We start from the raw sequence: 72,089 nt of genomic DNA, 5'->3' as shown, positions 1-72,089 counted from the left end.
TGCACACTATCAAAGGCCTTCATTGCATCTAGAGTTATTACAGCTAGAGGTACTTCCAATGAAGTGGCCATATTTATAGCCCTTACCAGATTGTAAGTTAGTTCATGTAGAAATTTGCCTTTAGTAAAACCTTTCTGCTCTAGATGAATCAAACAGCTCACTACTCTACTTAATCTATCTGCTAGTATTTTAGCAAATAATTTGCAGTCACAGTTCAGCAAGGAGATAGGCCTATATTACTCACAATTAAACAGGTTCTTACCCTGTTTCAAAATAACTGCTATTGTGGCCTCATTCCACAAACTCAGAATAGGGGCCCTTTTTTCAAAAATTGTGGAAAAGAAATCCACCAGAGCTGGAATTATTGCCACTACCAATGCCTTATAAAGCTCCATCTGGATATTACCTTTTCTGGCTGCCTTCCCCCCCTTACTACCTTTCAATGCAATCCTAATTTCCCCCGGAGAAATTGGCCTATTTAAAAAGTTCTGTTCCTCTTGTGTAATACATGGAATTATATCTTCACTCAACCAATTTCCTATATCCTCCTCCCTCACTGCTGCCTCCTCCCTATGCAGTTCCGAAAAAAACCTTTGAAAAGTGCCCTTCATTGTCTTACTACTTAATGACCTCTCGCCTGACTGGTTTATCTTGATTTCCTTAATATCATTCCTCACCTGGTCTTGCTTACACTTCCATGCTAGTAACTTTCCTGCATTCTCCCCATATTCAAAATGGGCTAACGTATTAGCCTCTTCTCTTTTAAGAACTGTAGCCTGTAATACCTCTTCAAGCTGACGTCTCAACCCCCTCAACTTATTCTCCAAAGCCACAGATGCCTCCTTCTTTGTATTAAGAGTTAGTTGACTCTTAACGTTAAACATTTCCTGTTCTAAATGAGAGATGGAAATTCTGTACTGCTTATTTTTATAGCTGGTTAAGCTCAGAAGTTTCCCTCTCATAACTGCTTTAAAGGTGTCCCATACCACTGCTACCGGAGCTGATCCTAGGTTAATCTTAAAGAATTCTTCTGTCTCTATTCGCAGCTGACACATGACATCACCACCTTCTAATAATGTACGATCAAGTGTCCATCTGCTACGGCCCAACCCCCCTTCCATCCTCAAATCTAATGTTCCAGCTGCATGATCCGATAAGTGGGCGGGCAGGTCGGTGATATCACCTACTAAATCACCCAACTTCATAACAATGAGGAAATAACCTATGTAGGAGGCATGCTTATATTTTTTATTGTTAAAAGATAAACCCCTTGTTTCCCCCCTTCTCTGCCACCATAAATCACATAAACTCCATTCTTTCATCATACCCCTCAAGTAGCTCTGGGATTTTGGGGTCCCTACAGATCTTCACTTCTCTGACCTATCTAGCTTGTTATCTAAAACAACATTAAAATCCCCGGCCATTATAATGGGGTCAGGGAAGTCAGTTAACTGTGAGAATAGCTTTTCAAGGGGACCTGTATTATCACAGTTCGGGCCGTAGAACCCAACCAGTGTTAACCTTCTGTTTTTAATTTGTACTTTAACTATAATCCATCTACCTACTGAGTCTGACCTCACCTCCAATATCCCTGCCTTAATCCCATGTTTAATTAGAAAAGCCACTCCCCTGGTGTTAACGTTATACTCAGTACAGGTATAGGAATGAAACCATTTTTGCTTTTTAAAAAGCTCACTACCCCCTTCTCTAGTTAAGCGAGTCTCCTGCAGGATTAATATTTGAGCTGGAGAGTCCCTTAAATATTGTAGTACCTTTTCTCTTCTTCCTTTTGTTCTTAGGCCATTAACATTCAAAGAAAGGATCCGAAAGGATCTGTCTCCAGGGTCCCGGCATTCACTAATATCACTTGCCAGTACTAACTAGGTACAAAATTAGTTGAGGTGAAAGAGGATAATTTTTTTATTTTTCCCTCATGCTCCCCACCCAGTGCCCCCCTTTTCACCCTCCTCCCCACCCATGGAGAACCCCCCTCGAATAATAGACCAGTGTAGGCCCATGTTAAGAGCGCACAAGGTTCCCGGACAGGACCCAATCTTATTAATTTCCTTTGGCCACAACCCCTGACTTGATAACTGCCAGCGCCTCATCCGCTGCCTTGCCATCTGTGACATTATACATCTTATCCTGAGCTTTAACAGCCCGTACGTTAAAAAGTTGATCAGGATTTTCTGGGGCTTACTATAATTTGGATTTTCCCTTAAGGGGTCTCTATGGGTCCTTTAAATATCTCTTATAATTTCTTCTTCACTCTCCTGTAACAAGAGTGCAGTCTTAATAAGTGAGACCACAAATGCTTTCAGATTTTCTCCTTCCGCTCCTTCCAGAACATGTAGCACTCTCAAGTTGTTCCTCCTCGAGCTATTCTCCAACTGTTCCAATCTATTCTGTAAGACCTGTTCGGAGTCTTTCAACACCTGAATTTCAGCTTTATGTACTCCTAATTCATCTTTCTTGGCTCCCACCGCTTCTTCCAGAGCCTGAGTTCTCAATGTCAAGAGATTAAGCTTCTTCTCCAATGCCTCACAGGCCTCTCTTATTTCTCCCTGATTTTTTTCAGAAATTGAAAAACCTTTTCTAATGTCTTTAGAGAGGGAGAGAATCATCGTCTCAACTGAGGGATCACAGCCAGGACCAACTTGAGGGCCCATCATGTGACGATCCAAAGCCTGATCAGAAGCAAGTTCTTCTGGTATCCTCTGACCTGAGCTTCCAGCAGGGAGAACTGTTTCTCTAGGTGACTGTACCGGGGGGGGATACCTTTATAGTCCTGGGTTGACTCCTTGTCGATCCTTGGACTAACCTGTTTTACCTGGAGGGGGGCTCTTGACCCAAGATCACCTATCTCTCTCTGCCTCTCCATAAATAAAGGACCTTGAACACAATTTTCCTATTGCGTTTCCACTTCCTAGATGGAGAATCCACTGTCACTGGCTTAATTTTAAAATAGGATCTCAGTGAGGGAGTGATTTTTTTTTTTTTTTTTATACCTGGGATCCGTATCTGCTTTCTGGATCCGTATCCCAATACATTAGTAGTAATGCCTTCCCATCTGGACCCCAAATTATAAGTAAAAACCCCCACTCTGCCTTGAAACAACAGGACTAGTAGTACCAAAAGCCACTTCCAACCAAAAGGGTCACTAACCCTCCTACCTTGATTTTGCTCCTCTCTTCTAGTAAACTGACCAAGGCCCCCTTCTTGAGATCTTGACGAATTCCTGATTCCCTCCGGTGCTTCAGTACCCTTCCAAGACGACTTCCCCCTCCTTACCATCATTATAGCAAACTCTATGTTGACCCAGCCTTTGTTTGTGCTGACTCTGCCTCGACGGAGAGGAGCCTGCACCACAACTCTATGTGATCGTCGGAGCTTCAGGGCAGCTCTATCCGCACGTAAACACAAAAGTGCTGCTTCGCCTGTCTGAGCCGCCCGGAAGCACCTCTGGCCTCCGATACTCCTGTGAGGCGTGCAGGCACATTGACGTGAGCAGGAATCTCCGCTCCACCTCCGCCCAGGAATCGCGGTGCTCAGTGCTCTACATCGACGCTGCAGCCTGCCGTGTTCTCCCCCTAATCCCCCACTAAAACATTACTTGAAACCGGGGATGCCTACTGAATCATTATTGGAAGCGGAGACCCCAATGAGTCATTACAGGAAGCTGAAGACCCCAGCATTTTCGGTGAATTGAAATATAAAACAATGTACAAAAAATACAGAAGTAAACTTTCATCAGTCAAATGCACAAATGATGAAACATCTTATTCAATTCACAAAAAATACAAAAAAGACAAAATTGTTATAGGAAGGTTGGAGCATTTCTACATTCAATTGAGGCCTTTCATTGTTTGTACTATTTTCTGTTTGATACTTGAGCGATTCCCCAAAAACAATTTGAGGATGCTCACCTAACTTTTAGCGATCTGATTCAAATTCCTTAACATTTACACAACGTTTAAATATCTTCAATTGTACATTTTGCTTCTTCATGTATGCACAATTTATTATTATGTTAATATTGTTAAATTTTCTATGCAGTCAAGGACCTCCTAAGTAGTCTTCATGAAACCTCAGAGGTCCCCGGACCAGAGGTTGAGAAACACGGGTGTATATTATCGTGTTAAGGTCTGTTGTTTGCTTTAGATTTGACCAACAAATGCCAATACATTCCCAGTCAAAGGTGGCACATTTCGAAGCTGCTGTCTATGGTGGTAAAATAACACTGCTCCTGATTTTAATTTCAGCTCAAAACTATGAAAGAGATCGGTTTCGTATGAACTACATTAAGGGGGTCATTCTTACTTTGGCGGGCGGCGGAGACCGCCCGCCAAAGTAACCCCGTCAGAACACCGCACCGCGGTCGAAAGACTGCTGCGGTGATTCTGAGATTTGCCCTGGGCTGGCGGGCGGCCGCCAAAAGGCCGCCCGCCAGCCCAGGGCAAATCAACCTTCCCACGAGGACGCCGGCTCAGAATTGAGCCGGCGTAGTGGGAAGGTGCGACGGGTGCAGTGGCACCCGTCGCGTATTTCAGTGTCTGCATAGCAGACACTGAAATACTTTGCGGGGCCCTCTTACGGGGGCCCCTGCAGTGCCCATGCCATTGGCATGGGCACTGCAGTGGCCCCCAGGGGCCCTGCGGCACCCCCTACCGCCATCCTGTTCATGGCGGGTTTCCCGCCATGAACAGGATGGCGGTAGGGGGTGTCTGAATCCCCATGGCGGCGGAGCGCGCTCCGCCGCCATGGAGGATTCAGAAGGGCAGCGGTAAACCGGCGGGTCTGTCGGCGGTGCTCCCGTGGCCGGTGACCCTGGCGGCCGCCAGGGTCAGAATCAGGCCCTATGTTTTTCTCTTCCTTCTTCAAACAGGTTACCTCCAGCCAGGATGCAGTTGTCTCTTTAGTCTAAATGAGCTCTATTGAAGTTCAATTAATCCCTGGAAGACTTTCATTAGTGCATTAGTGCATAGTAATTTTATTTTAGAATTCATATATTTTTATGTATGATTTATGTGAATTACTTTTATAGGTTATTCAGCTTAAGAAGCAGTTAAGTACAAACACGACTTGGCTTGAATAAAGATGTTGTGTAGAAGTGGTTAAATACATTGCAATAAGCATCAAGAAGAATATGACTTAGTTGCGAGTTATATTTCAGAAGATGTAAAAAAACTTAAAATATCTTGAAGCAAACCTTATGTTACTTATCTTGTATTATTTTGCACTCAGTGCCAGCTAGAATAATGGATGTTTTGATTATTCTTTTAGTTACAGATAAATAATTTTATCGTGATGATAATTAGATTCCATAATTATACTCATTGTAGGTCACAAATGCACAAATTCAGACCCTGGGTTTCATATGTAATAGATCTGGATAACAGGAGGTTTGAAAACTAGAGTAATCCTTGCAACCTTTGACAGAACTACTGCAGAACACCTCCGTCATTTGATTATGTTTCATCTTTAGTCAATATACCTGTCAACCATGTATCAATAAAGGCTCTGATAATAGAAAGTATATAGACTAATAGAGGCAGACCCAGCCAACCTCATACACTTAAAACAGTTGACTCCATGATTTTACAACTTCCCCATCCTGTCTGTTTTTCAAAGATTCTGGAGTAAAAGATAATGACCCTCATTTCGACCTCGGCGGTCTTTTGCAAAGAACGTCAAGGTACCGCCGTGCTGAAGACCACCAGTGCAGGTGGTTTTCCACGCAGCGTATTATGACTGCTGGCAGCCCTCCGTCCTTTTTCGGACGGAGAGTCGCCAGTAGCCATACTGGCGGTCGGCGGGGAAGTGGAGGCTGCACCACCTCCACCACCACATCATCAGAACACTGCCCACCGAATCACGTTCCATGATTCGGCGTGGCGGTGTTCTGGTGACAGGGTGCTGGCAGCGGAGCAGCCCCCATGGATCCTGTTCCCTCCTGGAGGATCACCGGACCAGGTAAGGTGATCGTCCGTTAGGGGAGGGGGATGGGGGGTGTTGTGTGCGTGTATGGGGGTGTGAGTGTGTGAGTGCGTGTATGCATGCGGGGGTGTTGTGTGTTTGGAAATGTGTGCATGTCTGTCTTTTTGTTTGTCTGTGAGTATGTGTGTGTGTATGTCTGTATGTATGTGTGCGTGTATGACTGTGTGTATCTGTTGGAATGTTTGTTAGTATGTGTGCGGGTATGTGTGGTGGTGGTGTCTGTGTGCGTGAAGGGGGGGTGTTGATGTTAGGGGTGGGTGGGAAAGGGGGTCCTGCCACCTTTGGGAGGTGGTAGGGGGAGGAAGTGGGGGTGGGGGAGGGGGGTGATGGAAACCCCTATCATAGTGCCTACCGCCATGGATTTTGTGGCGGTACAAAACCCCACGAAATCCATGGTGGTATGCAGGGTCGTATTACCGCCGGCGGTGTAGTGACAGCCGCTGGTCTAGAGACCGAAGTCTCCAGCTCAGCGGTCGTTACCAACCTGGCGGTCGGAGTGGAGAAATGGCGTTTTAGCATGGCGGTCACCACCATGCTTGTAATGCAATTTTTATTTACGCCGGCCTGTTGCCGGTATTACCGCCATTTCTCCACCGACCGCCAGGGTTATAATGAGGGCCAATGTTCTGTTCTCTTAGAAGACAAGGTTCCCTACTGTGTCTTTAGACCAAATACATTTCAATCAAGCCAAGTCTTAATTGGCTAATTTTTACTTCACAAACAATTATCTAAAATAGCTGTTATCATTCTTACCATAGAATTACCTCTATTTTTATATTAAGGCCATTTAAGCCTGTTCCATTCTAGTTGAATCTTTATTTCATCCAAACGGAAAAGTGTACATAGTAAATTAAGTCTGACTTGTAACTTCTGGGATGCGATTTAAGGATACCTTAGAAAAGTTGGAATAACCCGCTGTACTTGCAAATTGCAGGCAGGCATTAATTTGATCTACTGCAGCTGAACAACTTAAAAATACCTCTTTGGAAAATAGGGGCATTGGTAGAATGTACAGCACAGATGGGAAAATCATCACTTTTATGGTCTCCAAATATCCCCAGCATAACTTCAAAGCCTTTACACTAATTCAGAAAAAAGAAGTATGTCAACTACATACTATGTTGATAAAATTTAGGGTTTGAATTGCCCTGATTTTCTCTAGTAAAGGTGGTGTAGCTTGAAAGATCAACAATAAGAATATTGTGTTAAATATGTTCTGGGCATTCCCCCACCCTCCGCAATTAAAATAAATGCTGAACATGCATGGTTCATGTGATGCTCATTCAGTTTATATTATTATGTTCTGTAATGTGATACTCACATTTGCCTGAATATATTTGCGGTTATTATTCTGAAATGCTGACTGCTTCATTTTACATAAACTTGTTATCAATTTCCTAGAGTTCCTACAAGGGTATCAACTATGGCCCTCATTACAGCCCTGGCGGTCGGTGATAAACTGGCAGTAATACCGCTAACATACTGGTGGTAACTACCACCAAATTATGACCATGGAAGTGAGAACTCAGATAGACAGCCACTTTACCACACCGACCGCCAGGGCAGAAACAACAGCCACCACAGCGGTAGCCGCCTACAGCCAGGCGGAAGTCAATGTTCCACCCACCGTATTGTGAGACAGGAAACCGCCACCTTTTCCGGGGCGGTACCAACAACAACAAAAGCCTGGTGGAAACAGAGCACAGAAGTCAAAGGACTCACCTTTGGAGACACAGGGAAGAACCATGCCACCATGGAGACCGAGCTGCAAATATTTCCAATGATTTTCTACTCCCTGCTCCACCACGAACACCAACAATGGCGAAGATGAGCACAGTGAGTACAGCCCCTAGCACACGGGGGGGGAGGAAAAAGAGAGTGACACACACACGCACCACCCCCACCCCCAACACCATACACACAATCAGCTGCAGTAATAAAACATTTTTACCCCACACCCCTGAGGAATAATGCAAGGACAACAGGAATGTGCTAAAGTGAGTGTAATAATATCAACACAGTAGAAATACGAAAATGCAATGTAACTGGTATATACATATGTACAGTTCAAGGGACACTGCCCAGTCCTCATTGTTGGCCACAGTCCAAGGCCCCACTTGTCACCTGCTCTAACATGGAGAGAACACTGCAGGGGCATCAGTTGTAAAATAGGCAGGCACCTCAGGGGGACAGGGAACGGGGGGACACCTCAGCTGGCAGATGGAACAAGACCACTGGTTCTAGAGGGGGCAACATGCCCTGTGCTTGATAGTGGGGTGTAAGGCCACAATCTCGCAAGTGGATGACTTGCCCACATGCTCTGGAGGGGGCAACATGCCCATTGCTCTGTCCTGGGAAGTGCAAAGACACAGTCTCTCAGGTGGGTGACTTGCCCACATGCTCTGGAGGGGGCAAAATGTCCTGTGCTTGATCCTGGGGAGTGCAAGGCCACCGTCTCTCAAGTGGGTGACTTGCCCTCATGCTCTGGAGGGGGCAACATGCCCATTGCTCTGTCCTTGGGAGTGCAAGGCAACAGTCTCTCAGGTGGGTGTCTTGCCCACTGGTTCTGGAGGGGGCATTGTGCCCTGTGCTCTTTATCCTGGGGATGCTGGGGTTGGTGGGGGTCTTGCCCACTGGTTCTGGAAGGGTCATCATGCCCTGTGCTCTTGATCCTGGGGAATGCAAGGTCACAGTCTCACATTTGGGTGTCATACCCACTGGATTTGCAGGGGCCAGGCCGCACAGCAGCCCAAGGAGGCAGGAGTACATACCGTGCGCCGGCGGTTACAGCTGCTCAGTTGTGGTAGTGGTGCTGCTGCTGCTGGTGGTGGTGGTGGTGGGGGAAGCTCCAGGCCATCCCCTGCAGCCTCCGATGGCTGCCCACTGGTGGTGGTGGTGCTGCTGCTGGTGGTGGTGGAGGGAAGCTCCAGCCCATCCCCTGCAGCCTCAGATGGCTGCACAACCATGGTTGGTGTTGGGGGCTCAGTCTGAGTCCCTGCACCAGGCCCCATGTCCTTCCTGCCTGCTGGTGCTGGTTCCTTGCCCTTCCTGGCAGCAGCTGGGGCTGGCTCCTTGCCTTTCCTGGCAGCAGCTGGGGCTGGCTCCTTGGCCTTCCTGGCAGCAGCTGGGGAAGGCTCCTTGGTCTTTCGGCCCGCAGCTGGGTCAGGCACCCTTTCCTTGAGGCTGCCTTGTGCAGGCTCCTTCACCCTGTGCACAAGTGCCCTGGATCCTTTCCCACCACGAGTGGGTGTGGAGACTACTGGGCCCATGGACTGGTAGGCTGAGGTGCTTGCCTGGGTTTTTGCCACCCTGGCCAGATGTGAAGGACGGGTGGGAGCGGGGCAGGGAAGAGGTTAATGGCGGAGAGGAAAAACTTCTTAGGGACATTGGGGCGGGGAGTGGGAAAAGGTTTGGGAGTGGAGGAAGAAGGAGTGGTTGTAGGAGGTGTCTGTCTCCTGTGTTTGGATGCAGGTGCATTGCCTGGATGCTGTTGTGAGGTGGATGGCTGTCTGAGTGCTTGTGTTTGTGTACCTTGGGAGGGGGTGTGACAGACACAGTGGGAGAGGACACAGGGGACATGTGCATGGCTGTTGTGGAGGTGTCTGCCAGTGAGGTGTGTGTTCTGCTAGGTGTGGTGGTGATGCTGGTAGTGGATGAGGAGGTAGTGCATGCAGGTGTGAGTGTAGACGCAACTGGGAGGGAGGTGGAGGAGCAAGAGGAGAGGGAGACAGTGGAAATTATGGATATTGGTATGTCTGCATCTGCATGGTGTTTGTGTGAGTGCCTATGGGATGATATGTGGTGCTTGTGTTTGCCTGTGCCACTCTTGTGTGTTGTCTGGTTTGCATCCTCATCTGCCTGTGTGTTTGGGATAGGTTGGGGTTGAGGGGAATTGGATTGGGAAGAGGAAGTTGGAGGGGGAGGGTGGAAACAGGGACAATGGCTGCCATCAGAGAGGAGGCCAGAGCCAGTCTGAATGCCCTCCATGCATTAGGAATGCATTAGTCTGTTGCATCTGGGCTGCCAGCCCCTGGATGGCATTCACAATGGTTGACTGCCCTACAGAGATGGATCTCAGGAGGTCACTAGCCTCCTCACTCAGGGCAGCAGGGCTCACTGGAGCAGGGCCTGAGGTACCTGGGGTGAATGAGATGCCCACCATCCTGGGTGAGCGGGCACAGGCAACTCGCTGAAGTGCTGCTGGGAGTGTGGAGCTGGTACAGGGGTGGCGGCTGTACCTGTAGCTAGGGTGGGAACAGAGGTGTCCACCACCACCAGGGAGCTTCCATCAGAGGAGGTATCTGTGTCCAAACTGTCCCCTCCAGTCTCCGCTGTGGTGCTCCCCTCGCCCTCTGTCCCATTGGTACCCTCACCGTAGGTGGACTCTGCCTCCTGGGTTCCGTGGGATGCAGCTCCCTCGGTCGCCAGTGCCTCTGCTCCCCCGCCAGATGATACTAATGCACATAAGGACAGGGTGACAAAACAAAAAGGGGGGAGGGAGAGACAAAGGATACACTGGGTCAGTGGCTGCACCAACACCACTGTTGGCGTACACGCCACCCTCACACACAGGGGACAGCTCTACGCACTATGCATTGCACTACCAGTTATAATGCTAGCCACCAAGGCATGGGGAGGGGCACACACTGCCAAATGCAGGACATCTGGTACCCACACAGCCCTGGCCAGTTGTGGATGCCTACATGCTAGGTAGCAGGATTATTACTTCAGAACCCTGGCCAACATGGGACCTACTCTGCAATGTCAGGCCTGGCCTAGGGGCACCCACTGACACACATCCCCCACCCGGGTACCACCCTACCATGCGGAAGTTGGAAAGATGGGCACTGTAATCACCCCCTTGTGGCTGCTTTGATGCCCTCAAGCACCCATCCAGCTCAGGATAGGCCAATCCAGTATGCGGGCATTCAGGGGGATCAGAGTTTGACGGGCACCCCTTCCTCATTGGGAGGCAATCCCTAGCTGGGGCTCAGCCATCTTCCATGGCCAGCATCTCAGGTCCTCCCACCATTTCCGACAGTGGGTGCTCCATAGAACGCCAGGGTCCGTACGTCCTTGGTGATGGCACGCCATATACCCTTCTTTTGATGGGCACTGACCTGCGGAGGAAATACACACAGGAAATGGTATCAGTCATACCGTCCTGCCTGTCACACTTAGGACCCACCATACCCCTTCACATCACCATTTACACACACATGGCCCAGCACACAAGCTAGGGACATCCACCCACCCCCCACACAAAGCCTTCACACACATCACTCCATGCATTCATGCCACATGCATCGTGTCCACAGTGTACTCACCTGTTGGTTCGGAGGGCCATACAGCAGTTGGTACCCAGGTAGGACCCCATCCACCAGTCACTCCAACTCCACCAAGGTGAAAGCTGGGGCCCTTTCCCCAGCCCTTTCCCCAGTCACACGGGCCATGGTAGGTTCCAGACACAGGTCACAGCAGCACATGCAGTGTAGGTCCTCTCCTGCTGAAGGTCAGGTAGCAAGTGAGTGATCAGATAGAAAATCACGGTCACAGTCACGTCCACAGTGGTGCATAACGTCACCACCGGCGTACATCACCATAGAGCCCAATGTTAACCAATGAGGAGTTGCCTGGTGGTTTCTGACCACCTCCCGCAACCGCGCACAACATCAGAGGCATTACCTCACTTCCACCTGTCCCTCCACACAGGACAGGCAGATGCCACTTCAAGGGGGGGGGGGGCAGGCCCTGGATAATAACTGCATCACAGTTAAAAATAAGACATACAGGACAAATCCCACTTAACCATTACAAATTAACCTTATGCATGGCACTGTTGTGGCTCCAATATTCAGTTTGTGACCGGCTCCTCACTCTTTTGTCCCTTAGACTGCAACTGCTGTGGATGATGGAGACATACCCCCGTGTACAGACCCCTGGTGGACTTGGCAACAATGGAGGACAGGCACATTATCCTCACCTATATACTTGACAGGGCCACAATCACAGAGCTGTGTGCCCAGCTGGAGCCTGACCTGATATCTGCTATTCGTCACCCCACTGGGATCCACCCTCTTGTGCAAGTCCTATCTTTGCTCCATTTCTTGGCAACTAGTTCTTTCCAAGTGACAGTGGGCTTGGCAGCAGGAATGTCACAGCCAATGTTCTCAATAGTGCTCACCAGAGTGTTGTCTGCCCTGATTAAACACATGTGCAGCTACATTGTTTTACCCCAGGTGGAGGATTTGGCCACAGTGAAGGCTGACTTCTATGCAATGGGACATATCCCCAACTTAATTGGGGCGATTGATGGAACTCATATTGCATATGCACCCCCTCCTCTGGCAAAATAATCATGTGTTCAGAAATAATAAGAGTTTCCACTCTGTGAATGTACAGATGGTGTGCTTGGCAGACCAATACATCTCCCATGTCAATGCTAAGTATCCAGGGTCGGTGCATGATGCTTTTGTCCTGAGGAATAGCAGCATCCCAAATGTGATGGCCCAACTAAAGAGGCACCAGGTGTGGCTAATAGGTGAGCCCTGGTTCCCAGCCAGTAGATGTTGGTGTATGGGTATGGTGTGGGCCATATAGGATAGTGTGTGGCTAAATGTTGTCCCTCGATATTTGTAGGTGACTCAGGTTACCCCAACCTATCACGGCTACTGACCCCTGTGAGGAATGCCAGGACAAGGGCAGAAGAACATTACAATGAGGTCTTACATTGTAACCCAGCAGTGTTGAGTCATCAACATAAAAAAGTGTGATGCATGTTAAATACAAATATTCGAATATGACTGCAACCAAAGACAAAAGTGGAATTTCCTCACTTAAATTGTCAGTTTGACTTTCAGATATTCATTGCTTGTGGTCCAGACGAGGGTGTGATATTTATAACAGCGTATACAATCCAAAAAGGCATGCATTAGAATTTATTGGCCACAATAACTTGCACAATTACAAGTTTTTACTATTCAATGTTAGTTCTTACCACACATACATCTAAATGTTCCAATAATAACTAGCCATTTTTCATGTGTTCAATCCCAGCAGGTTTGTCCTGCTGAAACATAACTCTAGGAGTCAGACTTTTTCACATATGGTAATTATCAGATGTGATTAATTCCACATAACTATAGTCAGAATTGTATGGGACACTTGTAAAGTATTAGTAAAATATTCTAGAAAGGAATAAATAAAAGTAAAATTGGAGTTGAGCAATAACCTTATTGGACTACATCCAGACTTCATGGATTTTAGTTAGTCTGGGCCTTCCTATGAAAAATATTTCAGAAAAGTGGGCTTTGCTTCTCTGTGACATATTTCCCAAAAATGATGGTTAAATTCTGTTAGACCTGACAGCATTAGAGAGGTTATCGCCCAACTTTTTGCCTGCCTCCCTCTGCTTTTCTGACAGTTTTGATGGTCTTAGGACTATGCACACTTTACCACTGCTAACCAGTGCTAAAGTGCATATGCTTTCTTCCTTAAACATGTTAACATTGGTTCATACCCAATTGGCATATTTAATTTACCTAGAAGTCCCTAGTAGAGTGCACTACATGTGCCCAGGGCATGGAAATTAAATACTACTAGTGTGTCTGCAGCATTGATTGTGCCACCCACATAAGTAGCCCCTTAACCATGTCTCAGGCCTGCCATTGCAAGGCCTGTGCGTGCAGTTTCACTGCCACTTCGACTTGGCATTTAAAACTACTTGCCAAGCCCTAAACTATTTTTTTTCTACATATAAATCATCCCTAGTGTTGGCCCTAGGTAACCCATAGGGCAGGGTCGAATGTAGTTAAAAGGCAGGACATGTGTTTTATATGTTCTGGTAGTGAAAAACTCCTAAATACGTTTTTCTACTACTGTGAGGCCTGCTCCTTTAATAGACTAGCATTAGAACTGCCCTCATATACCTTTTGAGTGGTATATTATTATCTTAAAGAGGTAATCAGGTCATATTTAGTATGGCCAGAATGGTAATAGAAAATCCTGATTATTGGTGAGGTTTGATTTTATGTTACTATTTTAGAACTGCCACTTTTAGGAAGTGGGCATTTTCTGTGCCTACAACTCTATGTGCTTTGCAGCCTTACTCCAATCCATGTCTAGTGCAGAGTGACAGCTACCCTTTGTGCACACTTTCTAGACAGCCACAACACGAGTGGGGCTGGGTGTGACAGGAAAGGCAGATGCATTCCTGGGGTGGACGACTATGATGGAAGGTGGGTAGGATACTGGGACCAGCTTTGGCCTGCTGAAACAGTACCTTGGCTTGTGGTTGTGTTGACATCAAGATGCGAGGAGCAAAGGAGGCGATATATTGGCATCAATCCTGAGGATTGGCTCCAAGCCTAGCAAAGTACGGGATGTGTCTGGGAAAGGAGGCAATGCAACGTCCTGTTGATGATGCAGTGTCCTCAATCCTCACAGCAGTGGTGATACATCAGCATTGATGGCAAAGCAGTGTCCTCAGTTTTTACGGCAGCAGTGATGCGTTGGTGATGCTGATGCAGAGGCACCAGTTCTGAGTGGCACAATGGCATCAGTGCATGGATTTTGGCACTAGCAGCATCCATTTTAAGGGCCCATGACTGGATTGGCACCACTTAGAAGGGCAAGACTCTCAGATGACGAAGTCCAGGTGCTGAAGGCACTGACTCTTCAAATAGAAGGCAAGCCAGCAAGTCCTTAGAAACCCTTTAGTTCTGGGTTGGAGAGATATATGTTCAACTCTTCTCACTCTCAGGCAAGAAGGGCTGTAGGCAGCAGGTCAATGCAGCAGAGCAGGAGTCCGGTAGAGTCCAGCAGAGCAGGAGTCCAGTAGAGTCCAGCAGAGTGACAATCCTTTCAGCAGCACATCAGTCCTTCTTCCTGTCACAGTATTTACAGGTCCAAAAGAGTTGGTGCTGTCTGAAGGCCAATATTTATACCTAATTGTGTTTTGATATGGGGAGACCTCAAAGAGAGGCCTTTGAAGTACACAGTCCCTGCCCTTTCTGCCCTGCTCCAGACTCACTATGAGCGGGAATGCAGTCCTTAATTTGGGGATAGGGCACATCCTATTGAGGTTTAGGTGTCAGGTCCTCCCTCTGATCCTGCCCAGGATGGTCCATTGGGTTGTGGATGGCCCATTAGTCACACCTAAGCTCCCTTTGTGTGTGACTGGCTACAGGGACCACACAAAGCCCAGCTTTCATCCACCCCATGTATATATTCAGAGACAGGCAGAAGGCATCAAATGGTTAGAGTAGGAAATGCCAACTTTCTAGAAGTGGCATTTTCAAATTTACAATTAAAAATCTGACTTCACCCTCAGTTGTGATTTTAAATTGCGATTCCGGAGTCACCAAACCCGGGGTACCCAGCTCTTTCCAAGTGGAAAGTACACTGATAACATTTAACAAGGTAATACCAATGTTATCATATGAGAGAGATGGGCCTTGCAGAAGTGAAAAACAAATTTAAGAGTTTTACACTACTAGAACATGTAAAACTTAAAACTACATGTACAGGGCCTACCTTAGAGGTGATTTTTTATATATTATAAAGGAAGGTTTTGGTATAGTTAGTGGGTTAACTTGCCAAGTCGACATGGCAGTTTAAAACTGCACACACAGACTCGGCAATGGCAGGCCTTAGACATGTTTGAAGTGCTATTGAAGTGAGTGACCTGCCCTGGCAGTTTGGGCTGGACTGTTCCCATGGGGAGCAGGGTCAAGACTGATTTGCATATGGTTGGGTCCAAATGGGATGGAATGGTGAGGAAAGGAACAATGGATTTAACCCAAAACTGTGACTGGGGTGAGTGTCTGAAAAGTTTCAGCACTCCGTCCATCATCCTTTTGTGTTGCTGAACTATTAGTTAACCTACTGGAAGAGCCATGTTTTCTGATGAAATCAACTTTTTGATGGAACTTCTGGGTGTGAGGGGTAGTTCCAAGTTTTTGGGGCTAAAACCAAGAAGCTCCACCATCCATATGCTCTCTCCTATATTTGTAAACAACAAACAGATTACTTCCTTCTGACCTGAGAGCATGACCTGGGTCATTTTCCATCATTTCTTTTTGGATAAAGAAAGGACCAAGGTTGTGTAATGATTTAAATGTTAGACAGCATATTTTAAACTACATTCTCTGCCTAATCGGCAACCAGTGAAGCTGTATTTCAGCCAGTGTAACATGGGCACTTCTTGGCTGATCAAGAATGAGGAGGGCTGTTTCATTTTGGAAGACTGTAACCCTCTAATGGACTTGTCTGGGAACCCTCAGACAGATACAAATGGCTTAGTCCAACCTGGACAGAATGGATAAGTTAGGTGACTGTCCACCTTTATCCTTAGACTTTTAGCTGATGTGCGGGACACAGGCAGATCGTCCAGCTCATGTGTCATGAAGGCATTGGAATAGAGATCAGTACATCAGTACAGTTGATAAGATTCAAAATCGTTTTGTCAGCATTGAGCATCAATTGATTTAGGTTCATCCAGTTAAAAATGTCTCTCATAGTATTTTTAAACTCCTCCTGCTCAGACTGTGTCAACTGAAATACAAATTGGGAGCCCTCTGTATAGTTAAACAGGTGACAACCAATGGTAAACAGCTCACTAATTAAATGTTTAATATAAATGTTAAAGAGCAGGGGAGAACGTAATAACCCCTGTGGAACTCTGCACACAAGCTCAGATGTCTTGGAATCAAAGGGGCCAAGATGCAACTCTTTAGAGCAATTCTGAAGGAATGAGATGAACCAACTCAAAGCTTTGCCACACAACCCTGCCACTTTCAGATGGTCCTCCATAATAGAGTTGTCGGCTGTATTAAAAGTGGCCAACAGATTTAACAGTACCAGGACTGTGACTTTGCCAGCATCTCCATCTGAACTTCAATGGTCAATAACCAAGAGCATCACTCTTTTGTTACCATTCCTACCCTGGTGGAACCTACCCGAAAAGGGTCCAGAAACGTGGATGGCTGTAGATGTGATGCCTGTTCATACATTTTCCCATAACTGTTTAATGTCCATATGGTTCCCTTCTCAATTTCAGTGGTATAACAAGGGCTCATTAATATGCAAATGAAACTCATTTGTGTATCACAGTTAACTGTTGCCCATGCTCCCTTCGCATTTATGGTTTTCACTAAGTGCATAATGTAAATTGAAGACTGGGTGAAGTGGAACTGGTACCAGTTGAATAGCTTAATGGCTGAGGGTTTAATACAGAGTATCGAGAACGACGCTGGACATAAAACATGTGTATTCCTTATAAGTAGACATTTTTGGGAAGATCATGCAAGTGTAGTCTCATGGAAACTATTTGTATATCACAGTTAACTGTTGCCCATGCTCCCTTTGTATTTATGGTTTTCACTAAGTGCATGATATAAACTGAAGACTGGGAGAGGTGGAACTGGTACCAGTTGAATAACTTAATGGCTGAGGGTTTAATTCAAAGTATTGAGAATGGCACTGGACACGAAACATCTGTAGTCCTTTAAAGTAGACATTTTTGGAAAGATCATGCAAGTGTAGTCTCATGGATGATCTCAATAAATGAGCCCATGCTTTAGAGTTGTGCTATACTGTCTGGGGTGAAAGAAAGAAACGTGTTTCAGATTGCTTATCTTTGATCAAATAATTGAAAGAGACATCTTCCAAAAACCTGTGCAACTAAGATGAGGGAATACAGATCTTTGTGATTAGGAATGTTAGAAATGGGGTCTCTAGTTGGCAGAGGTATACCCCTTTATCCAAGTAGGGACCACAATCCTAATCAGGGTAAGTCATACACCCTCCAAATTTTCCTGTGCCCACCCTCTGGTAGCTTGGCACTGAGCAGTCAGGCTTAACTTAGAAGGCAATTTGTAATGTATTTGTGCAATAAATTATACAGTATCACAGTGAAAGCACCACAAAAAAACCCACACAGGTTTAGAAAAATAGATGATATTTATCTGACTAAAATAAGGTCAAAATGACTAAGATCCACTAATCAAAAGTTGAAATATCACTTTAAAAAGTTTTAAAAGGGTCCTAATCCTTGGAAATGAACAGTTGTCTCTGTTACACACAGTATGTGTTATACCATGTTTTAGCGAGCAGAGGACATGCAACTCAGCACTGATTAGCAGCAGTAACATGCCCAGGGTCCTAAAACCAACAAAAAGAGGGTTAGAAAAATAGGAGGAGGAAAGCAAAAAAGTTTGAGGATAAACCTGCAGAAAGGGCCATTTCCAACATTCCTCATTAAATGTTACAGGCTAAATTGTGTTCCCTGTGCATACACGTTTACACAGAGAATCAGAATCATGAGTTGTGTGGCAATTATGAAACATTCACAGTTTTTCACTGATAACTTCCAGAAGGTCAAACCTGCCAACATTTATCTGGGGCAAAGATCCAGAAAAGGGTAAAACATGCAGACCTCAGTTGGTTAGGAACAGTTTCCACATGTTATGAACCATTCTCGTGCTGAAAACTGGTAACAGGATGTTATTACTACACTTTGTAAGTACTCCATCCTATTGTGACAAACTTAAACTGCATGTTATAGTGTTTCTGTTTCTGTTGGTTAAGCACATTCAACGAGCTGCTTTATAGTATCAGTGTTTAGTCCCACTAACTGTTCTAATACACAAGGCATGAGTCACTTTGCTTGTCGTTTTACTAATAAACATGGCTTTAAATACCCTTTATAGCATTCAGCCTTATTTAAAGATCACATAACCTGAACTGAAATTCCTCCTTTCAAAGGAGTTTGTTTCTTTCGATGTACCTTGTGATTTTGAATACTTAAAAATATGTTCCTTTATTACTTAGCAATGCAATATTTATGACTGTTATTCAATGCCACAACAGAATGGTTCATCAATCAAAGACACTATGGCCCATATTTATACTTTGTGTCAAAAAAATTACAGCCAGCTAACGCCATTTCAGTGCGCCGTGCGGGCGTCAAATTTATACTTTGATGCCCAGTGGCGCAAACCACAGATGTAAGTCATTTTTTTTTACGCACACCGCAGCATCAAATCGTAAAGCAAAACGACATTAATGCAGTGAAAATGACTGTGGATCGATTTACGACACCGCAAACCGAATATGTGACTTTTTTTGACGCAATAGTGTCAAAATTCCCCGCAAACACAGCCATTTCAGCAGAGGAGAGCCAAAATGGATCCCAGATGCCTGTATAGACCCCAGAAAGATGACAACAGATCAGCACCCAGCCAGGAGGACCCACACAAGAACTAGGACAGTTTGAAGAAGAAAATAAAGTGTCACTTTAGTGCAGAGGAGCAGGAAATTCTGGTTAAAGAGGTGACGGAACACCAGCACCAACTGTTTGTCACCTCAAAGTTGCCAATCAGTAGGAGAGAGGCAATATGGCAACAAATTGTTGACAAGATTAACAGTGAGGCAGAAGTACGCAGAACAGTCATCAAGTGCAAGAAAGGCTGGCATAACTGCAAGCGCAGGACCAAGGAAAAGATGGCCAGGAAGGCAGTACTGCAGACTGGAGGTGGGAGTCCAGCACACCAGGAGCCCCTGGACCACATGGAGGAGGTGGTCGTAGCCGTCATCCCTGAGGAGATCGTCACACTGATTCAAGGACAGGACAGCGCAGACTACCAGAAGACAACAACCATGCAGGGTAAGTCGCATGGGGAATTAAAATGCACTACTGTCAACTACAACCGGGGATGGGTATACCGACCACAAAATGCATGGAAGTCCTCATATACATGGAGTGACATGGGTAAAGGGGTATGGCATGGGACGCAGCAGCACGTGGCCACATATTTCCAGTAATCATTTGCACAGAGGTGTCTGGTTCATGTGTGTGGTCAAATGTAAATCCTGTATATTTTTAGGGGTCTATGTTGTCACAGTTACGTCCAGGTCTCATCATGAGTCAGTGGCAGCTATTCCTGTATCTACTGAGTATCCTTCGGAGATCAATGGAAGTAAAGTCGATGAGGACATGAGAACCTACATGGGGATGGTCCCACCCTGTCACTGCAGACATGTTATGAGACTGTCAACAGGGAAACCTTGGTGTGCTGAGTGAGATCATATCTCAGGAGTCATGTTCTAGCAGGTGTCATTACAACATTTGCACACAGGTTGGCCTGTAAAGTTCCCACTGCATCTGGGAACATCATAGCCTCTGTGTTGATTAATCTTGCAGCTATTCAGCACACATAGCCCATCAATATGTTGTGAGCAATGTGATTCAGCGTGTGAACTGTCAGGGTCCTAACATGTGTGGACTTTTCATGCACATTATCAGAGGTTACTTGTTCTGCTGGAGGCACCATACCCAATCCCTGCATACGGCCCTGGTACACTGTCACACTTTGTCGTTCATGCATACATGAGACCCAGACAAGGGATAGGCCATGATTTTGGTATTCCAAGACAATTTTACAATTATGGTACAATTAAAAAGCAGATGATGCTATACAATGTATTTGGGTATGCTTTGAGGAAGCACCTGACAAAATACCCCCTGAGGAACGTGAGGTTTGGTAAAGCAAGTGTGGTACATATGTAACCACAAGGAACCTTTAGGGTAACGCACAGACAGGTGCCAGTCAGGCTGACAGGATGCAGGGTCAATCAGGATCCAGCAATTTCACAAGGTACATACTCATTGGTCTGACTTACACTAGTCGGAGGAAGAACAAGACAGTTGACATGAGAAACTGTGTTTGTCCTGTGTTTTGGAAGGTGACACATAAACCCAAGGGCTGTGTTACACGGCTTAAATTCTAGCAATGCATAACAGTGTATTTGACAAAATGGGAACTTCTATGCTGTTCCAAGCATCTGCAGGGGCAGCGCATGTTCAAATGGGTGGTCTGCATGGAGGTGATCACAGGTGTGTGCTGCATCAGTTTATCACAAATCCTGTGGGTGAGATTCCAGTTCAAATGGCCAACAGTACCTTCCACATGGGAAGCAATCTACAGGTGATAATAGGACCTAGAAACTACAAGCCTGTGTATTAATTGACCTGACGTCCATGCAGTCAGATGTACTATGACAATGGCATACCATAGGAAAGGGTGTAGCACACTGGATTACTATTGTTAGTCTGTGTGTGGAGAGGAGGGAATATCTGGGGACACATATTACCATTCCAGGGACCTCTTCAGACAGGTGGGTTGAGACCAGGAGCATGGGTGTGTCAGGAGTTAGTTAAAGGGCTGACATGTACATGGAATTTCATGTGCGCAATGCTTGTCATAGGTGGGGCACTTGTGCTGTCTATGTTCTGCTTATATGGAACTCTAGTCACAGATAGTCCTTGCAACTATAGGTGCTGTACGACTTACTGCTGTGAAGGGTCTGGTCATACATTCCTGTTACCAACGCAATAGCACATTCACTGCCTCATGTATGAGGCATCCTTTTCCCTTATATACTGATGGTGTCTTAGTTGTGTGCCATATACTGCGATGAACCATGTTGCCAACACGTATGTGTGAAATAGGTGTGGTCCTCTGCTTTTGGCCTTCAAAGGTGAAATGTACAGGATGTATGTCTTTTACAGTGTGTGTGTGTGTGTGTGACTGTTGAATAATATGCATCACAATTGCTTTGGAATGTCTGTGTCCTGATCGGTATATCAGCAATGCACCATGAGGCTACACCAATATTCTGATAGTTAGAGATAAAGGGGTGAGCAAAAATGATTACCCAGACCATGATATGGTGATTATTATAGGTGTTTATTTACATATGTTGCTACAGTGGTGATGGTGAGTTGTTTTAAAAGAAATTGTTCACAATATGTTGGCGCCTATGTAATCCAGCAGCTGTGTTTTGTTGTTTCCCATCATGTTGCAGGCCAGCATCATCCTCTTCCTCCTCTTCAGGCATTTGTGGCTCTGGTTCTAACAGGGGAATGTTCCTTCATATACAAATGTTGTGCAGGATGGCAAATGTTAAAATGATCTTACAGACCATTTCTGGTGAATATAGGAGGCTGCCACCAGTGATGTCGAGGCACCTGATTTTTGACTTGAGGATGCTGAAGGTCCTCTCCCCTATGGTGCGTGCCCTCCTATGTGCCTAATTGTAGGCACGCTCTGCTGCAGTGCTTGGGTTGCCAAATGGTGTCATAATCCATGGCTGGATCCCATACCCCTGATCAGCTGAAAAAGAAAATGATTGGGATCATGTTGATGTAGCTTGCCCCATTAATATCATCTTGCATGGCAGTAGTTGTCTTGTGTTGTCTGTGACTCTGTTGTCAGTCAGTCAGTCAGAAAACTTTATTCGGCATATTGCCATAAAAGTGCACATGCATATATATATAACACCATAAAAATACAATACTTGTTACTGAATTCTAAAAACGAACCTCTTCAATCTGCTAACTTACAAAACAAAAAATCAAAACGTGTCCCTTAGCCCTTATAAATCAGGATAATAGTGAATTCTTATAAAATCATATGCAACAATAAAACAGTATTTAAAATTAAGTTAGTAAATAGTCACATCAACTAATTCATATCGATTTCTAATAGCAATAGCTGATTTGATAAAACTTAAAATAGAACTACACATTTGTTTAGATGAAAGACTTTGAATACCAATCAGTCCTTCCTTATAAGAAAGAGTATGTAAGTTGCGCAAAATTGGTAGTATAAAAGTTTTCCTAGGAGCTGAATAAAGTGAACAAAATAGAATAAAGTGACAAGTGCTTTGTTTCGAGAAGTTGTCACAGGGACATGGCAGTAATATTTTTTCCCACACACATTTTGTTGGAAACGCCACTCTAAAATGAATCATAATAAATCTAAAAAGTACAAGTAAAGAGTATAGGGAGGGAAGCGGAAACCAGACAAAATAGGGTTCTGTCGAGTTTGAAGATGAAATTTGCACATATAACTCAAAGGGTCTCAGTTTCTCTGCCGCTAGGTATCTAAGATTCATGACATACTCCTTATAACGGAATTTTACAATTTCCTTCACGTTGGCAGGCATAAGCTCCGGATTAAGATACATAAACTCCAGGTCCAAATTCCGAAAAAAAATTGAATAAAATTTAACCACAGTCCTGTGTTAAAGTGGCCGCCGGATTTGACCATACTTTAACCCATAGCAAAAGGGGGCAATGTCTATCAGATCAGTAATGTAGCCGATTCCCAGCTCCTCATGACATATGATATTCGCTACATTCTTGGGTACCATAAGTAGCCGATGGAGAAATGTATTCTCTGCCCGTTTTAATGTAATTGAGCTGGTGTATCCCCAAAGCCCCCCCCCTCATAAATCGCCACCGAGACACATTTGGATTTATAGAGCGTAATGATCTGATGAACTGGTCTATGCCCTAGTCTACGAGCAAAGCGAAAAATTGCTTCAACATTTCTTTCCATTTGTTGGAACTTAAAATTCAGATGGGGTTTCCATGACAAAAAGGAACTTAGGTACAGACCTAAATAACAAAAATCTTTTACCTTTGTTAAGGTGTTTCCCCCCCATTTTAAAGCATTTTGGGGGTCATTCCAACCCTGGCGGTCGGTGTTAAACCTGCGGCCAAACCGCAAACAGGCTGGCGGGAAAAAAAATTGAATTCCGACCCTGGCGGAAACCGCCAACAGAGACCGCCACATTACCACACTGCCCGCCACGGCGGCACAAACAAACAGCGCGGCGGTCACCGCCAACAGACAGACGGGAGACAATGTACCGCCCACTGTATCACAAGCTACCAATCCTCCACCTTTTCCGGGGCGGTAGCCCCGCCGATAAAAACACGGCGGAAACAGCCATTTCGGAGGGAAAACGCTCACCTCCATATACCCTACGAGGAATCAGGACAGCATGGAACCCGAACTCCACATACTCCCAGCGATAGTGTTCCTACTCCTCTACCAGGAGCACGAACGCCGGCGCAGAAGACAACGGTGAGTACTGCGCCTACGACACAGGGGAGGGGGGAGAAGAACATATTACGGGTACACACATATGTGACACACCCACCCTCACCCTCACCCACTACAACACACACATCAATGCGTAGCAACACATCAGAGTGACACCCCCCAAACCACCCGGAATAATGCAAATACAAAAGGAAATGATTCTAAACATTGGAATATATTGTATAACTGGCTTAAAAATCTTATATACATAAATGTACAAGTCCGAGCATTGTAGCAGGCATTGTCCGTGGACCACTGGGCCCAAATCACATGGGCAAAGCCCACACAAGATACCTGACTCCAACGGAGAGAACACTGCAGGGGCATCAGATAGCAAAACTACAGGCACCTCAGGGGGAAAGGAAGGGGGGGCACCTCAGCCAGATGAGTGAACAACGCCAGATCTGCGAGGGGCCTCCATGGCCACTGTTCAATCCTGGGGAGTGCAAAGCCACAGTCTCAGAAGTCCAGACAGTGGGTGGGCTGGCCACTGTTACATCCTGGGGAGTGCAAAGCCACAGTCTCTCAAGTCTCTACGGTGGGTGGGTTGCCCTCTGGACCATCCTGGGAAGTGCAAAGCCACAGTCTCCCAAGTCTCTGCAGTGGGTGGTTTGCCCACTGTACCATCCTGGGGAGTACAAAGCCACAGTCTCACAAGTCTCTGCAGTGGGTGGTTTGCCCACTGTACCATCCTGGGGAGTGCAAAGCCACAGTCTCACAAGTCTCTGCAGTGGATGGTTTGCCCACTGGACCATCCTGGGGAGTGCAAAGCCACAGTCTCACAAGTCTCTGCTTGAGACGGCGGTGCTCAGTTCAGCGGTGCTTGAGACGGCGATGCCCAGTGCAGCGGTGCTTGATACGGCGGTGCCCAGTTCAGCGGTGCTTGATACGGCGGTGCCCAGTTCAGCAGTGCTTGAGACGGCGGTGCCCAGTGCAGCGGTGCTTGATAAGGCGGTGCCCAGTTCAGCGGTGCTTGATACGGCGGTGCCCAGTTCAGCGGTGCTTGATACGGCGGTGCCCAGTTCAGCGGTGCTTGAGATGAAGGGCCCAGTGCAGCGGTGCTTGAGATGAAGGGCCCAGTTCAGCGGTGCTTGAGACGGCGGTGCCCAGTTCAGCGGTGCTTGAGATGAAGGGCCCAGTTCAGCGGTGCTTGAGATGAAGGGCCCAGTGCAGCGGTGCTTGAGATGAAGGGCCCAGTTCAGCAGTTCTTGAGAAGGCGGTGCCCAGTGCAGCGGTGCTTGATACGGCGGTGCCCAGTGCAGCGGATCTGGCCATGGCGTGGAGGTCATTTGCCACCTGTCCTGTGGCTGGCGGAGCCTTCCTGCCCATCTGTCCTGTGGCTGGCGGGGCCCTCCTGGGCTGCAGTGCCGGGCTTGTTGGTGGCCTCCTGCCCACCTGGGATGGGGCTGGCGGGGCCCTCCTGCCCACCTGGGATGGGGCTGGCGAGCCCTCCTGGCCAGCTGGGCTGACGGCGGTGTTGTCGGGTGTGCTGCCCTTCCCAGCCCTCCCTGATCGCCTGTGTCCCTTCCCCACCTTGGGCGGTGTGCCAGCTGTCTCCACACTTCCTGCCGGAGTCATGGTAGGGGTTTTAGTCCCTGGTGTTTTCACCCTCTCGCGCCGGCCACTGCCTATCTTTGGATGTTTCTCCGGGGGTGGGCTGCCCGTGCCTTGGCTCCGTACTGAACTTGCTGCCCTGGAGGGTTGGGGACTCCATAGTCCATGGCAGACTGTCATGACAGGGCCCGGTTTTGTCGTGGCTGAGATGCTGACTATAGTCCTATGACATGGACGGGGTGGGGGAGTTGATGGAAAGAGGTTAAGTTTGGACAGGAAAAGCTTCTTAGGAGCAGTGGGACGGGTAGGTGTAGTGGGTATGGGAGTGGAGGAAGAGGTTGTGGTTGTAGGAGTTTGAAGTCTGGTGTCTTTGGGTGCAGGTGCTTGGGCTGGAGGCTGTCGTGAGGTGGATGACTGTTGGGCGGGTGGCTGCCTGCGTTTGTGTATCTTGGAAGAGGGGGTCACAGACACACTGGGAGAGGACACAGGGGACGTGTAAATGGTAGTGGGGTGGTGACTGCACGTGTGCGGGGGGGTTCTGGTGTGTGTCCTGGTGATGGACGTAGTGGCTGAAGATGTTGTGCATGCAGGTGTGAGTGGAGACGTGACAGGGAGGGAGGAGGGAGACGAGGAGGAGGGGGACACAGTGGAGGCAGTGGGTGTTGGTATGTCTGTATGTGGATGTTGCTTGTGTGAATGCCTGTGTGATGTGTGGTGCTTATGTCTGCCTGAGCTTCCCTTGGGTGTTGAGGTGTGTGCAGGTTGGTTTGATGGTGTGTCAGGGATAGGCAGAGGTACAGGTGATAGGGTCTGGGTGGAGGAAGGTGGAGGGGGGAGGCTAGAGACAGGGACAATGGCTGCCATCAGTGCTGAGGCCAGAGTGTTGAACGATCGCTGTAGGGCAGCCTGACCAGAATGAATGCCCTCCAGGTATGCATTACTCTGGTGCACCTCTCTTTCGACACCCTGGATGGCATTCAAAATGGTAAACTGCCCAACAGTGAGCGTCCTCAGGAGGTCAATGACCTCCTCACTGAGGGCAGAAGGGGTGACTGGGGCAGGGCCTGAGGTGCCTGGGGCGAAGGAGATGCCCACCTTCCTGGGTGAGCGGGCACGGGGCAAACGCTGAGGGGCTGCTGGGAGGGCGGTGCTGGTGCAGTGGGTGGCGGCTGTACCTGTTGTTGCAGGGGGCACAGATGTTGCCGCCACCCCAAGGGAGCTCCCTTCAGAGGACGAGTCTGTGTCGCTTATGTCTGCCCGAGTCCCCGCTGTGGAGCTCCCCTCGCCCTCCGTCCCACTGGTGAATTCGGAGTCCGTTGCATGGCCCTCCATGGCCATGTGGGATGCAGCTCCCTCGTGCTCCGATGCCACTTCTCCTCCGCCTGATGATGCTAATGCACACATGAACAGGAAGACCACAAAAAAGGGGGGGGGGGGAGAAAAAAAAGACATGTTGAGTGCATGCATTGGCGACGCCGTTGGCGGACCGGACAGGACAGACACAGAAGCCCCCTGCACTACGCCGCGCACTTGGGGTCGACTACTCAATCTGTGGAACATGGCCTGCAAGCCTATGGACGACATCTGCACACATAGATGACACAGGGCCTTGATTAGCTGTACTTGGCACCCTACAGAGGTGGGGGGCAGGGGCACAGGGGCACAGGGCCATGCCTTACGGAGGGGCCTAGCCTACAGAAATCGCCCTGGCCTAGGATACCCACAGCCCTCCTCCCCCACCCAGACACCTCCACTGCGCGCTAAGTCACCAGGATGAGAGTGTACTCACCCCCTTGTGTCTGCTGTGATGTCCTCACGCGCCCATCCAAATCGTGGTAGGCCACCGCCAGGATCCGGGACATCAGGGGGGTCAAAGTCCGACTGGCACCCCTCCCACGATGGGAGGCCATCCCCAGCTGAGCCTCCGCCGTCTTCCTGCTCCAGCGTCGGATGTCCTCCCATCTCTTCCGGCACTGGGTGCCCCGTCTGTGGTGGACCCCCAGGGTCCGGACTTCCTTGGCGATGGCACGCCAAATATCGATCTTCTTGTTGGCGCTGACCTATGTGAAATGTACAGGGGGGGAAAAATAGTCATCACCTTCTGCATGCTCAATGTGAGTGGCCCCCCATCCCTACCCTTGCCATGTGGCACATGCTCTCATCCGTCGTTTGATGCATGCCTCAATCGCTCCCCTCCCCACCATCTTTCATCCACCCCACTCAACAGAGGCATTGCCCACAAAGCATGGTCCCAGTGTACTTACCTGTTGGTCTGGAGGACCGTAGAGTAGCGCATACTGGGGGAGGACCCCATCCACAAGTTTCTCCAATTCCTGAGCAGTGAAGGCAGGGGCCCTTTCCCCAGTCGCATGAGCCATTGTCTCTTCCAGACCGAGGTCACAGCAGCACTTGCAGTGTAGGTCCTCTCCTGTCGAAGATCAGATATCGAGTGATTAAGCTGATAGAAAATGGCAGTCACGCCCGCGGCGGTGCATACCGCGACTGCCGGCGCACGTCGTCATTGGCTCCTGAGACCCATAGGGTTCAATGTTAACCAATGGTGCTTAGCGCCGCGGTCTTCGACCGCCTACCGTCACGGTGTGCCACGCCAGCACATTTACCTCACATCCCATTGTCGCATTTCACAGGTCAGGCAGCCGCCATTTCAGGGGCCCACATGGCTTTCTTTCTACTGCGTCACACATACCTAGGCCTTGCATCAACACTCATACAAGTCATTCAATGCATTGGGAATCGTGTTATGTGCAAGCTGTGGTTACGTACCTGTGGGTTGATTGACTCTGTGCTCGCTGTTGTCCTTCATAGGCACCGTCCGCTGGGACATGCGAGGAGATGGAGGATTCTTCCCGTGTACAGACCGCTGGTGGACCTGTCGACAATGGAGGAAAGACATGTCATACTGACATACAGGCTTGACCGAGCCACTATCCATGAACTGTGTGCCCAGCTGGAGCCAGACCTGATGTCACCAATCCGCCAACCCACAGGGATCCCCCCTCTAGTGCAGGTGCTGTCAGTGCTCCATTTCTTTGCAAGTGGGTCATTTCAAACAACAGTGGCCATATCATCAGGGATATCTCAGCCTATGTTTTCCAAGGTGTTGTCCAGAGTGTTGTCTGCCCTGCTGAAACACATGCGCAGCTACATCGTTTTCCCTGAGGTGGGGGATTTGCCTACAGTGAAGGGTGATTTCTATGCCCTTGGACATATCCCCAACATCATAGGTGCCATTGATGGGACACATGTGGCTTTGGTACCCCCCAGCAGGAGTGAACAGGTACACAGAAACAGGAAGAGTTATCATTCGATGAATGTACAGATGGTGTGTTTGGCAGACCAGTACATCTCCCATGTTAATGCCAAGTTCCCTGGCTCAGTGCATGACGCGTACATCATGCAGAATAGCAGCATCCCTTACGTGATGGGTCAACTCCAGAGGCACCGTGTGTGGCTAATTGGTGACTCTGGTTACCCCAACCTGTCATGGCTACTGACCCCAGTGAGGAATCCCAGGACAAGGGCAGAGGAACGGTACAATGAGGCCCATGGGCGAACTAGGAGGGTGATCGAGCGGACCTTCGGCCTCCTGAAGGCCAGGTTCCGGTGCCTCCATATGACAGGTGGTTCTCTCTACTACTCACCAAAGAAGGTGTGCCAGATCATCGTGGCCTGCTGTATGCTTCACAACCTGGCTTTGCGACGCCAGGTGCCTTTTCTGCAGGAGGATGGTCCAGATGGTGGTATTGTAGCAGCTGTGGAGCCTGTGGAGAGTGAAGACGAGGAAGCCGAAGAGGACGACATAGACAACAGGAACACAGTAATACAGCAGTATTTTCAGTGACACACAGGTAAGAATCCACACCGGCATATTACATATACTTAACCACTACTACGTCTCTACTGTCTGTCCTTTTCCCCCAGTGTATGGTAACTGAGTTGTGACTTTCCCTTCTGATTTCAGAGATGTGGGCCCCACTGCGTGACATCTGCTTTGTTTCCCCATGGACTACAGCTGTGTGACAGTGGTATGTTGGCATCACAATGTAAATATGCATTTTGGCACAGTAATGTCTAATACATTTGTACTAAATCACAGCCAGACTCCAGAATGTTTTGTGCAATAACTGTGTTTATTTGTGTGCTCTATATTGGTGGGTGGTTGCAAATCAGTGAGGGGTGATGGTGGAGGATTGTGCATGGCAGAGTCCAGACTACTATTATCACAGGTGCATTGTCCAAATGGCTGTGGAAAGTGGAGCAGGGGCAGTTTAAGGATGGACAGGGTGACAATGTGGGACAGTGGGATGACAATCAGGGAGGTATCCTTTGCTGGGGGGAGGTCTTGGCATCTTACTCTGTCTTCTTCTTGGATCTCAGGGCCCGCTTGCGGGGTGGTTCTCCTTCTGCAGGGGGTGGGGTGCTGGTGGCCTGTTGGTCCTGTGGCGGGGCCTCCTGTCCACTAGCGCCGGCAGAGGTGGTAGGCAGTTCTTGGTCCATGCTAGTGTCAGGGGCCCTTTGTGGTGCCAAAGTGTCCCGCAATGTGGTGACTACCTGATTCAGAGCCCCTACAATGGTGCCCAGGGCGGAACTGATGGTTCGTAGTTCCTCCCTGAACCCCAAATACTGTTCCTCCTGCAGGAGCTGGATCTCCTGAAACCTGGCCAGGACCGTCGCCATCGTCTCCTGGGAATGATGGTAGGCTCCCATGATGGAGGAGAGGGCCTCGTGGAGAGTGGGTTCCCTGGGCCTGTCCCCCCCCTGTCGCACAGCAGCCCTCCCAGTTCCCCTGTTTCCCAGGGCCTCTGTCCCCTGGACCGTGTGCCCACTACCACTGCCCCCAGGTCCCTGTTGTTGGGGTGGTGGGTTAACCTGGGTGCCCTGTAGTGGTGGCCACACCGCTGATTGACGTGTCCTGGGGACAGAGGTATGGGCCCGCTGGGTGGGTGCTGTGCTGGTGTTCCCAGAGGGGGGAAGGTCTGCTGTGGCCTGTGGCTGTCTGAGGGGAGCCGACTGTCCCGAGGTCCCCGATGGGCCGGGCTGGTCATCTAGATCCAGGTCGACAGAGGTGCTGTCATCACTGTGGGCCTCTTCTGGGGGTGGAGTGGACATTTGTGGACCCTCCTGCGCGGTGACGTGGCGTTCGGGTCCTGCAGGGGTATAAAAGGATGTTTATTGCATCTGTGTATGCCATAGCGTGCAATGGGTAGGTGCCCGTGTACCCCAGTGCTGACATTCCTGTGTGGGGGCTTTTGTGACGGTGGTTTGGGGGGGGATGGGGACGTGCAGTGGGCATGCTTTGGTGATGGGTGTCCATGCTTTGTGGTCGCATGCAGGTCTTGGGGTTGGGATGGGTGGGTTGTGATGGTGAGACATTTGCAAGGAGTAAGTGTGATGGGGTGAGGGTGAGGGTGAGGGTGGGGGTATGAGTTGGCATGCTGGTGGGGTGGGGGGATGAAGTAGTGAAGATAAGACTTACCAGAGTCCATTCCTCCAGATGCTCCTGCGAGGCCCTCAGGATGCAGGATCGCCAAGACCTGCCCCTCCCATGTTGTAAATTCTGGGGGAGGAGGTGGGGGTCCGCCGCCAGTCCGCTGCACCGCGATGTTGTGCCTGGATACCATTGAACGCACCTTCCCCCGTAGGTCGTTCCACCGCTTCCTGATGTCGTCCCTATTTCTTGGGTGCTGTCCCACTGCATTTACCCTGTCGACTATTCTGCTCCATAGCTCCATCTTCCTGGCAATGGTGGTGTGCTGCACCTGTGTCCCGAAGAGCTGTGGCTCTACCTGTACAATTTCCTCCACCATGACCCTGAGTTCATCCTCAGAAAACCTGGGGTGTCTTTGCGGTGCCATGGGGTGGTGTGGGTGATGTGTGGGGTGGATTGTGTGGTGCTAAGTGTGGTGATGTGTATTGGTGTGTTGTGTGAAGTGCGTGGTAATATTGCTGGGTGAAAGTAAAATGCGCGTCTGGGTGCTCGGATCTCTATTTCTCTGTGCGTGGTCCCGATTCTGGAGGAGTGGGGGTTTGAGGGTGATGTGGGTGTGTGTTTTATATTTAATTGGGTGTGTGGGAGTGGTGTTTGTATGTGTATCAGGTGTGTATATTTTGATTTGTCCTATGTGATTGTGTTTTGTAAGTGTGTGTATTTTGAGCGTGGCGGTGTGTACCGCCAATAGAATACCGCGGTTGAAAGACCGCGGCGTGGATTCGTGTGTCGTGATAGTGTGGGCATTTTTCTGTTGGCGTGATGGTGGAGGTTTGGTCATCGCCAGTTTCTCGCTGGCCTTTGGTGTGGCGGACTTTTGTGGATGTCTGTATTTTGGCGGTTTGCCTGTTGTGGGTCAGAATGACCGTGGCGGTTTACCGCGGCGGTATGTTGGCGGTCTTCTGACAGCGGTAAGCGGATTTTACCGCCAAGGTTGGAATGACCACCTTTGTACTTGTATTTCTAGGGTCACAGATCGTTACATATGACTTTTTAAAATTAACTTTCAGATCGAGCTCTTGTGTACACGTTAAAAAAACATCCAAAAGTGTCTGTAGGCCATTGGCTGTACGGGCTATTAAAACGGCATCGTCAGCATACAATAAAATCGGTAAATGTCTAAAACTCATCCTTGGGAAACCCTTACCATTCTGGGCTAAATAACTATACAAGCCGTTAATGTATAACAGAAATAAAAAAAGGTGCCAAAGTACAGCCCTGTCTTACACCCCGATTGGATGCAAAGGGATGGGACCTTTCACCATGTTGACCAGAATATAGACGTTTGATCAGATCCAACAAATCTTGCTCAACCCCCATTATGTCCATTAGCGCCCACAGTTTCACTCTGTTCACCGTGTCAAATGCACTGGATAGGTCTATAAAGGCTAAGTGGATAGATTCCCTTTTAGCAATGACATATTTGCTAAGAATAAGGTGCAAGTTTAGGTCCTGATCCACTGTACCTAATCCAGGCCTAAACCCACATTGAATTGGCAATAGGATATTTGTACTTACCACCCACTCCTCAAGCCGGTTCAAGATGACACTCCCCAGAATCTTTGCCGTAGAGTCAATGAGAGAAATGGGTCTGTAAAAAAAGGGGTCAAGCCTATTACCTTTTTTAAATATCGGGACAATTATTGCCATTAGCCATGATGAAGGAATAGAGCTTTGAATGGCACTATTCAAAACATTTGTGATTATCGGAACCCACAGATCAGGTAGAGATTTAAATAAATCCACTGGTACCCCATCAGGGCCAGGGACTTTCCCTGGTTTCATTTTATTTATTGCTATGGCAATCTCGTGTATCTCAAGTGAAATTCCACTCTCATTTGGAATGGAAGTAACCAGTGCCGGAGAGCCACATACCTCCGTACCATGATTAGAGTCATTTGTGGACTGAAATACGGTTGAGAAATGTTCTACCCAAAACCCCCTCTGGTCCTCCCTATCATCCTGTCCTGAAAAATATGGATGGTTAACCACCTTCCAAAATTGAGAGGGGTCCCTCAGTTCCATGGCTGCCAGGAGATCTTCCCATGCTCTAGTACATATTTCATTCTTCCTATCCTCAAGGACTGACTTTTATTGACCCCTAGCCTGTATAACTAAGTCACAGCTAAATGGAATAGTTTTAATAGCTGTTTTTAAATCTCTGTGGGCAGCCGTACAGGCCGAGTTGAACCAGCGTTGAGGTTTTACGGCTTTAGAGTGTTCAGCATACGTCAATGCCTCAGAAACAGCACGACTTAAAGACTCATAAGCAGCTACAAGATAGGCACAAACAGGTTGCAGAGACAGACAAGTATTAATGTGGACCTTATTTTGTGTTTTAAACTCCTCGTGAAAAATGTTTGAATTTACTCTCTCCCACTTCATACGGGGGCCAAAATTCCTTTTAAAGACCACTTTCCCCTTACATTCTATCCTGGGTAAAATTACCCTAGTTTTAAGGGCTAGTTTTATACTCAAGGGATTATGGTCACTGGCACAGTGGGATTTAATCTTAAAATCTACAATTTCACGTTGGAGTAAAGGGCAGATAAGGATAAAATCAATAATGCTACCTTTCATGCTCCCTGTATAGGTAGGTATTTTCCTTATCTGACTATTTGTCATATCCCTTGCAAAAACCAGGTCAAATTTGTAAATTAGGGAATTCAGAGCATTACCTAAATTAGAGTGAATAAAGTGTGTAAATGACTCTCTGCCTTCTATAGGGGCACCACATATTTGAGGTAATTCATGATTACACAACTGAACATTAAAATCTCCGACCCAAATCATATCAAATTCCCTATCCTGAAATTTTCCTGCAGAGTCTAAAAAGTCTGTTAACTCTTCAAGGCTTCCGGGTAAGGCATTGCATGGAATGTTATTATAAAAATTTAGAAGTAGAATATCCTTACGCCCAGCCATTGATAGTAAAACCACCATAAAAAAGGCAGAAGACCAAATCAGAGAGACCTCGATTTTTGGAAGTAGTAAAGACACGAGTACCAGGAGCCCACCACTTGCTCTGCCCGCTATGGATGGAAGAGCTGGCTGAATCACAGAATAATAACCATCCAAATAAAAAGGGGTCATGGACCAAGTTTCTTGGAGACAAATAATATCATAAGTAGATACAAACTCCAACCATTCTAGGTTTCCAACTTTGGATCGAAGCCCTGCAATGTTCCAACTAATTAAGGATAGAGATGTAATACTTTCCTGGGACTTATTCCCTGGCTCCTTAATGATAGCAATATCTGTTACAATACTGTAATAGTATAACTGGCTCGTCAGACCCTGTTGATAATGCCAGAGATATATGCCCTCCCACCATCTCATTTTTCTGCGGAGTATCAATTGGAAGCCCCTTCCCCTCTTCTTGTCAATCGTTTGCATCCAGGGGTGACAGATTTTGGTTACCTTCAAAATCGAAGGTGGGGTTCCATGGTGGTACTGTTGACAGGGCTACATTTAATCCATACGGGACCTTCATAGAGGAAATTGGTAAAACAGTTGGCTCATAGAAAAAACTTAAGGGGTGAATTTTGATCCCCCTTCGCACACAATGGCAGGGTCACCAGCAGATAGTTAACCAAATGCGGGTTGCCAAAATTGATCACTATACAATCACCTTCATATGCATTTTTAGACAGACCTGCCCACTTCATCCTTCTTGCCATAATAATTCTATTATTTAAGTCATCTTGATATCTAAGTTTTCGCCTCATCCAGGGTGCACATTTCCTTATTTGAGCCCGAGTATCTTCCTTCTGAGAACAATCAAGAGGGGGCACATTAGCTAAAACTAAAACATATGGCATACTGTCCGGCGGAAGCTGTAAAACCTCCATTGGAGTGATGAAAGATCCAGGGCTAGAAGCTGTATCAGGTTTCAACAAAGTAGTCGTACTGCCGGTCAGAATAGGCAAAGGGACTGTGGGTAAGTCACCATGAAAGCCACGAGTAGGTTTACAGGGGGCCGAAGTCTGATCGGAATCCATTAAGCAAATAACTTGCTGTAGATCCTTAGGATAAGACGCAATTTCCTGGATAGAAGAAACCACATGATTTATATCAGTTTTTATAGTGGACTGTTGGGACAAAAATTTAGAAACAGTTTCTTGTAGCTGCTTGAATTTGGAATTAAGTAATTATGTTAATTTCTCCTCTAAAGCCACAAAAAGCGGTTTGAGAATTAGGTCCAAGTTGGGCAGAGAGTTGTCATTTAAATTCCTACTATCTGAACCCAATTCTCCTGATGGTAGACCTGTCGTGGAAGAGTGATCAACCGGGGCATCCAAAGATGAAGAAATAAGTTCCTTAGCCTTCGGCGCTTGTTTTAACAGCTTGGTGCTTTTACGATGACCTCCAGCTTTCCTTTTTTTTAGGAGGAGGAGAGATAGCAGGTAAGTGTTCTTTAGTGGCTTCATTACATACATTAGGGGACAGTAGGGAGTACGAAACATTGATTTTGTCTTTAGGTTGAGGCAAACTAAAATTGGAAGGGGCAGTTAAAGAGTCTGTAGACTGTATATGAACCATAGGCTCTAAAGGGATTCTTTGAGTTAAATTGTTGGCCTCCCCAACCCTTTCTTTTACTTGACCAATTTCAGTTTCAATGGCCCCAATATCTGTAGTTAAATAGCTTCTTATTGATGATTGAATTGGCACAGAATATACTTCTTCAGCCCCAGATGTGATGTTCTTCCTTTTGCCCGTAGTGTTCAAATAATAATGGGGCAGAACGCCCAAAATTAGCCAAGACAAATAGTAATAAGGCACAAAAGGTGCTGTGTAACAGTTTAAATATGTAAATAAATAAACTACTCAGTTAGCAGGACAAAAATATGGCTTACTTCTCCTCTCGTACTTGAATGCTGTACTTGAATGCTGGGCACTGAAGGCCTCCTGGTCTGCAAGCCTCAGAGGGGGGGCCCAGCCCGGCCTCAACCGGTCACAGACGGGCACAGGACGGGCCTGCCCTTGGCCCGGGCGCGTCCCATGAAGCGGGCACGTGTTTCAAGTTCAAAGGGGCCAAAGGTCCCGCCCCTGCAGCAAGCCGGTCTCCAGACGCATGTCCCGTGAAGCGGGTGCGCGTTTCAAGTTTAAAGGGGCCAAAGGTCCCGCCCCGCAGCAAGCCAGTCTCCAGACTCTGTTGTGTTATTGTGTTGCTTCCTAGGCTTCTAGGATGTACCATCTGCATTGGGTTGTTTTTTTGGCTGAACGAGTGTTTGCCTGCTTACCAGTTGTCAGCAGTATGTTTGGGTATTTGCAGTATAGTGCGCACTCCCTAGCATTGTGACTTGTGATACAGGTGTCCCCCTACACAGATTCAAATTGACAGTGGTGGTAACACGTTAGCATCTATGTACCCTAGACATCCCATACCTTTAGACATATTCAATGGATTAATTTAAACACCAGTGAGACGCTTACATTTTGCAAGGTGACAAATAGCCAAACCTTTCAATACATTGTGATCATTGACGTTTTAACATTTGACTGTACACTAATTTCAGATGTGTGATAGGTTCACTGCAGACCTATCAAACATGGCTAGCGATGTCACAACCTCAGTTTGTTCCTGTCCACATGTTGCTGTCGTGGTGTATGTGTTGTATGTCCTAGAGGGTTGCTGTGCAGTGTATATGTAAGTAGGTTTCTGTACTTACCAACAAGTAGTCCATTGCCATATCGTCCATCCTGGAAGTGTTGATTGATGGTAGAGTGATGGAAGATGAATGAGTCATGGACACTCCCAGGATACTTTGCCACGATGTTGGTGAACAGTCCTTGGTGATCGACAATGGCCTGCACATTGATGGAATGTGTGTGCTTCCTGTTGCGGTAGAGGTGTTCATTTGCAGCAGGTGGCACAAGGCGTACATGTGTGCAGTCGATGGCACCAAGGATGTGTGGGAATCCATTAATGAGGTAAAACCCCTGTTTTGTCTCCTGCTGCTTCTGCTGTGTGTTTGGGAAGCAGATGTAGCGGAGTGTGAGTCCAATGATGGCATCCAGTACTTTGGGCAAGAAGGCAGAGAATGATGGCTGTGATATTCCGGCAACCAGGGCGCCAGTGCTTTGAAAGGAGCCACTTGCCAACATGTGAAGTACAGCTAGCAGCTTGGTTTCTGTTGGGATGGTGCGGGGTGTCAGCAAGGTGGGTGCCAACTGTGGCTCTATGTTGCCCAGCAGCTGCTGAATGGCCTGCCAATCCAACCTGTACCTCTGGATGATGTCATGTTCCCTGAGGCCATGAAGGGTTGTCCTGGTGCGGAATATCCTCTCCTGCCTTCCGCGTTGCCTTTGGGGTCCCTGCTGGTCTTGTGATAGCTGCTGTTGTTGTTACTGGGCTCTGCGTCTGCCTGCACACTGGATGTGAAGCACCTCCATGTCTCCCTTTTGCTGCTCTGCTGTTGCTTCTGTGTGTTCTGATTAAATACAGGTGTGTTTGTCCCATTTTAACGCCTGCCCTGACCCAGGCATTAATTTTTGACGCAAATTGGGCTGTGCGTCATTTTCCGCCTCCGCCTCCCGGCTGTGTGGGATTTTTGCCCGGAAGCATAAATACGACGCATGCCCGTTTAAGTAATTTTTTGGACGGGAACGCCTACCTTGCATATGATTAATGCAAGGTGGTTTCCCGCATCCAGAAAATGACGCACACGGTGGGATATTGGCGTCTGCGGGCGTCAAAGTTTAAATATGGGGCAAGTTTTGCGCCGAATGTGCGTCTAAATTTTTGACGCACATTCGGCGCAGATGGAGTATAAATATGCGCCTTTGAACTTTCATCTCTTCTGTCCTATCTACAAGCACCTTAGATCTTGTTTTCTGAAGCCAATCTTTCTGGGAAGAAATTGTACCCAGGTCAAACCCCCCTTACTGTTGTTACAGTTATTAAGTGATCCTTTTATTTGTTAGTTTGTTTGCTTGTTTTTTAAACAGCGCTGTCACAGTTAAGAACTCTATGGTTGATGATTCTTAATCAGGGGCGTAGCTTGGTCAGGAAGATTGAGGGGGTATGATCTTTAGATTTTCAAACAGTCACTATGGCATAAAATGGTATAATACATTGTATGACAAACAGGGTGTTTGAGAGGGGCCTTAAGGGGCATAAGAGGCAGAGGAAAGGGTGAGGAATGTTGAATGACAGGAGTACTAAGTGAGAGAAAAACACAATATTTCGTAAAATAACCAGCATTTTTGAGGCTTTTATGACAGACAGAGAGAGAGTGTGCCCCCACCCCAAATCAATCAATCAATCAAATACTTTCTTAAGCGCACTACTCACCCCATAGGGTCTCAAGTCGCTGAGGGGGGTAGTGGCAGGTTACTGCTCAAAAAGCCAAATAAATGAGGACAAAGTCTTTCTGCCTCTGGATAAATATACCTGACCCCTCCACCCCCTCGAGGAGGCAGACAGCCCACTAGTTGACAGGGAATTGAAAAAAATAGAGGGGTGGGGGCACCTACTACCATGGGAATGGTTTTGCCACCACCCGAACTGAAGGGGACAGCAGTCTTTCTTCTCACCCTACAGACTAAAGCATCTCATCCCAATAGCAAGTAAGGGGACATTTGACTCTTTTGTGTTTTGATTTTGCATATGGACCACGAGAGCTTGGATAACACCCAATATTGTTCCACTTACAATGGTGAAAGGCTGCACTTTTTGGGCTGGGGTAGGCTGCCATCTGGAACAAATCAGACCCAGAGACTTCTGAAAATTAGACAATGAGGGGGAGTCCAGGGTGGTGTGCTTCACATGCACTCTACACCTTTTTCGTACCCACAATGCCCTGCAAAAGTCCAACTTTACCCGAAGTCTTGCATTTTTCCTACATTTCTGTGAGGAAACATTTGGCATTTGAAGGAATCTACAAAATTCCTACCACCCAGCATTGCCCCACCAGTGCTGATAAAAACACAGACCCACTTGTATGACTGGGTCTAGCGCCAGTGACAGGAACTGATCCAACTGAGGTCAATAGAAACCTCCACAAAAGGACTCCCATTGTCCTTGGTTTTATCCGTTCCTGTCACAGCACTAGACCGAGCCACACAAGTGGGGCAGCAGTTTTATCAGCACAGGTGGGGCATGGTGGGTGGTAGGAATGTTGTGGATTCCTGTGGATTCCTGAAGTTTTCATCACAGAAGTGTGAGAAAAACTAGTGCTGTCAGGCAAAGTTTGAGGTTTGCAGGGCATTTGGGTAAAAAAAAACCTGGGATCCATGTGGGGTTATGACATCCTGGCTTGCCCTATGTGTCTGACTTTCAACAATGTACAGATTGGCTAGGTTTGCATAGGTGCCAGCAGAATTAGGGCCCAAAATCTAGAGCTACCCCATCGATTAAAGAAGGTCAGTTTTTGGTGGAAAAATCCATGTTGTGTTTTGGGCCATTTCCTGTTGCGGGCACTGGGTCTACCCACACAAGTAAGGTAAAATTTTCATCAGAAGACTTAGGGAAATGCCGGGTAGAATGAAGTTTGTGGCTCCCTGCAGATTCCAGAATTTTCCACCACAGAAATGTGAGGAGAATGTGTTTTCTTTAGTAAATGTTTGAAGTATGAATTGGATTCCGAGTAAAAAAAAGTGGTAAGAGCCATGTAAGTCAGCCCACCCTGGTCACCCCTCAGTGTCTAGTTTCCAAAAATGCACAAGTTGGCTACGTTTCCCTAGGTGCTGACTGAGTTTGTGTCCAAAATCTTGAGCTACCCACATTGGAAAAAAGGGTGAGTTTTATGTGGAAAAATGTGATGCATCGATGTTTTATTTTGTCCCATTTCTTGTTGCGGGTTATAGGCTACCCACACAAATGAGGTACCATTTTTTGGGGGAGACTTGTAGGAACATAGTATAGTGGATCATTCACTTATTACCAATTGGATTTCACTGCAGTTGTGCCTTTCAAATGTAAGCCAGTGTATTTAAAAGATGACATTTTGAAAAATACACTCCAAATCATACGCTAATATGGGTGCCCAAAAATACAGAGATGTAGAAATAACCACTGCTCCTAAACTCTATATCTTGTGCCCATTTCAGAAATACAGTTTCCTTGATACCCATTTTTCATTCTGCCTTTTTCAGTTTAAGAATTGGCCTATACTTGGTACTCAATGAAAACCCGTTGCAGGGTGCAGCTCAGTTGTTTGCTCTGGATGCCTAAGGTTCTTCGAGAACCTACAAACCCTACATATCCCCACAACCAGAAGGGTCTAGCAGATGTAACGGTATATTGATTTTGTCAATCTGCGATTGTGACCAAATGTTACTGATGAAAATATTGTCACAATCATCTTCAATATTTCTTTTTTTCAACAATTATTTTCCTTGGGAAACCTTGAGGTATTTTCACATATGACCCCTTACTGAATTCAGAATTTTATCCACTATTCAGAAATGCAAAACTTTCTTGGATCACCCATGAGTTTCACCTTGGGTTTTTTAAAATTGGATTTACATGTCATAGTAGTACACAACAATGATAACATGGGGCAATTAGCATATTTCTACATGCCATGATCCAGGGTACTCGCTGTTTGACATCACAACTACAGAACCAGTGCATAAACATGGGCTGATGCTTAACAATTCATATTCCTCAACAATCTTCTACAGGCAAATGTGTACTCAGTCCTACTAGACACATCTGTGACATGTAGCATTATCAGATGCATTAAAGAACATTGTATTTTCCAAGTTCCATGCACAGCTATATTAACCTATACCATCTGGCTCACCCTTATCCTTTCTGGTCAGGTAAGTTTGATATCGACCCCAATAGTTTCCTTTGCAATTCTGTGGTAGAATATATGCATTATATGCATCTCTTTGAGTGTTTTAGAATAGCATATCAGCATGTGATTCCTTTAATGTGGGTAGTGGGCCATGATGCCATCTTATAGCCACTCTGCGCTTAGTGAGAAGGCGGCCCATTGCCACCAAATTTCTGACCTCACCTTCTACATCTCTGTCATAACCAAGCAGGGCTCGTCAAGGCGTAACAGACAGCTCAATCCCTGTAATTTCATTTAGCTCTCCAAACACACATGCACAAAACCGACATATGCCAGGACACATCCATGCCATATGGAGGAATCCCACCTCCCACGTACCATATCTCGGACAATCAGCTGTGGGCGTAGCCCATATATGTGTAACCTGCTAGGTGTATAGTATGTCCGATTAATTTATTTAAAGTGGATTAATCTGTGCCATACATTGAGAGAAATGGAGCGAGTCACAGAAAAACAATACCGCCACTGCATATCTGTAAGTACTATATGAATCCCTTTGCCACTCCAACCTGGTCTTCGATTGGCCTTGCCTATGCGTATCCTGAGTGCAAGCATACAGTCTGGATACCAATTTTTTATGCAAGTTCTCTTCTATAATCGTGGTGAACACTTGCATATCTGACAGTTCTTTCAACCCATCACCCAAAAGGTCATGCCTCACTCTATAATACTGAAAGCGTAAAAGTGGTAAAGTTACCTCCATCTGCTCTGTAGGGGTTGCCCAGGTTTGCACCACCCTGTTCCTAAACAAATCCCCCATTGATTCAACACCTATTTTCAGTAATGCCAATATCACTCCCCTGTCCTTGCTCAGGGAGAACCAGTTCAATTTTATGTGGGGTGAGTATAAAAAAGGGAAAGCCTGTTTAGTCAGAAGACTATGCCAAGCTTCTGTAGTGGTCTTCAAAGAGTCAACTATTTGATATGGCAAGGGGTACAGCGCTGACGTGTCATGCTCTGTGTGCATGTACTGTAAGCCATCAGGACCATGGATCCACACATGAGCAAACATAGTGTGGGCTGCCCTGAAGTATGTCTCTATCTCAGGGACATTAAGTCCCCCCATGTCATACGGGAGTGTCAGCACATTCCACTGTACTCTTGGTTGCTTTTCTCCCCATGTCAGCCTAATCAAGAGTGACCGAATTGTGGAGAATGCATGCTTGGGGGGTAATATGGGGATGTTCTGAAAAATGAACAGAAACCTTGGGAGTACTATCATTTTAATAAGAGCAATGTGCCCCGCCAGCGAGAGTGACAGCCTGATTCACAGTTCCACATCTTCTGTCAGTTTCTGTATGGCTCTCCCATATTTATCTGCCATAACATCCGAGGGTAAGTATGAAACTCCATACCCAAGTAATGCACAGAGTCCAGCTCCAACCTAAGGGAGAACTCTAGTGGCACCTTCACCGTGGATGGGTTAGGGGGAATACAATAGACTTGCTCCAGTTAATTTTCAATCCTGAGAGGCCGCCAAATCTCACAAGATCTTGCAGCAGTGGTGTAAGTTTTCAGGACGGATCTCTAATGTAAAGCAAAGTATCATCTACATATGGAGTGGATATCATCAACTTGTAACCTGAAAAATTTAGGCACCTGTGACCGTGATACTCGCGCAGCGAGCAAGCCAGTTGCTCCAACACCAGTGCATACAACAAAGGCGAAATGGGGCAGCCCTGCTGCGTGCCTCTAGAAATCATTATTAGGTCAGAGACTCCTCCATTAATTCTCACTTGAGCTGCTGGGAAGGCGTACAAAGTCTATACCAGCTGGAGAAACACCTACCACACTCCCATTAGGCGTAGTACCTTAAACAGAAAAAAACACTCAACAGAATCTAATGCTTTTTCAGCATCTAAAAGAAACACTATTTCCTGTACCTTGGGTCTATATGCTGTGCGGTGCTAAACAGTGTTCTTAGATACAGTGTATGACTGCAGCCTGGCACAAAACCCACCTGCTCCATTCCCACAAGCTTCAGTAGCAACAGCACCAATCTATTCACTAGGATTGTGGGGTAGATCTTTGTGTCCACATTGATCAAAGAAAGTGGACAATAAGAGGAGCATTGCTGAGGGGGCTTGCCTGGCTTAAGTATAGTGACTATTAGTGCCTCTCTCATTAAGGGTATAAGGAATATGAGGCAAACCCAGTAACCCCAGAACCCGGGTGTGTAAATATTCTAAGAATTAAGTGGCTCCAAGGGGGGAATTGTGGGGAACTTCAAAAAAAGATCCTTCCAAACCAAAAGTCAAAGGAACTAATGAATATATCACTTTTATTCAATTGTTAACACGATGAGGGTGCTACCTATACAAACATGGCTCTTGTCCTGATGATGACCTTTTAATGATTGGTTCTCTTTTTTGGGGTCAAAACATTGACATTAATTCTTGTGGATTATTACAGAATGTAATAAGTGACTTCAGGGGTCCTTTAGAAGTTCACTTTTTCCTTCTTTCTTCTATGTATTTTTAGCCACAAACTGTAAATGTTGTAGATAGCACATGATATTTCTTCACACTACTCACATATCACTGCACCGTTATCTTAGGAGCACCTATGTTTATTAAACCATGTTAACAATTGAATAAAAGTGAGATATTCATAAGTGCCTTTGAACTTTTCGGTTTGGAAGGTTCTTTTTTAGAAGTAACTCTTGCTGCAGGAGTCAAGGGCCACAATTCCCCCTTTGGGGCCACTTAATTCTTAAAATCTCTCATTGAGGGTGGCATTTCTGCACTCCCAGCCATCTCCTCATACAATGCCATGAGGTGCGGGATCAAAAGGTCCTGACATGCCTTATAAAAGGCCACAATAAGCCCATCAGGGCCCAGTGCTCTCCCCAGTGCCATTCCTTTGAAGGCCTGACGTATCTCCCCAGGCTGCAGTGGGGCCATTAAACTTTCTCTATTCTTGTTGGTCAACCAGGGTAGAGACATGTGCTCTAAATAATCTAACATTGGACCTGGATGAGAAGTGGCTATGGAATTATACAATGCAACATACAATGCAACATAATAATCTCAGAACCGCCTGGAGACAGCGTCCAGACCTGGCAGCATTTTCCCACTCTCGTCCTGTATCTCTAAAGTCATGTCAGCTTCTCTGTTGGGATGCAAAAGTGCTGCTAGTGTTGCACCTGGGCGGTCCCTTTCCCCATATGCGTGGACCATGTTGTACTTCCCCATATTCTGGACTTTAGTATGTGCTATCTCTCTAAAATCTGTTAACTTGTGTGAATAAGGCCAAGCAGCCTAGCATCCTCTGTGGTCCGGTGCTCACGATCCTGTAGCCCTATCACTTTCTCCAAACATGCCAAACTCCCCTGTAGAGACTTCAGCACACCTTCATGCTTTGTGATGGTCACTCCATGTATGTACACCTTAAAGGTCTCCCACACGGTACTGAATTTAGTGACTGAAACTACATTTGTACAGAAAAATTATTCTATGGCTTGGACGAGGTCTTGTCTAAAAGCTGTTTCTAAAAGTGAATATGGTGAGAATTGCCACACAAACAGAGAAACACAGTGACCCGCACCTCCAGACTGAGGAGCACTGGAGCATGATCAGAATATGTTCTCAGCCAGGAAGCTCTGGGCACCAGACTCCTGGCCACCAACCAGTAATCGAAGCATGTATGCAAGATATGGACTGTTGAGTAAAGAGTGTATCCTCCCATTATGTCTCCAAATTTCAATCAGACCAATGTCGGCAGCAATATCAGTTATCGCCCTTACTGCTGTAGAGGACTTCCTTGGAGGGCCACCGGAGTGGTCCACTAATGGGTTCAACACACAATTGAAATCTCCTGCCCATATTTGTGGAGCAGTTCCAAAAACAGCTAACTTTGCCAACAAATCTTGGTAAAGCTGGGGATCATCATGGTTAGGTCTGTAGAGTCCCACCACTAAAAACGTGAGGTCCCCTCTAATGTAGTGTGCTATGATGTACCAACCATAAGGGTCTTTGGCAAGTTCCCGTAAGTACATGCCCGAGTTCCTAGCCGCCCATATCAGTACCCCTCTAGCATGAGAAGTAAAACCCACTCTCACAAACTGGCCCTGCGCTCTACGTGTAGTGAAAACAGCATTACCTGGAGCTAAGTATGTTTCCTATAGTATTGCAAAATCTATATTATAACGTGTTAGGTAGGCTCTTACCTTCTGCACCTTCCTATTAACATTTAAGCCCCTAACATTCCACATCAATAGCCTCAGAATAGCCGGTTTCTCCGAGCCAGCACAGTCTACTCACCTTGCAGCCATTCAGCAACTATTGTGACATATGCTGGACCAGAATTAAGAGTGGAAGTTGTCTTCCTTTGCTGCTCAACTCTTACAAGAACATAAAGAGTTCCCAGCTCTATTACAGACACCCACCCACGATAGGCTGATCCCAACCCACCTGTCCTGACTTGCTATAACACACCCTTCCCCACCCATCCTCATTCTGAGGTATCCCTGCAACAAAACAGTTTGGGGCACACATTGGGTTGGATGTTACCAGGCCACACCTTACAGAACCCCAAACAGACCACCATCCCACATGCAGTTGCGTCCCTTATATGTGTTAGGTCACGCGGTTACCACCACGGCCAGTACCAATGACTGCCCCCACATTCCCAACAATGATTCACTGCACCATAATGTCTCAAGGCGTGTAGAACCACTCTGTGCTCCATAGGAAAAAGCTCAACAGACATTCTGTGGTAGTGTTTCCTTCTTTTAGTACACAAACAATCCTACGAATCAGTAACTTTGACCACTACCTCTAGTTAAGGTTATATACCATGGCGAAGGTCCCTTCACCTCTCCCTGCCTTCATCAAGGAAGCTAGATGTCAACACAACCTGTGAGGGAAGAGAGGTTGACATGCCAAACAGTGCTATAAAATTGCCAAATCACACTCTCTACCCCATCAAGAGATAGAGGCAGGTGAGTCCTAGCAACTGCACGTGGCAGACCTATGTTTTAATAATTGAGTGAGATGTTTGTGGTCAGTAAAAATGTTGGGCTTCCCATCCAGCACCACACGCAGTTTTACTGGGTACAGCATGCGATAATCCAGGCCTAATCTCTGAGTTGTCTCTTCGCAGGCAGAAACAGCTGACACGCCACCTGTTGCGTGAAATCAGGATATAAAGAAATGTCAGATCCCTCATGTCTTAGATTTTTCAGTTCTCTGACTTCAAGGCTGCGTCTCTGTTGCTATAGTTTGACAGTTTAGCGATCACTTACCTTGGATGAGCCCCAGGCGGCTGTCTGTACACCAATGAACGGTGTGCCCGCTGGACCATGAACATGTCCGAAAAGGTGATGTGCCCCAGTAGATTAGTGAACAATTGTTCAATGTATTGTTCCATGTTTTCTATTGCAGTCGACTCAGCTATGCCAACCATGAGGAGTTTGCATCTTCAGGACCTGGCCTCTAAGTCTTCGACCTTTGCCTGGAGTGCAGTAAGCGTTTTATCCACCTTAGACTGTGTTGCGACCATGTTGGCATGTTCATCCTCCACATCAGTAATTCTGTGCTCAGCTGTGTGAAGACACTCCACATGTTTCTCAAACCTCTCGGTTCTTCTGTCCATGCAATATGACAGCGCATCTATTTTGCCATCAATTGTGACAAGGCTGTGTTGCATCGCTGTAAGGATGTACTTGAGGTCAGACTCTGACTTGGAGTCGTGATCTTCTACATCGTGGCTTACTTCATTGTGTCACCCCTCTCGCGCTATGTGCAACTTGCGCTGTTCAAAATCTAGCTTTGATTGAGCATTATCTGCCTTGGGCATCCTGCAAATTCTCACCATAATTACTAGGGTCTACGCACACCTGGCAGTTTCAGGAATTCACTGTTCTCAGGGTCCCTTAGCTAAACATCTTTGGGGGCCCCAAATCTATGCTAGCATCATAACTGTTCATTTCAGGTGGGTCCATGTCTATGGCCGCACCCTCCTCCCCACCACTCCTAATCTCTGACTGTTGTGTGTTTCAAAAGAGTCAAAAAGAACCGGTGACCCCCCCACCAATTTATCAGCATCTAGCACCAGTGAGTTTGATACTGTGTAGTAGTAGTAATGGCAGTGGCACTAACTAGCTGTGTGTAGTAGCAGGTGTAAGTCTAAAAGTTAGATCCATCCACTGGGGGGAGATGGAGACATGTTGCAGTAACACCAGCCAGCACACAAAAGGCCTGCCTGCCCAGCCGTCGTATATGCTCTGCTGCACTCCCTGCCAGGTCCTCTGGCATCCACTCCGTCATGGCCTAGCAGCACGCAACACCATCGATCAGCCCTCTCCTGCTGCGTCCCGGTGCCAGGGACCTCCCAACAGTAGGCCCCAGCCTCCACTCACACCGAACAATAGAGCCTACTCTCTCCAGCCCTTGCGCTGTCTGCGTCATGTTCTCAGTGATCCAGGGCATATGATCGCTCAAAGCCCCATGATCACAAACTTACTGCCTCCTCTACAGGGTCAGAATCAGTGGGAGCATTTAATAATCTCTCCAGGGCTACAGGATCTTGAAGGATTGTTGGCAGTTGGTGGAGCCATGGCAAGCTCTGCCACCCCACTTTCACACTGGTTTCCACCACAAACTGGATGTCGGTTGAGAGCACACAAAATAGGGAAAATAGGCTACCTCTTAGAAAAATTCTAAAACCATGGTACAAAATGTGTTTTTTTGATTCAGCTCTGCATGTTCCTGAAAGCTGAGAAGATGGTGCCTTTTGTATAGCAAACCATTCATGAATGCCATTTTTATGGAAAATACCAGACACTTTTATCAGGAGCAATTTTTCCCTATTTTTCTCAACAAACTCAAAATTGTGCTATATTTTGCCTATTTTCCCAATCCCCTCCAGGGAAATACAAATCCTGGGCACCTCTGAATCCCCAGGATGGTTGAAAAAAGGACACAAATTTGGCATGGATAGCTTATGTGCACAAAACGTTATGGAGGCGTAAGTGCAAACTACCCCAAATAGCCAAAACATGGCTCAGCACTGGATGGGGATGGAAGGGAGGTATTTCTAGCAGTGAAAGGGTTGTCTTGTTTTAATATATATTGTTGCATACTGTCTGATGTTATTGTAACCGACCTTTATAGTTTGATATTTTATACCAAATAAAGTGTATATTGAGTGACTGTTATTTATAACTTAATCAAAAGCATAAGTAATGAATACATAAGTAACTAATCAATTATAATTTGTGAATCTTAATTTTATGACGGAGGCTTAATGATTTATCATTTTAAAGATTCATAATATTTATGGGCATAAAATGTTGATGTATTTATGATAAGACGTCTTACAGCTAGACTGGGGATGTTCAGTAATTTATACAAACAATCTTTAGGATGCCTGCTAATCAATTAGTTAAGCAAATGAGAAGTGAGTGCTTAGCAGTTTGCAGAGCACTAGACTCTTTGAAATGTATTTTATAAATTGCATCTGCCCCACCCAGCTCAGATCCTCCGAAAAGCCTCTAACACCAGCACACATGACTATGAAAACAGTTTTCCGATGGAAGGAGGAAATTTTTAACTTGACTCTGCAAGTTTGGATTTGATAAACAGGTTTTCCTGCCAAGACTACCACCTCCTAAGAAAGTCATGTTGATTCTTGCTGGCAGTTCTGAACATTGCTCAAAATGTTTTTACAGTACAGCAAGGCATTTTCTTCATGCTGTTTCTATTTCTTTGCCATAGCCTATTCAACCCTTCGAATACATACCACTAGCATAGGCTGCCCGATTCTTGTCTATCATCTCATTTAATTCTCCATACATCAGTATAACCATCATCCATATTTGACTTCTATAAGTTCTTCTTTCTTAAATGTACTCATCCAGTTGTAGTGACAGTTCAATCGTGTTCTGTATTCACAATGAAAACGTGATAACTTTGGCAGCTTATATCTATTCCAATTCTTTATTCCGCTTATAACGGATAATTCGGTCTTTTTCAGCACCATTTTGCCACAAATCTCTCAAAAATGGCACTTAGGGAATCACACCCCAGATTCCCATTTCTAAATAGATTGAGTAAAACGTTTTTCTTTAGCTGTCAACTACTTCATGTTTTTCTGTATGGTCCTCAGTACAGCTCAAATTGAAATAAAACTGGTTCACAGTGCTTCAATCTGAGAGCAAGAATAGCCCACATCAGCTTATTTATGTGATTGTCTAAAGACCTTGCAAACTGTCATAATTCAGCAGCATACAAAGCTGACATAGCACCCGACTATACATAGAAGATTTTAGGAACACCTGCACAACACGGAATTAAATAAAGAACATCTGATCGGAACTATTTCACATAAGTTGGAACTAAATAAAGACCATCTAACCGGGCCTCGTTCACGTAATCAATTATTATCTTCAAACTCTGTCATGTGTCCTGCTATCTGGAATATATATTGGACAAACCTAGGATAGATATACTGTCCTGGGTCTTGATGTTAAAACCTTTACTTATAGGGGTGTCTTCTTTGTAAAACATCAAATTACTAACAGGAATTACAATACTGCACAGCCAACACAAATCGTGGGTTACGACCTAAAAGAGCGATAAACTTTTGTTAGGCATTCACTTGTTTAAAAGTAAATGAATGCCCTAGGCCTGTGACTAACTCTAATAAAGATATCAGTTACAATAAGGAAGGTGATGGTGGCACTCATATGAAGGGACACTGTCTGACTTCACCAGACACGTTTCGCACTGCCTTATTCATCAATGAGCTTTTTCAAGGCTTGTTCCAGTCCTTCAGAGGTGACAAAATGTCCCAAATTCCCCCAGCTTCGCACAGAGTTCCCTTGGTCACTAATACAGCCTCTGTGGCCTTAGGGCAGGTATATGCACCAGGTTTCTTCCCGCAGAATGAAGTCCACAGTACTCATGTGTCCTTCTGCTTGTGTTCTCTTAGTAGGTTCAAGGAGCCTAGTCACTAGACTCATGGAGGGCTGTTCCAGCCATGAATGCAAACAAGGGTCTGGATTTGTTGGTCCTTCTTCCCTTCAGCAGTCTGGTAAAGTCTAACATCTTCAAGATGCTTTCTTCTCAGGGTCAGAAATATTCTCAAGAGATGTGGTCAGATGCTATTCACATCCTGCGCACTAGCCAGTGATTGGTTAATGTCCAACACCCAGTCCTGGTGACTTTCACACAGAATTCCTATCTCCTTTCTCAGCATTTCGGCTCATTTCATTGCAAACCTTCAATTAATTCGTCAGCCAAAATTACTCTGGCCTCTAGTTGTGCTGGGGGCACTTGTAGTGCTGGATTTAGAAATCACTGGTTGTAGCTCCAGCAAGGTCCTTTAGAATGCTGGGAAAGCTATATTTTGTGTTGCCAACTATTCCTGCATCTCTTCCATATGGCTAATTCCTACTAAGTGACCACTAATACCACTCCTACCTTTCTGCTGGCAGTGGCCAAGCCATTCTTTCTCGTGGAGGGTTGTTAAAAAACAGCTAGGGATGTGCATTCAGTCTCTCAACCAGGACTATGAGGCAAACTAATTTTAAAGCTGTGTACTTTCATGCAGCATAAAATACATTTTTATAAATGAATTTCCCAGTAAAGGTATCAAAATTCGATGTTCAACTTTGAATATAATTTTTAAAAACGAAATGAAAAATAGCTTTATTTACCACTCTAGCATTATCTCAGATCAAGAAAGGAAAACAAAACTTCATCCATAACTAGAACTGTGACATGTTCTTTTGCCTGCACTTACTGTAATTCAGTTGGCAAATACACAAACTCAATACTGTAAACATACAGGACGCACTATCATTCAGAGACAAGAGAGGCTGGTGATACACAGAGAATGCTATTGCTGCTTAGAGAGAGGTTTTGCATTAGACCCCATAGTTTAATAGAGGGGACTACATTTCCTATGATATCACAAAATGTTCACAATGTTTGCGAATGTCATCAGCAATTTTTAAATTACTGAGTATACATTCCTTATGGTCCAGAGCATCCTTGTTAGTCAGTCCTGTAGCCAGGACCTTGTTAACAGAACTCTTGAAAAACCTTGGAGTTTGTTTGCAGTTTTGGGAACATGTTGAAGTTCAGAGAGAAAAGTATTCCCATGGATCAAATCATATAATGCGAAAATAAATTTACCTAACTATTTCAGAGATAACCATAAAGCGCATATTTTGTTTATATCTTCTTTATGTTAGTCTACATGAAGAACAGTAGGTAGCTTTCTCTCTAAAATGTAGGTTACTCTCTAAATCAATTCCTCACACATGGATTTTACTTAATGTAATATTTGTTTAGTTTCAATGTGAACCTTTTAATTCTAATGAATGTTTATTATTATACAGTTTCCAAGAACAACCTTGAATATATTTTGTGAACAGAGGGGCTGATTACAAATTTGGCGGACAAATTCATTTGTCCCCCAAACTCCCGGCGGGGTGGTCCCCGCTGAGCTGGTGACCTCCCTGCCGGTTCCATTACGAATTTCCCAATGGGCTGACAGGCAGAAAGCGAGGTTTCCGTCGGTCAGCCCAGTGGAAAAGATGCGGCAGCACTGTTGTTGGCTCGTAATAGAACCAGCAGCAATGCTGCTGCATGCAGGGGGCATCAGCACCCTCAAAATGTGCACTTTCTGCCCAGCAGACAGTGCACATTTCGAGGGGGTCGGGCAGGGGGACCCCTGCACTGTCCATGCCACAGGCATGTTGCCCCCTGCACTTGTTCTCCGCCAGCCTTTTCAAGGCAGTTGAACTGCCAAAAAAATGCTGGCGGAGAACAAGGTTGTAATCAGTAAGGTGGAGCTGATTGGCTGATTACAACCTGCACCACTGTCAGCCCTTTGGGATCTGAGATCCTGGCAGGGATGATGGTAGGTTGGCGGGTCTGCCCACCAACCTCATAATGTGGCAGGCGGAATCCCCCCCAGCCGCGGTTGTCCTGCAGCCACCGCAAAGTTGGTGGTCTTCAGACCGCCAGCCGCATAATCAGGCCCAGAGTGCTTTTTCTCACAAAATGAATCAAATGGAAATTAAAATGTATCAAAGATGGGAGCAAGATATGCCAAGCTCTTATGACCTTCGTATTCTTCATGTTTAATTTTAGGAATATCAGAGGTCCCCTTATACACAAAAATGTTCAGAAGATAAATCATTTGTTGAAGCACATGCTAGACACTGCAGTACTACATTGGTAAGGTACTAAAAATATTTAGTCTACCTTTTAAAAGCTGTCAATGCTAGTACCCAGTAGTATCATGAGTCACAGTGGCAATATCCAATTTCTCTCTTTTCTTTCTTGTGTCATTGCCTTACCTGGGTCTACAGGTAATTGACATATTCTGAATATGTGTGGTTGGCTGTGGATTAAAAACCTTCTGGAAAAGTTAATCTTTCCCACTGTATCTAGAAGTCAAGTGAGTGCATTGTGACAGACTGTTCATTGTTACGTTTACCATTCAGTAACAAACAGATTTTCTGTTTACCTCTGTGGGGACAGACGTTTTCCAATATTTAGCCTGTCCCATTTTTACATATTCAGCACCCAGCCCTGAACATGGCACACCTTAGGGGGTGACGTAACAAATATTTAAAAGTAGTTTTTCCTAATTAGCTACAGCACATTTCCTTGCCAGGTGTCATTGCAGTATGTTTCAACTACAAACCAGACAGAATTATACTTTTTGAAATATATAGTGGTGGTGCCCTAATATGACATTTAACTCCATGACTCTGGTGCACTTTCTGCAACAATGTACAATACGCTTACTCAAATGTTGAGTAACACAATTGGAAGAAACTATTTTTAGAATACAATTTCTAGGCACAGTGACACTAAATGGCAGTACCAACAAGCAAACCAGTAAAAATAGGGTCCATGAAAAGGTACAAAATCTGCGGTGAACATGGAGAAAATATGTATTGCCTTTATGGTCTGAGTATAGTGGTTCGAGCCCAAGGAAGCTAGAATGAAATTTAAAGTGATGTGTAAACTCATATTCCATATTCTTCATTCACCACTCTTCTCATGCCATCCTGCAAAAATTCACTTCTAAGCAGTTTTCTGAAATGCAGATAATTTGTTTTTGCCCTAATGCTGGTATTCAAGGCATTCTGGAGCCTGGAACCCTAGACACCATAAGATCTGCCACCAAATTTATGTTGTCTGAAAGATCACTGACAAATCACGTGTGAGTTGGTTCATCGCAGGTTCCAGTGACCCAGTTTTTGATGGTAAAAAGGGTCTTTGTTCCAGCAGACCTCTGGGGCATATAGTTTTTGATTTGATCCTTACAGATAGTTTCATGTGGTCACATTTCTGATGTTTCTGATCAAAATAGGTTTTAATTGTCAAATTGCAGAAACATTGGAAAAAAAATATTGTGATACAGTAAGATGATTTTCAAGAATAATTTTGTTGTGTATATTGTTTTTAATAATATAGTTGTCAAAATTATATTTTAATGTGTTTTAGTACATAGTTTAATTTGATGTGCTATTATTGTTTGTATAATTGTTAATAATATTTTTAAATATAGTCTGCAATTTAAGGGATTCATAATTTTTAATTTCATTACGAATAGTTCTATATTGTGTTGTAGCTGGGTGCTGGGTTTGTAAGGGTATAGGGTGGGACGTTAATTAAGTACTCATTTATTAACAATTATTACATTATTTTTAATTAATTAATTAATTGATCGTTAAATATGTAAATTTTTTAATGAATATATCTTTTTGTTATATATTAGGTATGGATTGGTGGGTTTGTAGGGTATAGGATGGGATGTTAATTAGGTGATTAGTCAATAACGATTATTTTTTATTATTTTTTAATTATTTAATTGGTGATTAACTAACCAACTTATCCTATAATAATATTTTTAGTTATATATTAGGTGCAGGTCACAAGGTTTGTAGCGGTGTAGGTTGAAACATGAACGAAGTAATAATTCATTTATGAATAATTATTTAATTGATTAATAATGATGCAAATTGTGTAATAATTATAGTTTTCAAGTCATATATGGGTGCAGACTGGACTGCTGGGATTGTAGAGGCATAGGGTGGAATGTTATTAAAGAACACATTAATTATCAATTATTAATGTTTTAATAATTATGAACTGATTTCAGAACTTATTGACTTGTTGTAGGAAAATCCTCCTTTTTCCCTGGTCACCCCCAAACATTTTGGTAATATACTGGTGGTTACTGACTCTTGGCTGTGCCCTTGGTGCTGCTTACCAGTCCCAGGGCCAGTGGTCTGTTTAAAGTGGATATGCAAATTAGGCTAATTAAAATTGGCATTATCAACCTACCTATAAGTTCCTAGTATATGGTAGGGCATGTAGGTTTAGAGATCCCAGCATAGGTCGTGCACCCATAGGTGCACTACTGAGGTGCCCAGTGTCATTTTAAAGGCAGGCCTGCCTTGCTGGCTGCTTTTAAACTAAAGTTATATGCAAATTCGACTTTGGAGTTAAAAGTACTTGAATTATTATTAATTAAGGTAATTGTGTTATACTTATTTATGTTTGTTATATTTAAAGTGCGGATTGCTAGGTTTGTGGGGGTTAAGTGTGGGAATGTAATATAGCAAAAATAGTTTTATTGATAATTAATTATTTCATTGTTTAATACTGATATAAATTGTTATTTTTTTATGTATATCATTTATTTTTGGTTAATTTCTTTTCGAATTAAGGGCCAGATGTATCAAAGGGTTTTTCCCATTCTGTGTCTATGGGAAAACGCTTTAGTACATATGGCCCTAAGAGTTTTATATTTGTTGTAAAATTATTGGGTTATTTAGCTATGTTTTTTGTTTAAAGTGAGGTACTTTCCCTACTGTTGCATAGACAGGAGTTGAAATAGTACATTTTACAGCTCTGTAGTCCAACATTTTCCCTACTGTCGCACCAACCGGAGTGGCAATAACCCCTCTGAAGTTCATTGTTTTCCATACTGTTGCACAGACTGGAGTGGCATTAGTAAATCTTGCCCCCCCGAAGTCCATTGCTTTCCCTACTGTTGCACAAACTGAAGCATGAATAGGAAATATAATCTCTCTGAAGTCCATCACATTTCTTACTGTTGCACAGGTTGGAGTGGGAATAGTAAATTTAAACCCTCCAAAGTCAAAAGCTTTCCCTACTATTGCACAGATTGGAGTGGGAGTAGTACATTTAATGCCTCCAAAGTCCAATGCTTTCCCTAAGGTTGCACTGGGAGGAGTGGGATTAGTAAATCTATTATTGTTAGACTTATCCTAATATTGTTAGGATAACATTTAAATACATCTATTATTTTATTTGTTTATTGTTTACATTTAAAGTATTTATAGAAATACCTATATAATTTTTATCTAGAGTAAATGTTTTTTTTCCTGAATTTTTATTATTTTATATTTTCCTATTTTGGCAATCTTTGTCATGTTTTCTAATTGATTTGTAATTTTTGTTATTATATATACGGCCATGTGCAGTTGTTTCTTTAATAATTTGACTGGTAATGTTTTATTTATATTTTTATGATGTTTAGAAGTAATCATGAGTGCTGTAATATCTGGAGTAATTAGTAGTGCTTCTGAATTTAATGGATTTGTGTGAGTAAGTTCCGAACCTAACTGTAACGTCCCTGTAGCATTTTTTTTTTTTAAGTGAATTTCTATGTTTTTTTTAAATTCTATTTTCTAACTATAATGTCCCTGAAACCCTTGTTTTTTAGTCAATTTCTGTGTTTTCTTTAATTTAAATTATTTCTAATTACTGTACATTAATCCAGCCAGTGTCTGCGGGGTTTGGTCACAGCCAAGCCCCTATACCCACCCAACCCCACTCACAACCCTTTGTCGTGTACGGTGGGGGTTGGCCCAACCCCGTGTTGAACCCAGGTGACTCCTATGCAGTTTCCAGACATACATAGGACATTCAACCTAAAGATTTTGATGGCAAAAAGACATAAATGTTCCATCATTAGGAATGTTTAACATTCAAAATGCTAGTAAATAAATAAAATACCATGAAATACCAGGATTTGAACTTTCAACCTACTGAGTGACAGTCCAAAAGCTTTACCAGTGGATGACAAGAGAATCTCTTCTGCTGTGCCTCAAAACATAACTATAACATTTGCAATCAAACATCTTGCCAGTGTGACACTTTGAAGTTATTGCATGGACTAACCATTGCAATAACAATCTCTCTCTCTCTCTTCCATCCCTCAATGGGATGGAAGAGACAGAGAGAGTGTGACAAGACTGTGGGGAAGCCTGAAAGCCCCTGCATTCCTAGCCGGTTCCCCATGTCATGCGGGAGCCAGCATTGCTCCTACAAGCAAGGAGCTGCTTGAAATGGCAGCTCTTTGCTTGCAGGAGCAATGTTTTTACCTGTTTCCCTGCATGCTGTTTAACAGCTACTGCATGCAGAAAGCAGAGCTATCTTTGCTTTTGCTTGGTGGGAGCTCTCAGCTACCTCCAGAGGGTGAGTACCTTGAGAGGGAGTAGGAGCCAGCCCTGGGGGTGGCAGTCCCTAGGGCCATTCATAGCTCCACAAGGGAGGCTGTGCTGCCCTTGCTCCACTGTATCACTTAGCCCCAGTGTGGCGGTGGTGGTCCCCAGGCCCGGAATCCAGAACAGACCACCTTCATTATTTGTTTTCAGCCCTGGGGAGGTGGAGATTACTGGGGCTGTTGGGGGGGGGGTTGCACATCTCCCTCTTAATTTGAATGGATTGCCTTGGGGAGGTGGGCCCCGGGGCTGCAGGGGATGCTGTACTGGCCCCTCATTTATAATAAATGTTTTGCCCAGGGGAGAGGATGATCCCCTGGCCTGTGGGGGGACTTCACTGGATCCTGCATTATTTTACTGTGATTTTCCCTGGGGAGGTAGCTGTCCCTGAGGCATGGGCAGGCCCAGCTCTCCCACCAGCATAACTATATTTAGGTGCTCTATGGAAGTGGCAGTCCCCTGAGATGCCGGGGGCATGTGGCCCTTACATTATTTTAATGTGACTTCCACTGGGTAGATGGCAGTCCCTGGGATGCAGGGGGTGCCACCCTGGCACCCCTCCCATAATTAGTAACCAGTTCCCGGGGGAGGTGGAAGTCCTTGGGGCTGCAGGTGGGTTTTGCATGCCCCTTTGCATATTTTTAGCATCCTTTGTCCCGGGCTGTGGCAGTTCCCAGGGTTTTGGAGGGGAGTGCATGTGCACCCGCATTATATTATTGTGATTTGCCCCAGGGAGGTTTTGGGCCAGATGTAGCACGCCGTTTGCATGGCACAAACTGCGAAAAACGCAGTTTGCGTCATGCAAACGGCCTCCCACGATGCTCATTCCCAAATTGCGAGGCGGTACCGACTCGCAATTTGGGAATGCGACTCACAAATAGGAAGGGGTGTTCCCTTCCTATTTGCGACTCGCATCGCAATTCAGAGTTGCTTTGTGACCGCGAATGCGGTCGCAAGGCAACTCACAGTTACCACCAGTGTCACACTGGTGGTAACCCATTCGCAAAAGAGAAGGGGTCCCCTTCCCCTTTGTGAATGTCGAAAAAAATATTTTTTCAGAGCAGGCAGTGGTCCAAATGGTTTCGGTATTTTTTTCATTTTGCAACTCGTGTTCCTTTAAGGAAAACGGGCTGCAAAATGAAAAAAAAACTGCTTTATTTAAAAAGCAGTCAAAGACATGGAGGTCTGCTGACTACAGCAGGCCACCATCCCTGTGAGTGCAGGGACTCGCTATGGGGTCGCAAAATGCGACCCACCTCATGAATATTGATGAGGTGGGTCTTTGCGACCCCATAGCGAGTCGCAGAAGGTGTCTGAGACACCATTCTGCATCCGATTTTGCGACTTGCAAATTGCGAGATGCTCAGACTCGCAATTTGCAAGTCGCAAAATCGGATTTTGCTACATCTGGCCCTTTGTTCCCCAGGGTGCAGGGGTGGTGTGCTGGCACCCCCGCATAATTGATAACCAGTGCCCTGAGGAGGTGCAGTCCCTAGGCTGCAAGGGGGCCACACAGACCCCCCACATTAAATTAACATTTTACCCCAGGGAGGTGGTGGTCCCTGGAGCTACAATAATCCCCAGGCCCTGTATGCCTCCTCCTTTTTTTTTTTTAGCCCCCAATGCCCCGGCACCTGGCCCACCTGGGGCAAGTGAAAGGAACAGAGTGGAGACCATGCTTTAAAAAAAAGAAAAAAAAATCTTGGAAAAATCTGTGGAAACAGCTGCAGATTATTCTGAGATTTTACTTTAAAAAATGTTTTTTAGCCAGTCACAGCAAAAACTTCACTTTCAGCAAGTGAGAGCTGCCAAACAGCTCTCACTGGCGGAAAGTGGAGTTTTAATCTGTTTCTCTGCAAACAAATATGCATACAGGGAAACAGATCAAAACATTGCTCCCACAACCAGGGAGCTGCTATCTAAATCAGCTCCCTGCTTGTGGGAGCAATGCCGGCTCCTGCAGGACATGGGAAGCCATCTAGGACCGTAGGGGCCTTGAGACGCCCACCGCCCGAAGTCTTGTCACTCTCTCTCTCTTCCATCCCATAATAGAATCTCTCCCTCTCTCTTCCATCCCATATGTGGTAGAAGACAGAGAGAGATAGAGATTGTCATTGCAATGGTCTCTCCATACAATGACTTCACAGAGTCCGACGAGCAAGATGTTTGGTATGAATGTTATAGTTACATTGGGATGCAGAACTGAGTAACTTCTAACCTAATGGTCAAGGTCTTGTTCTGTCACTCAGTAGGCTGAAGGTTTAAATCCTAGTATAGCTTGGCAGTGTGTGTGTTTATTTTCAAGTGTTTTCACTTTTAAACATTCCTGGTGATAGAACATTGAAGTCTTTTTCCCCTCAAAATCTGTGGGTTGAATGTCATAGCTACGTCTGGACACTATACAGTAAGTAGTCACCTCTGACCTATTGGTTAAGGTCTCAGACATGCACACTAAAAGTTAAGGGTTCTAGTCTAGGTGAGTCTGTGGTCACTTCCTGCTTTAGTTTCTTTTCAGCTATGCATATTTAAGTTACACACCGAAACGTGATCTCACTCTTTTTAATTAACAAAAACATTTTTCTTTTCAATTCATCAAAACCTGAATCACTCTCTTTCACTCATTCTCTCACTTACTCTCTCTCTCTCTCTCTCTCACTCTCTCTCTCTCTCCCTATCTCTCTCTCTCCCTATCTCTCTCTCTCTTTCTCTCAGGGTTGGGTGGTTAGGGCGCGCGGCAGAGGTTGGATTAATGTATAGCAATGAAAATTACTTTACATTTAAAAAAAGCATAGAAATTCACTGAAAAAAACAAAGGTTATAGGTACATTAGGAGATAGAATAAAAAAATAGACATTCACTTAAAAAAACAGAATTTACTCATACATTAACTCGTGCCATAAGGTGACTATAAATAGTGCCCTCGCCATGCACTGCTAATTACCCCATTTATTACAACACTCATCACATCTTTTATAACATCATTGATAATATCACTGTGGGAAAACAGGGCTGATTGAAGAAGCCACCTCACTTTTTGCCCCCATTTTTAGCTGAGACTGGTGTTTTCTGACTCTGACTATGCCCTGTTTGCTGCTAACCAGATCCAGGACCAGTGCTCTGTTTAAAATGGTATATGCAAATTAGGCCTAATTCTGATTTGCTCTGCCACCCTACCTATAAATCCCTAGTATTTGGCAGGGCATGTAGGTTTAGGGACCCCAGGGTAGATAGGACACCCTTGGGTGCACTGTTGTGGTCCCTGTTGTCATTGTGAAGGCAGGACCTTACTGGCTGCTTTTAAGTTAAAATTAACCCCAAATTAGACTTTGGAATTAAAAGTACTTCTAAAGTCTCAAACTACCTTACTTTTGCAGATACTGCACCCCTAAGGTCTGTCCTTGGTGGCCCTAGGGCTGAATGCAGTGTAAATATAAGCAGAGACCTTATAATAGATGTTTTATAAGCCAGGGTGAAGGAAAAACAGCCAGGTTCATTTTTTCCCAATGGGCCCCTTAGGCTAACATTGAGACACATTATTATAAAATAATAAAGTCTTATTTCCAGTAGAGATTAACTAAATATAGCAAGTCTGGTACCAAATGAAATGTTATAATACATCCAACAACTTGCCAATGTTGACTTTAGTATAACTAGGCCAGGGAAAGAGTTTTAGAACTCTTTCTGAAAGTTACCGAACTCAGCCCTGTAGTGCCCTTTCCTGATTGGTCTGCCCCTGGCAGCTTGAGGTGTGATGTGGCCTGGCCTGAGACAAAGGAAGTCTCTAGTGGGTGGAGAACTGCTGCAGCAGATGGCAGAGCAGGATGGGGGAAAAGTAGTCAAACTGGCCTTCAAAGGCGGGAAAGCCTCTTGGGACAGAAACTGGACCTCCCCCATTTCCTGTTCACCCAGTCAGATGGGAGCCCCACTTAGTAGATAAGGAGAGTGGCTAGAAGGGGTTTGTTAAGGGAGATTTCTCCACACCAGTGGCTGGACTCAGCCAGATTTAACTTCCATGGATGCTTTTTTGCCATCTTGGGTTTTTAGAGAACGTTGCTTTCTGGGATGGATTTTAGCCACACTTTCCAGGAAGTGTTCACCCCAGAGAGTAGTGGCCTGCACCCCATTGTACATGAACACCCCCTGCTACCCACCCCAGGAGCAAGGATAATTATGTCAGAGTTGCCCCACAATTCAGATCCCTGCTGAAAGCAGATACTGGAGAAGAGGGAGAGCCCTTCTGATCCCCTGGTCTGCACCTAAAGAACTACAATCACAAGGACAGCACCACCTGCACACTTTGGGCTTCACCAAGAAAAGGACTTTGCCTTGTCTCTGCAAATCCAAGAGTGGACTCCCTGTGTGCTACAGGTACACAGGAGCGGGACAGAGTACCCTGCATCAAGCCCTACAAGAGCCCAGCGGACTAGCATCCAGTGGCCATTTGAGGATTCTGACCAGGTGCATTCTGGGAATTTTAGTCCCAACTCCCAAGGAGCAACTCAGAGCTTCTGGAAACTTGCATCAAGTTTGTGGACACTTCAGGGATCCAAAAGGACTTCTGGAAGAAGATCCAGAAGTTAAGAGACGTTTGGAGCAACTGTTGTAAAAAGTTCCATAAGTTGAAGAGGTGCACTGTGGGAGGTGTAGTCCTAGACCCCAAGAGGCAAACCAGAGCCGCTAAATCCTTGGCTGGTGCTGTGGACAACTTTCCTGAATCAAGAAACACTTCTGGAAGTAAGTGTAACAGTGTTACACCATGGGTGGCCTGAACTCTGCACTTGGGGGTTGAGGGAGGAGGATGGTGGGATAAATTATCCACAGAATGTTCTTGATTAGTGCAAAGATCAGTGGCACAACACAGATTGTGATTACTCTAAGAACCTAACTGAGATGTCTAATAGTAAGTGCCCTGAATGTGTGGGAGGCAGCCTAACATGTGTGAGTGACTTATTGTGAATATTATTGTACCAATATGTTGTGGGGAGTTTTTTTGCTACTCTTAGGTGAGCATCTGAGACATTAATTTTTGTAGGCTTTGTTCTTATGAAAATAAATACATGTTTTTCAGTGCTGGTCAAAAATGTGTTTTCAGGGCCTTCACGATAGCCATGGGAGAGTTGGAAAACTTCGTACAACCAAAGGCAATATACATTATACCACTTTCTGGAACTTTTGGTTCTGTAGCCCTGAGAATATTAGATGATATTTACTTCTTCGTGTTCTGGATCCACATAGATGCACAGGTTTTCATGTAAGTTTGTATTCTGAGGCAGAATTACCTTATAGGTAACGCAGAGAGTTTTGTAGCTTATGGTTGCTTCAAGGAGAGTCCAGTGTGGTCTGATTAGAATTGGAGTTATTTGATTGTGTTTCATTTTCATCTCCACGCACTGATTTAGTTGCTGCTTGTCGGATCCTTCTGACTGGTGACAACATAGAGCTATGTGATTCTCAGGTCTGGCATTAGCCAAGACCTTTTGATTTTACTGGAATATGAATAATGTAGTTACATTTAGGGGGTTTCAGCCACCTCTCTTCATCAATTGATCTGTTGTTGTGTAATTCACATTTTGCTTCCACCTACTACAGCATATAGCATGGGGCAGTGGGCCAGGCTATTTAAGCCACTAGTTAATTTCACTTCACAGTTACTTTAGTGTTGCCTTTGTGCTTAGAGTCTGATGTGATGTCAGGACGCTTCTGGTGCACATTCCCTCTTTATCAGATCCAGCTCCTGCCAATGCTACTGTAAATTCTTTTTGGAGTGTTTTGAATCTCTGACTGCTGCTATTTCACGGCCTACCCAACTGTGTCCATTTTAAACTGTTCTGTATTAAGTTGTCCTCTTTTTTCTTTCTATCCTTCTTTTGTCCTTTCTTTCTTTCTTTCTTATTTTTCTTCTTCCTTTGTCATCCCTTCCTCCTTTCTTTCTTTCAATTTCTTTCTTTATAGCCTTCTTTCTTGGATGCCTTTTTACTTTTTATCTTTTACCCACTCAAGCATGCATTAGGGGGCAATGTATCAGCCCATTTCAGTCAATGGCTAACTTCACTATGAGTTACAAAATGCCACATGCATGCACAAAGTAGTTCTCTTCAGACAAAGGGGTACTATGGTAGTGCGTGGGTTTTGGAGACCAAAAAACATTTTTGCCAGTCACAAATTATGTTTTTTAGATTGATGATGGCCCAGCTTTTTTTCCCTGTTGCAAATTATTTTATTTTAGATTGTTGAGAGCCCAGCATATTCCCAGACAATAAAATTGTGCCGCAACCATGAAAAAAGAAAACACAACAACCAGCATCAGACCTATATGCTTTTCCACTGTTTTTTGGTCCTGGCATTATTCAAGACATTTTAATTTTATTAAAATATACTTACTTAAAGAGGTTTTTATCCACCTCTGACCATTCACTGGTCTGTTCTTGTGTCAGTCATATTTTACTTATCCAAAAAATCAACTTCTCATTGAATACAGTAAGTCCCCATACATGCACATACAAATCACACCCTAAATCAGTAATTTAGGTTTACAGCTCTCTGGAGACAGACTGAAAAACCACAGATGCATAATTTTTTACCTTTCCTTCAAAAGAACAGTGTTTCAAAGTCAAGATGTCTTCTGCTGAGGATAAAAGAGAAGGGGAAGAGAACCATTAAGAAGAACAAGACTTTGTACCTCTGAAGAAGGCCTCCAACGTTTGGAAGCATTTTTCCATCCCTTCAAGAGAAAAGAAAGTTCTTGTGAATATTGTCCAATGCAATACATGCAGCAAAAAAAGCTGAGAGATGCCAGGAAGAAGTCCATGTGGAAGCATCTGAAAACCATACATACAAGGGCGTATGAGAGGATGATCAGAGAAAGGGAAGGTGATGTTACATCATCAGCAGCTGGACCATCTGTGGGACCCTGACCACCTGACCCGATGGTTACCATACCCACTGTTTCATCAAAACTGCATGACTCACTGTGGCAAATGCTATATGCCAGTGGGACTAAATATGTCATATTTTGCCCTGTTTATGGATGCTGCCAACAAGCATAATTGTTATTTTATTTTTTCACCTCACTGTTCCACCTTCCTTTTTTCTTAATGACTGAAGCCATTTGCTTCTTCCAAGTTGTCTCCCCTTACTCCTTTTACTATCCTTGTTGCTTTTGTTCTATGAGGAAAAAAAACTTTGTTTCAGAAAATCCACCCCCCAAAATGGTTCTTTTCAGAAAGAAATCATCTGGTCAAAGAAAGAGCTAACTACATTTTTTATGTTTTTTGTACAATTGTATGTTTAAGTGATTGTGAGTTTTCCGATGTGTACATGTATCATACCCCGTACAAGTAAAATCAAAGTAGAGTATCTGACTACTTTAATATTCACCATGGGTAATAAACCTATAAAGTATTAAAGTAGATATTACCCAATGTTTTACAATGTCATCTAGAATGCTAAGATGCAAGTGGTTGTGCAACTGGCTGCATGGGTGTCTCAGTGGATATATGAGCGGCTGCATGTGTGTATTAGTGCTTCTGTTAGTGGCTGTCTGGACGTTTGAGTAGCTGTTTTAGTCTATAGTGGGTGTATAATTTGCTATGTGGGTATGAGAATGAATGTGTTTTTTTGTCTGCTTTGGTGTATGAGTCTATGTGAGTAGGTGTGTGGATATGTAAATGGGTGTGTGAGTGACTGTATGGGAGTATGAGTGGGTGTGTGAGTGGGTGTGTAAGTGGCTGTGTGAATGACTATGGGTGTGTTAGTGGGGATATAAATGTGTGAGTGGGTGTGATGAGTGTGTGAGTGGTTGTGTGAGTTCTGTGTAGGTATGAGTGGGTGTGAGTTGCCATATGGGTGTGTAATTAGGTATGTGAGTGGATGTGTGGGTGTGTCAGTAGCTGTGTGAGTGACTGTATGGGTGTGTTAGTGCAGATGTAAATGTCTGTCTGGGTGTTTAAGTGGAAATATGAGTGGGTGTATGACTCTGTGTGGGTCTGTGCATGGGTGTGAGATTGGCTGTATGGGTGTGTGAATGGTTGCCTGACTGGCTGTATAAGTGTGTGAGTTGGTGTGTGGGTATATATATGGGTGTATGAGTCTGGGTGAGTAGATGTGTGGATGTGTGGGTGACTGTATAGGAGTGCGATTGGGTGTGTGAGTTGCTGTGTGGGTATGTGTATCAGCTGTGTGACTATATTGGTATGTTATAGGGATATAAATGTATGTGTATATGTAGGTGTGTAAGTGGGTGTGAGTGGGTGTGTGAGAGGCTATGTATGTATGTGTATATGTAGGTGTGTAAGTGGGTGTAAGTGGGTGTGACAGTGGCAGTCTGGGTTTATGAGTGGGTGTCTGAGTGGCTGCGTGAGTGTGTCAGTAGCTGTGTGAGCTACTGTGTGGGTGTGTTAGTGGTAGTTTAAATATCTGTGTGGGTGTGTGAATCGGCATGTGAGTAGTTATGTAGGTCTGAGTGGGTGTGGGAGTGGCTGTATAGATGTGTACGTGGGTGTCTGAGTGGCTGTGACAGTAACTGTGAATGACTGTATTAGTGTGTTTGTGGGGATATAAATGTCTATGGGTGTGTAAGTGGGTGTGGGAGTGGATGTGTAAGTTCCTCTGAGGGTCAGTGAGTGGGTTCGAGAGTAACTGTATAGGTGTGTGCATGGTTGTCTGATTGGCTGCGTGGGTTTGTGAATTGGTATGTGAGTACCTTTATGGGTGTATTTGTGGGTATATAAGTGTGTGGGTGTGTGAGTAGCTGTGTAAATGTCTGTATGGGTGTGCAAGTGGGTGTCTGAATGACTGGGCATGTGAGAAATGAGCATCTGTGTAGGTGTGTGAGTCGTTGTGTAAGTGGCTGTATGGAACTATAAGTGGATGTCTGACTGTGTAAGTGGGTGTATGTTTTTTTAATTGTGGGCCGGAACACCCTCAAAATGTAATCAAATACAACAACACTAGAAGAACCAAATTGTAAACCATAATATTTCAATAGATGGTGCCATTCATCTATATAAAATGTACAACTCAAAAAAATATAAATTAAACTTAGAAATTTTAGCAATGCATAACTTTATAATAGCATTACATCACTACACATTTTCCATGCTCTAATGCTATGTTATGATACAAATTAACATTTTTATTTTTTATTTTTTTACTGTCCTCAGACTCTATACTTATACATCTTAAATGATGTACTGTATAAAGAATCATCCTTAAACATTGGGAAAAGATAATCATATAGACTTATTAAAAAACTACATCTGCACAGTATATCACTGAAATTAGGCAACACAGCACATTGCACACTCTACAATTTTTAAATCATCAAATTATCTACACTTGCAATAATAATCCAAAAAAATATATGATGAAAATGAGAACTTCATCACTCGAAGTGCTACAGTAGCACTACTAGATGTATTAGGCACACCAGCATTGGCAAAACCTTATAAAGACATCACCCTTGGAAGTCTGCATGATGTCAGAAATTCTGATAATGCATCTACAATAACTAGAATATTCCACCCTTACAAATGTCACCCTCCTTAGAACTTTGGTTTAAAAAACAATAGTAATTTGGTTACTGACAAGGAAATCTTTGCCTGAAATTAAGGTTCCTATTGTTACATATTATCCAGCCACTTCTACATTTTACTGTAGATAGAGAGTATAATGACCAGATCTCATACTAACTCCTTCATGAAAAATGATAGCAATAGTAGTGTATGCATTAACAAAAATAGATATTTGTCCTGCTTTAAAGTTATTAATCTCAGTATCTAATTTACTGCCATCTGCTCTCCATCCTTTTGGCATTATAATGACATACTTCCCAGTTCTTGCTACACTTAAAGTCGATGGAACATCTGTTTGACAATTTGGACATACATTATTGTGGGTAGCTTTTCTCAGTAATCTCTCAAAGTCATACTTCTGGAAACATTAAATAAGTGAAACCTTCTGATTCTATGTTGATCTGTCTGACCAATCTTCACATTCATGGTATCTCATCTTCTAAACCAGTGAACATCGCCTTAAAAACTCCTGTGCATCCTCTTGAGTAAACAGTACAGATCCACTACATATATCTACAGGGTCTCAAATTACTGAATGTATTTTAGTTTTTTCACTATGCAGATGGTTCAACAAAACACACAGTGCAGAACACAATACCTTTTGTTGTTTCTCATGAATTGCATCTACAGCACAAGATAAAACAAACAATATATTTACCACAACATTAGCATAGCAGTTCACAACAGAGGGGTTTGACCATTGGTAACCAACAATATCTTCCTCATTTTCATTTTTTTTGTCTTAACAACTTTCTTCTTCTTTTTAATTTCCTTCCTTGCAATAGCATCAGTACGCTTCTTTGAAATGTTCTGCTTTGGACAGATGGAAAATCTCTCCTAAACTGGATACTGTCCAAAATGAGGAGCATACAGACTTCTAAATCAGTTATATTCTTTAACTTGAGTCTCTGTTTATTCTGTTCTCATCAAATGCAACTGGATACAAACTAGACAATGTCCTAATTTTGGAGAAAGCCACATATTGCATCCCTTCTCTAAACACTATACCATCAATGTTAATAAATGATGCATCTAAACTTAAACCTTGTGATTTATGAATAGTAACAGCATATGCTAGAGTAACTAGAAATGTTTTCAGTGAAACATATAAATGTTTCACAAGCACAAAATGTGCAATACATTGTCCAATTTGCTTTGCGTTGTCAATCTGATCAACTGTTATCACAAAGTATTATGCCTCATTCCTATTAAAAAAAATGAATACAATCAGCAACATTACCCAAGGCATCATTAACCAAACGTTCTTCAACATTTAACTAGCACTGCAAAATCACCCTCTATTTTTTGCAGATTGTTGGAAGGTGGTTTATTAGCAGCTGCAGGTAGGTACAAAAGGTCCAGTCAAGGTCTCAATTAATTAACCCTTGCCTGAGTAGTCAGGCTTAACTTAGGAGACAGGTGTGTAAAGCAGTTAGTATCAACAGTAAACAGTAAAACACAATAAAAATCCAACACCAATTTATAAATGTAGAGAATATTGTCATCTTTAAAATAACGCCAAAGTAACAGAAATTCAGTGTAGGGAACCAGAGATATGAATTTGTAAATATTAAATATAAAAATGTGCTTTCTAGCACCAAAAAGCAAAAAGAGGCAACCACAGAAGTCTGGTCACACCTGACTGGGTCAAAGTCTAAGCTTAAAGTTGACCGCGATGGAGCATGGATCGATCTACACTAAGCGGCAGTCCTTCGTCAAAACTTTATCTTTGCACTTATTCACTTTTTCGTTATTTTTCTCTCGACATTGAGCAGGTCTCCTCAGCAGGCTGGCTTTCCACTTGAGAAATGGAGGCTTGCTTCAGCACAAGGACTCGTTGAAGCCCTGGAGGTCATGGAGCTCTGGAGATATCAGTGGGACAAGCCTGAAATCCAGGGCAGGCTGTGGTTTGACATTTGTGGCTCTCTAGACAACATGTCGATCCCCTTATGGAGTTTTTTCACACAAATTATCCACATGATCCCAAAGTTTTGCAGGTTCTTCCAGAAGGTCTCTTTGGAGTCTTGAAGTGTCCACAACATCAGTAAGGTTCCAGAGGCTCTGAGGTGCTCCTTGGAGTGTTAGGATTACAATTCTCACAGTGCATTCAGTAAAATTCTTAAACGTACACTGGATGCTGGTCAGCTGGGCTCTTCTGACAGGAGCTGATACAGATGACTCTTGATAGCTCCTTTGTACCTGTTGCTTACAGGGATTCCACTCCTAAATCCTTTAAATCAAGGCAAAGTACTATTTTGTGAAGTTCAGAGTGTGCAGCAAGTGCAGTCTTTATAAGTGCAGTCCTTATTGGTTCAGATCAGGGGTTCAGCAGGGCAGTCATTCTTCTTCTTCTTGTTTCCAGGCAGGGAGCTGAGTTTCTGGGCAGCTCTCCCACATTTATCCAGGTTTCTGAGCTGACAAGCAGGGGGTACCCATGACCAATGGGGTACAGGGTGCCACCCTCTGTGGTTGTCCCTTCGTTTGAAGTGTGGTACAGTTTGGTCCCAGAAAGTACTGTTTCTCAAAAATCCAAAGGAGAAAATCTCTCCTGGTGGTACCGGTCTGGATAGGCACACCCACAAGTGAGGCTAACTTTTCCCTACAGTCCCCTTCCAGCCATCCCCCAATGTAATTACAGGGGCTCCCATCTGGCTGGGGGTATAGAAAGTGGGGATGGACTTGGTTTCTGTCCTAACCTTCTTTCTTCCTTTGAAGATGAGTTTGGCTACACAGCGCCCTTCCTGTCCTGGCATCTGCTGATTCAGTTCCCCTCCCACCAGATGTCTCCTTTATCTCAGCCGGCTTTACATATCATCAGAGCAGCTCAGCCTGTCTAGGGCTGACCAATCTGAAGAGACTTCTACAGGACTGATGTTAGGTATCTTTAGGAAAGAGTTCTAAAACTCTTTCCCTGTGATAGTTATGATAAATGTAATCTTGGCACACACGTTGTAGGATTTATTTAAACTATTAATGATACACTTTGAATCACTATTCTAGTCAATTCCAAACAAATTATAGACTTTATTAAAGTTTAATTAAGCCTTCCCATATTAGCCTATGGGACTAGTAGTACTACAATGGGGAAACATTAAATTGGCGGTTTTTCCCTCACCAGGGGCATATAAAACATATTTTACAAGGCCTATGTATATAACTACAATGCACCCTACACCATGGGTCACCTAGGGTAGACCTTGGGGGTGACTTATATGTAAAATAACATAGTTTAAGACTTTGAAAGTACTTGTTATCCTAATGTTAAATTCAGACATAGCTTCATTTGAAAAGCATTCTGCAAGGCAGGGATGGCTTTTAAAATTACAGCAGGCAACAATGCAGTACACACTTATCTGCATTAAATCTACTAGGCCTCTAAACCTACATGACCCTCCATATACTAGGAAATTACAGCTAGGTTGTCATTAACAAGTGTAATCATACCTAATTACCATTTAATTTCTAAACAAAGCACTGTCCCTGGGCCTGGTCAGCAGAGCCTATGGTACAATTAGACTCAGAAAACATCAGTATCAGTCAAAAAAGGGGGCAAAATGTGAAGGGTCATCTGCAAAAGGCCTGTTTTTCCACACAATGACTTAAACAATTTTTCCCAATCATGCATTTTGTGAAACAGATTTTTCTAATGAGTCCAGTTTTGCTTGTAAATTTTCATTTAGAAGTATGGTGACACCCTGGTGTTCCATTTTATCTATTTCTTTCAGTTGCAAAATTTCTTCTTTCTCCAATTCCTACAATTTATTGTTGAAACATGCACACTCCTCCAATGTAGGCATTAGGCACACAATGGCCCTCATTATAACTTTGGCGGTAACTGCCGCCTACCACCATGGCAAAGGCCACCAACATGCCGCCGCTGTGGCTACCAGCTGTCTACTCGTATTATGACCGCTGACGGTATTCTGCCAGAATGCTAGTGGAATACCGTTGACGGTCATGGCGGCAGATGGCGGCAAGGCAGCGCTGCTGACAGCAGCACCGCCACACCAGCAAAACACCGCCGACCGTATCATGACCAAAGATACGTCCTGGTGGTGTTTAGCTGGCGGACGCTGCTGCTGACGGCAGCGCTGCGGACCGTCTCCAGCCGAAGGACCCCCTGTAAGCAAGTAAGTCAGGTTCTCCGACGGGAGAGGGGGGTGTTGTGTGTATGTGGGGGGTGTATGTTTTGGTATGCGTGCATGTGGGTGTGAGTCGCGTTGAATGTGTGCATGAATGACTGAATGTGAGTGTATGTTGTGTGTTGTGAATGCATGTGAGTGACAATGTATGTTGGTGTGTTGCAGTGTGTGGGTATGTATGTGTGCATGCGTGGGTGGTGGTGGGTATGCATGTGTGTATATGGGTGCACCTGTGGGTGTATATATGTGTGGGGACAGGAGAGGGAGGGGGAGGGTGGGGGAGGACTCTATCAGTGCCAGGGAAGGGATTCCCTGGTACTGATAGCGCCTACCATCATGGTTTTTGTGGCGGTAAGATTGGCACGAAAACCATGGTGGTAGGCCGGGTCGTAATCCCGAGGGTAGGATTGTGACGGCCGCGGGGCTGGAGACCAAAGTCTCAAGCCCAGCGCTGTTACCACCCTGGCAGTCAGTGTGTTAAAGTGGCTGTCTGTGATGGCGGTTACCACAAACCACCCCCCTCCGAAATAATGCAAAGACCAAAAGAAGAGATCATAAACGGGCAGATATATTGAAATATGGACACCAGTAATCCCAATAAATAATTAAACTATGTACAAAATATATACAGCTACTAAATGTAGTCCAACCACTGTCCGTGGATCACAGGGGTCCTGTGCAAAGGGGCAAGGCCCAGTCCCACGACAAGAACTCCACGGAGAGAACACTGCAGGGGCATCAGAAAGAAAATAGGACAGGCACCTCAGGGGGAAGGGAAGGGGGGGCACCTCAGCCACTTGAGTACACGACGCCAGATCCACGAGGGGACTCCATGACCACTGGCCCATCCTGGGGAGAGCAAAGCCACAGTCCAAACAGTCCATACAGTGGGTGGCCTGCCCACTGGGCCATCCTGGGGAGAGCAAAGCCACAGTCCAAACAGGCCATACAGTGGGTGGCCTGCCCACTGGGCCATCCTGGGGAGAGCAAAGCCACAGTCCAAACAGTCCATACAGTGGGTGGCCTGCCCACTGGGCCATCCTGGGGAGAGCAAAGCCACAGTCCAAACAGTCCATACAGTGGGTGGCCTGCCCACTGGGCCATCCTGGGGAGAGCAAAGCCACAGTCCATACAGTCCATACAGTGGGTGGCCTGCCCACTGGGCCATCCTGGGGAGAGCAAAGCCACAGTCCATACAGTCCATACAGTGGGTGGCCTGCCCACTGGGCCATCCTGGGGAGAGCAAAGCCACAGTCCATACAGTCCATACAGTGGGTGGCCTGCCCACTGGGCCATCCTGGGGAGAGCAAAGCCACAGTCCATACAGTCCATAACAGACCCCACTGCCACTGGAGGAGGCAAGTTGGCCAGAGGACATCCTGCAGCCCTGCCCGAGATAGATTCTGCCCTGCCACGTCTGCCAAAGGGCCAGCGGTTCTTGCCCTGAAGGGCCCAGTTCAGCGGTTCTTGAGACGGCGGGGCCCAGTTCAGCGCTCCTTGCCTTGAAGGGCCCAGTTCAGCGCTCCTTGCCTTGTAGGGCCCAGTTCAGCGGTCCTTGCCCTGAAGGGCCCAGTTCAGCGGTTCTTGAGACGGCGGGGCCCAGCGGAGCGGTGCGTGAGACGGCGGGGCCCAGTTCAGCGCTCCTTGCCTTGAAGGGCCCAGTTCAGCGGTTCTTGAGACGGCGGGGCCCAGCGGAGCGGTGCGTGAGACGGCGGGGCCCAGTTCAGCGCTCCTTGCCTTGAAGGGCCCAGTTCAGCGGTTCTTGAGACGGCGGGGCCCAGCGGAGCGGTGCGTGAGACGGCGGGGCCCAGTTCAGCGGTTCTTGAGACGGCGGGGCCCAGCGGAGCGGTGCGTGAGACGGCGGGGCCCAGTTCAGCGCTCCTTGCCTTGAAGGGCCCAGTTCAGCGGTTCTTGCCCTGAAGGGCCCAGTTCAGCGGTTCTTGAGACGGCGGGGCCCAGCGGAGCGGTGCGTGAGACGGCGGGGCCCAGTTCAGCGGTTCTTGAGACGGCGGGGCCCAGTTCAGCGGTACTTGCCCTGAAGGGCCCA

This window comes from Pleurodeles waltl, chromosome 6 (genome assembly GCF_031143425.1).
Source record: "Pleurodeles waltl isolate 20211129_DDA chromosome 6, aPleWal1.hap1.20221129, whole genome shotgun sequence".
Lineage (NCBI taxonomy): Eukaryota > Metazoa > Chordata > Amphibia > Caudata > Salamandridae > Pleurodeles > Pleurodeles waltl.
This window is presented reverse-complemented; position numbering follows the sequence as displayed.